This window comes from Phodopus roborovskii, unplaced genomic scaffold (genome assembly GCF_943737965.1).
Source record: "Phodopus roborovskii unplaced genomic scaffold, PHOROB, whole genome shotgun sequence".
Lineage (NCBI taxonomy): Eukaryota > Metazoa > Chordata > Mammalia > Rodentia > Cricetidae > Phodopus > Phodopus roborovskii.
In genome coordinates this window covers 13,662,855-13,720,540 of record NW_026125295.1, presented here as the reverse complement: position 1 = coordinate 13,720,540, position 57,686 = coordinate 13,662,855, and the positions used below count along the sequence as shown (strand labels likewise).

Genomic DNA, 57,686 nt, shown 5'->3' with positions numbered 1-57,686 from the left:
TTTGATGAGAGGTATTCTTTGGGATTTCTGGGCACCCAGGCTCTAGGGTGCAAGGACTCAGACAGACATTATGCTGGCCTGCCCTTGTCACCTGGCAGAATGCACTTAAGAATTGCCCTGGTCAGCCCAGGATTCCTTGGCTACCGTAGTTTGCATGCAAGTGCAAAGGACCCCTTTAAAAGAAAGACCCCTGCCTGCCTATGCTCTATTTCCCATTGTTCCCCTGAAACAGATAGGACTTTTCCTGTCTCCATCTTATCTTCTGTCCTCTCTCTGTCTCTGTGTCCCTTTACTTATTTTCTTACCTCCCCCTCAATAAAACGTTCAATATGAGTCACATCTACAGGTCCCCATCCACCTGCAGTCCATCACCTACAGTGGGATCTGGGACCTGCCACTCGCGGTCCCAACCCATTATTCACTCAGATCCCATTTGCTTCTTTGCCCAGGAGTACAAACTAAGAGAACCCCAACAGCACAACTAGATGAGCCTGGCCGCTGGCCAAGACTCACCCAGATCCCCTAGTACCCTACCAGACTATCCCCTGCCTCGGATGCTCTTAGGCTTGAGAAAGTGACAAAGGATCCAACAAACCCACGTCCTGGAAGTTAGACTCCACAGGAACACGAGATCTAAAAGTAAGAGAGAGCTAGGAGAGAAGAGCACAGGATGGAGACCCCCCCCCCCCCCCCCGTCCCCATTTATTTATTTGTTTGAATCAGAGAACGACTGGCAGGAGTCAGTTCTCTTTCCTGCAAATGGATCATGGGATCGAATTCAGTCAAGCGCCTTTAATCACTAAGCCATCTTGTAAAGACAAGTAGTTACAGATTTCCAAGTCGATAATTCAAACTTTGCAGGCTGGAACCCCAGAGCGGAAAGCCAGGGCCTAAACTTGCCACGCCCATTTCCCTTCAGGTTTCACTTTAGGAGGGAGACCGGTGCACAGGAATTGCAGAAACACTTGCCTGCACACCGCAGGGTAATGAAGCCTGAACACCACGCACAGACTCGGCTCCACCCGCCTCTCTGCTCCAGTTCTGCCCACAACCGGCGGGGTGAGGATAGGGAGCTCCCCTCCCAACTAGGCCGAGAAGTTCAGCTCCTCCCTCCCTAAAAAGGGATTCTGTTCCACAGCCCGACTCCCCTACGTTTGCTGCCAGGGGAGTAACCCCGCCCACTCTTGGCCTCTCAGTCTTACAGCGCCACCTCCTGGAAGTCGGTTTACATTGTTCCTCTTTGGGAGCTGAGGCTGACCCTGCTGGGCCTTAGCCTGCTTGTGGAACCACTACCAAATTGAGATACTGAACCTGCCTAGCAGCCTGGGCTTCACTAAACTTTAAAGATGTGGTCTCAGCTGAGATTCACCTTCAGCAAATTAGTAGGCAGTGGAGGATAGCGGGGCAAGACTCCATGCGTAAGTGTTGCTCTGACCCCAGGATGTCCCAGCACTTGGGAATCCCTCCTTTAAACTACTGTCTCCTCTGCATCTTTAAGTGGCAGGATCATCCCTCATTAGGGGACTTTTTAAACTCTTGCTTCTCCCTCCCAAATACTGGAATTAAAGACAAGAGCCACCACAGCCCAGCCTCTATTGTTTCTCTTCAGATAGGATTTCACTATGTAACTGTTGCCTCTGCCTCCCAGATGCTGAGATTAAGGGTGTGTGACATGGCTTTTTTAATGTTTAAAGATTTGTTTTTATTTATGGTTTGTATAGGTCTGTTAAGTGTATGCCATGTGTGTGGGTGCCCATAAAGACCGGAAGAGGGAATGCTGGACACGGACCAGACGTGGTTGTTAAAGACACTGAGTTTGGGTCCTCTGGGTGACCAGCCAATGCTCTTAACTGCTGAGCCATCCATTTCTCCTGCTCCCCACCTGCCCTGGTCTTTTGAGATAAAATCTTGCTATAGTTTTGGCTGAACTGTAACTCCCTATATAGATCATACTATCCTCAAACTCAAGAGATTCACTGCCACGGACTTCTGAGTGCTGGACTAGAGGTGTGTATCACATCAGGGCTTTTTTGTTTATTTTTGGTTGTGAGTATAGCCTTTAATGGCTGAGCCATCTCTCCAGACCAGTTTTGTTTTCTTAAGACCAGTCTCATGTAGCCCAGACTGACCTCAAATTTGCTATGGAGTCAAGGCTATCCTCCAACTCCTGCTAATGCCTCCACTTCACACATGCCAGGATTACCAGGCATGCACCACTGCGCTAGGCAGATTTGAATTTTTCAGATACCAATACTGAGAGTGAAACTGAGCCTTGAAAGACTGGTGCTTGAGATGGGCTATGTTTGACAGGAAGCAGGGAAGAACTTCTCCTAGCAGCTCATTTGGTTGGAACACGGAGAAGAAACACGAAAGAAGCTACAATTTGGCAAGCAGTGTGGAACTTCTAGAAGTTCAGGCTAGCCACAAGGTTCTCCAGCCAACAGCCTTGTGTCACATGACTGGCCCAAGGATCTTGGCTCTCAAGGCAGTGTCTTTACAAAAGATTGGTAAGAGTTTGTAAAAGTTCAGGTCTCTGCTTTGCTCTGATCTCTAACTCTTTTGCAGGCTGACTCAGTGACCACAATCCATTCATTACCTCAATTCCATCCCCGCACTGCTGACAGCACCTTCCTTACCTCAACACCACGCTGGAAAGTCATGCTGGAGGGATCCCAGCAAGTGGCCCTGAGCCAAATCAAGTAGAAAAGCAGGTTCCTATTAGTCCCCTTTTGCCTCACTTTCTGTCTAGCTCAGAAGACAAAGGCAGACTCAGCTACATCAAGAAAAGATCACAGGAACTTGGCTGGTGTGCTGGGGAGCAGACATCTACCAGGCTCAACAGATACTCACCTGCAAAGACAGCAGGGAGCAGCAGGCAGATCTGCAGCCTGCAGTGTCTCCTCTTCCTGCTGAACTACTGGTCCTGAGTTAGACGTTTAAGCTGAGCTTTCTGAGTGTCAGCTTAATTGAGATCAATTGTAGGGTAATTTCCTGGGCTCCTGCTACTAGGCCTAGATGCTGAGGTACGCGTCTTTGAAAACATGTAGGGACAGTCTTAACTGAGACCGTGTCTTTCGACAAAAAGTCTTGAATCCCAAGCTGGCCTCAAAGTTATTAATTTGACTCTGTTCTTGACTTCCTCATCCTCTAAAAGCTCCACCTCCCAATACTGGGGTCACAGGTGTGCAGCACCATGCCTGGCTTGAGACAGGAACTTTCAACATTTAGGTCCTAACTCTGCCCATTGTTGGACTATCAGGCAAAGTGGGTGCAAATCTGAGGGTGAGCTGGTAGAGGCAGAGATAAACCAGGAGCACCAGATTTTCTGTAACCAGGAGCCCTCTGGCAACAACTGCTGCATCTCTACTTCTCACGGGTAGGTACCGTTCCAGGAAAACACACTTGCCCTTTCCTCTGTCCTGAGTATGCTCAGTCTACCCAGACAGCCTGTCATTGTCTGGACAGGTACTTAAAAGTTAGCCACCAGAATCTAGAGGCTCAAAAACAGGGCACCATGGCTACTTTCTGGCCAATTCCAAGCCTGTAGGTAGTTTCAGGTAGAAGCTGGAGTGGAGCTTGTCAGCATACCTCCACCGCAGTCTTCAGGGGCTCTGCCAGGAGGCCTGCCCAGAGCTGCACTGAGGAAGAAAGCCTTTCCCATCCTTCTCTCCACCCAGTCTCACTAGATTCCTAGCCACACCCTACCCTTGGCAATAAAGAAACTGAAGATCAAGATTAGTCTTAGTTGGCTCAGGGGCAGGAGGGGTGCTAAAAGGAGCTTACATGGTGGTAAAGTCCCTGGAGCACAAGCCCAGCCTTTGCGGGGTACAGAATGCTCGAGCTTCTGTGAAGGTGCTTGTGCTGACTGAGTAACTCTTCTTTGACAAACAATTCCCTATCATTCATTCCAAGGAACCGAAGAGACTAGGTAAACAGTCAAAGGCAATAGCATTGTAATAAAGACACTGCTTTTATTTAGTTTGATATGTTCCTATACAGAATGCAGAAAACACATCTTAAAATCATATAGAAGGAAATAAAAACACATCAGTGGTCGGTGAACACTTGAATGTGAGATTGGCTCTCCATCTCAGAGTCCGATGGCCATCGCCAGCTCAGGGCTCAGGGAGGAGGCTGCCTACAAAGGCATTGTTGCTGTTGTTATTCTGTTCACTGCCCCATTGCCTCCAGTTGCTATGACAGCAGGCCACTCTGGGCCAGCCTCCTCTCTACATGGCAATGCCCAATGGTGGGGTTGCTAAGAGCAACAGAGCTATCTGGAAGGCTTTCCAAAGCCTTCACCTGGAATACTGGGATTTACTTATTTATTATTTATTTTTGATGAGGTCACCAGAAGTAATTTCATCAGGCTAGATCCCTGCTCCTGATTCTGGGACATCAGGGAAACTCCAGCTTGGACCACAGCTTAGAGGCACAAGGTCCAGTCACCAGCCATCCATGAAGTATTCATCTGCAGACTCCCCCATGGGGCACTGCTCTGTTCTTTACTGAACCCTGCTGGGGGCTGAGCAGGAAGGGAGAATGCAGGAGGAATCACCCTTTGGAAACAGCACATGCCTCCTACTGGCCTTCCCTTCCTGAGACAGACAGTATGCCCTCTGCTAAACAGTCGATATGGCTTAGAAGTCACTGCTCCATGTGCAAAGGGAGCCTGGGTCCACCCACCCACCCTCCATCAGGGAAGGGATACATTATTGCAAAAGGCATTCCTCCCCAAAAGGTACCCGAAATAACTCAAAAAGGCATGCTCAAAATGGTTTCTTCCAGGAGGGGAATCAAAGCAGAGCGGGTGCCCCTGAGCCATGGGACAGAGATGCAGATGGATGGACGGTGTTCTGCTAGAAAAAGGCAAAGGAAGCCTCTATGTAATCCAGAATCTAACCCATTAGGAAAATAAGGGGGGAGGGTCAAAATGAGCAAAGCCATCAGTTCCATGGAATCAACACTAGGAGCTTGTACAAACTGCTGTTAAGCATCACCGTTTTTTTTTTAATCTTTTTTTAATAAAACAATTTGAGGCTGTATAAAAACTTTAGTAAAAAATTAGCTTTGAGAGCCCACAGATTTTTTTTTTTTTTTTAACTATGAACTATTGCTGGCACTCCTCCCCAGCCGCCAGACCTTTTCCAGCTGTTCAGGCCCAAGGCCCAGGACTGGAGCGCCAGAGAAGAGGGGATGGGGTGCATGGGGTGGGGCTGTGGACTGTTGGGACAAAGTGGCCAAGGTCAAGTGAGGAAAGAGCATCACATGACATAAAAATATTGCATCTTCACCAAAATGTCCCCCACTGAGTGTTTCAAAGACCATGATATTCCTTTTAAGAGGGAAGAAAAAAAAAGTAAAACAAAACAAAAACCCACGGAGGAGAAAAAAAAAAGGCTGGTGTGGTCCTTCAACCTTCGCAGGTGCCCTACGAGTAGCTGGCCCACCTTGGAGCACCTAGGTTGGGGGCCACAGCCACCAATGCCTCTTGGAGTCCCTTTTCCACAGAAATGAAGACCCCCCTCAGTGGTAGGCCACTAGCGTGCATGGGGTAGAGGTCAGGATGTCCATGGCCCATGAGGCCCCTCCAGCTTCCAGCCCCTGGCGATAGCAGGAGAGCAAACCCAGCACCAGGGCCCTGGCATCAGAGCCAGGACCAGGAGGCCCTCAGTCAGGCTCTGGGGTATCAGAGCAACCAAGTTGACATAGTGTGAAAAAATAGGATTCCTTTGATAAAAAATACTGTCCCTTGGTCTTCTCTAAGTTTGAAACACCCTGGGAGCTTATTTTTAGCAAAGCAATTCCCCATACCCACCCAAAAATTATACGTACAAGTTTAGGTAAACAGCAGATTAAATGTAAAAACTTAACCTTAACTTCTGAAAGTCCTTTGAATTTAATCTTTAGCTACTGTTTTCCATGTTACATCCTGCAGCTAGACACACGTGAATAGAAAAAACAGTACAGTTAGTGTTAAAGGCAAAATGCAGAGAACTGGGGGTCACCCAGCACTGCCTGCGAGTTCATTCACGGTTCCTCGCTCCCTCTACCTCTACTCAAACAGTGCTTTCAGAGCCAGCCATCAAAAACGCAGCGAAGAATTTTCTATGAACAAACAAAAAGCTGTTAGGCAAAAAATAAAAATAAAAAAGTCCCCAAAGTCTCTCCAGCAGCTTTGGGGTTTGGGAGGACCAGAGAGGGCAGGCTTGTCCAGGCCCTGTGTGTCAGTGTGTGCTAGTCAGGTGTTGGCTACCGGTGGGCAACGGTCTGTGGGCCACCGGTCTCTACAGACAACACCGAGTTGTCTCCAGGCCCCTGCCCTACCCCTGCCTCCACCCAGGCGCTTGTGGGTTAAGGGGGGACATACGGAGGGGGTGATCGGTATGGGGTCATGTTCTTGGGACGGGAGCCCTTGCCCTCCATGGGAGCCGTGAAGGGTGGGGGTGGCTGGTAGGGAGGTGCATTAGGATCCTCATCCCGCAGAGGTGTGTACTCTCCCACAGTGTCCTGGTTCAGAGGAGTGGTCTCGGGCACGCTCTGGTTGGGATACTCAGGAGGTGGGAGGGGAGCCTTCTCTTCCTGCAAGATGAGGGGCATGCTAGAAGAGGGTGGGGGCTTGGAGTCATCCAGCTCATCTGCAAAGATGATAGGTACCCCCTTCTTGATGAAGGTGGCCTGGTCCTCAAGGGTCAGCTTGCCCTTCCGCTTCTTGCGATAGCAGATCATAGCAATGATTCCGGCGATGAGCAGGATGGCTGCAACCACAACAGCTGGAATGACTGTGTGCAGGTAAACATCATCCTCACTGCTCTTCTCAGGGTCTCTGTCGGGAACCTCTGTGGCTGGTGCAGCTGAGGTTCCAGGAGAGGGTGGTGCCACAGGGATAAACTGTAGGTGCCGACAACTGCCGGAGCCTGTCACAGCAATACTCATAGCCTTAAAGTCAGGCTCCAGAGCATTGGAGAAGGCAGGCCGAGGTTTCCCGTTTTCATCAGCAATCCTGCGGCTCAGCCCTATGATCTGCTCCTTGGGGCAGGGCTCCAGGGGCAGCGTGTTGTTGGTCCACTCCACCACGATAGAGCCACGGGTGATGTTCTGGAGGGTGATAGTACTGCAGTTTCGGTCCCCAAAGGCAAAAGCTAGCTTCTTTACCAAAGCAATTTTCTTGTGGATGTCATTCACTACTGGTGCTGGGTCACCTGCAAACTTGGCCTTGAACCGTGCAGGAGCCTTGTCCCCTTGTGGGCGCTTGTGAACATGGATCTCAAAGGCATCCACAGCAGAAAGGCCCCCTTTGTCTGTGGCATGCATGAAATACTCATGCTTTCCCACATGGCTGTTATCAGGCAGGCCATACATGAGCTGGCTGTTGCTGTTGAACTGAACCCAAGACTTCTCACCTACCAGCTGCTGCTCTCGAAGCTTCAGGGTCAGCTTAAGCTTGTCAGTAGTGGTATCCTCGTTGTCATAGAAGGTATCTGATGGGATTTTCACCTCAAAGTAGGTACCCACCCAGGCATCTACCCTGTCGATGTGGTTCTTGAGCTCTGGCCGCTGGTTGGGCTCTCCACTGCGGGGCACTCCACTGGTGGTAGTGCGGATACGAGTAGGTGGTGAAGCCGTCTCCAATCTGGTGATGGGGGCTTTGGTGGTGACCCGGGGTACTGGTCGGGGTGTCCGTGGCTTTTTGGTTGGCCTTCGAGTTGTGGTGGTTGAGGAGTCAGTTGAAGGCGTTGCTGGTTTTGGTGTGGATACTCGTGGCTTCTTGGTGGTAGTTGTTGGAGGAGTAACAACTGCTGTGGGCTCTATATAGCCAGGAATGGTCAATGTTGGCCGAATGTGGCCAGGAACTGTGGTGCCAGCTTCTGACACCCGAGTAGGTTGGATAGGGCCCAGGGTTGGGGTCTGAATAATGGCACCTCGAGTCCGAATGGTGACTGTGGGCTTTCCAGGAACAGGATCCCTGACAGGAGGAGCCATGGTCTCTGTCGGAGGTGCAATGGCTGGAGATGTGGGGGTAGGCACTATCCTGGATGGTGGCTCCTGGATGGCCGTGGTTGGGGGTCCAATGGCAGTAACAGGTGTAGGTGTAGCATGAATCTGCCTCCGGATTCGTTTGGGGAGAGTTGGCTTCTTGTTGGCAATGTGCCACCCCACCACAGGATAACCAAGTTGGGCAGACATAGCACCCTCCCTAGCAGGGCCTTCTACACCACGTATGTCAGGCACACTATTCTGGTTCAAGGAGCACCCTAGCTTCCAGGAGAGCAGGGCCCCATTCTCTACCACTTTCTTTGCATTTCCTGGGCCAGCCATGAAAGCTGACATGTCAAATAGTCTATTATTCACTACAGGTACCAACTTCATGTTGTGAAGTTCTACTTCTGAGAAGCTCTGCATTCTGTTCAGGAGATCAATCCTTTGCTTTGGGGTCATCTTGGTGAGGTCAGCATCCAGTATCACTGTGAGGACAGTCACTGGCTCATCAGCGGCACAGGCAGATGACACTGCTTCACCAGGGTCTGATGAGGCTGCCCGTACAGACTGTGGTTCATTGTGGTCTTCAGGGTAGACCTCGATAGAGAACACACTGGAAGTTTGTGGGACATGGCTCCCATTGGCTCCCAGTCGTGCAGCACTCACTGAGATATAATGCACACCTTTATCAGTGTCAAGAGGGAGGCCTTCCAAGCTGTGACTGTGTGGGTCCCAATGTAGCCAAGAGGGCAAAATCTCCTTCCCTGCTGCAGATACCTAAAAGAAACACAAATATAAGTTATAAATGCTATCACTGTTGTATAACCTAAAATGATCACTATAGTAAGCCACTGGCCTAATCTGAGTTATATGACAGGCTGAAGGAATCATTTAGAATTCCTGCTGGGAAATCCAATTCATCACCTCCAGAGGAGAGCAATAATGCCCTGTTACATGACACAGAAGAGTGGGACTATCAAATGGGCTATGCACTGGGAACACATTAACACATAAACACATTAGGATCCCGTGGACCTTAAAAATGTATGAACTTGGGGCTAGAGAAATGGCTCAGAGGTTAAGAGTACTGGCTACTCTTCCAGAGGTTCTAAATTCAATTCCCAGCAACCACATGGTAGTTCACAACCATCTATAATGAGATTTGGTGCCCTCTTCTGCTGTTCACGTGCACATGCAGGCAGAACACTATACATAATAAATAAAATTTTAAAAAAAGAATTATGGGCTTTGACTGGAAATGATAACGCACAGCTGCAATCCCAGAACTCAGGAGGCTGAGGTAGGAGGAACAAGCTGAAGGCCAGTCTGGGGTACAGACTGAGACTCTATCTCTCTGGGGTTTTGTTCCTAGCACCCACATTGGGTAGCTGTACCTGCAGCTTCTGGCAATTCCCCCTTCTCTGGCCTCCTCTAGCATCTGTACAATGTGGGGCACATAAACTTGTGCAGGCACACACAGACACATTAATTTTAAAAATCAGAGATTCTTGTAGACGTTTATGCGAGTAATATATCCTTACCACCAACCTGCCAGCTCTTACCTGTACAGTCAGACTGGAACATCTTACTCCAGCCACAAACACCCTTCCCAATCCCCTCCACTACTCTTTGCAGACACACGCTTCTGCTCAAGTCATATGCCTAGCTCAGAGTGCCTTGCCTGCACACAAATGGGAAGTGTACCTAAGTCTAAGGTAAGTTAGGCTGACACCCTGGCATGCCTTGTTTTACAAACACCACTGAGGGTTTAGTTCATGAATGATATTTGTCTTCTTTTTCATGATACTGTAAACTCTACAGTGTACCAGCTAATGAATGCACCTACCCTGTCATTACCCAACAGACACACTAAGCTATCTATAAACATGACTGTTTTCCAACCCATGAAAAATAGTACATGTATTTCCTTAAAATCATTTAATTATAACAACACCTTTTTTTTTTTTTTAATTTCTTACATCCTGACCACTGGCTCCCCTCCCTCCTGGTCCCCCTCTACTTCCTCTCTCCCCCAGATCCAAGGCTCCTCCATATACCTTCATAAAGAGCAGGCCCACCAGTGATATCAACTGAGGTGTTTTGTCTGTATAAAAGTCATGCACCGTCTGCAGGCAGTGCCTGCTGAGGCCAGAAATGGGTGTTGGATCCCCTGGAACTGGATAGCTGTTAGCCAGCACGTGGGTGCCAGGAATGAAACCCGAGCTCTGATAATAAATATGTCAAGTGTTTTAGATGAAAAGTCTAAGCTTGACATTTTTTTCAGTTCATTATGTTAGACATGAAGGCAGTTATGTAAGCACACAAAAAAGCAAAAGTTGGGTAGTCTTACTTGATATAAGATAAATTAATTTGTTAAAAAATAAGCTAGAGCAATGGCTCAGTGGTTAAGAGCACTGACTCAGATTCAATCAATTCTTAGCATCCACATGGTGGCTCACAACCATTTGTAACTCCACTTCTGAAAACTCAGTACCCTCTTCTGGCTTAGATGGGGACCAAGTATACTCATGGTACATAGACATACATGTAGGCAAAACACCCACACATAAAAATAAATATCTTTTTAATTAAAATAAGTGATGCAAAGATTTAAGGCTGAAATGGTGTGTTCACAGAACTATGTGTTTATAGGGATTGTTGGGAGTAGGAGAGCTTAACACAGTTGGTGAACTAAACACAGACCAGAGTCTCCAGACACCTGAGGGTGTTTCCTAATCCCACTCTATCCCAATGGCCACTCCTGGAATCGCTGCTCCCTTGGGGCACAAGGAAGACAGGAAAGACAAAGAGCAGGGTGTCAAAAGGCCTGGAACAACTCTGGCTGATGACAGCTAAGGAGAAGCCACAGGCCGGGCTGGCAGGTATCAGCACAGGCTCTAGAAGATGCACAGGACATGTCCGATGTTTCAGTGGCATGGATGAGTGCACAGCATGGTGCTTCTGCACGTCTGTCTCCAGCTACCAAAGTCTGAGTAACCCAGAAAACAAGAAGGTCCCACTTCCTCAAAGCTTCCCAGTCTAGCTATTCTACTGACCCCCAAGACTCAGGTCACTCTATGGCCAAGATTCACATACTACTAGCCTTGGAAGCTGTGCTACCTACCTTCAATTCTTTGTCAACTTGACATCTGGGAAGAAGGAATCTTAATTGAGAAAATGCCTCTGGTAGTCTATAGGGCATTTTCTTGATTGGTGATTAATGTGAGAGGGCACAGCTCCCTGTGGGTAATGCTTCCCCCTGGGCTGGTACTTTTGGGTGCTATAAGAAAGCAGGCTGAGTGCCAGGCAGTAGTGGTGCACCCCTGCCTGGTCTACAGAGAGAGTTCCAGAACAGCCAGAACTAAACAGAGAAACCCTGTCTCAAAAAAAATAAACAAAAAAGTATAAACAAAATAAACCCTTTCTACCCCAAATATCTTATAGTTATGTTATTACAGCAATAGAAACCCTAACTAAAAGCTGGCTAATGGTGGCACACACCTTTAATCCCAGTACTCAGGAGGCAAAAGCAGGCTGATCTCTTCAGGTTCCAGCCCAACTTAGTCTACAGATTGAGTTCTAGGCCAGCCAGGGCTAATACACAGAAACCCTGTCTTAGAAAAAAACAAACAAAAAGCCCCTAAGACTGAAGCCATATACTTCATGCCAAGTAACATTAAAATATGTTAATATCATGTAACAACAACAAAAACCTCTGGTTTTTTGTTTTTAAACTCCACCCAACACTATAGGTTTTACCCAATCAACCATACCACTCAATTTCAAACTGGCAGATATTAATGAGAATTGCTGCCTTTAAATCACGTGGGCTAGATTTGGCCTACAGTCACAGCTACAAGCAGGAGGATAAATTGAGCCCAGTAAGAAGTTCAGGACAACAGATGGGGACTGGCACCCCATCTGCCAAAGCAACAAATGCTTTTAACAGCTGAGCCATCTCTTTAACCCCAGAAACACCAAATTTAAAATTCTGATCCCTAGCCAAGCATGGTGGTACATGTCTTTAATCCCAGTGGATCTCTGTGAGTTTGAAGCCAGCCTGGTCTACAGACAGAATTCTAGGACAGCCAGGGCTATTACACTGAGAAACCTTATCTTGGGAGATGGGGTGGGGGGTGATCCCCTTCGGTCTAATAAGCTCAGTTTTAAGACATTGATTCTTATCTATGCCTTCTTACACACAGAACAGAACTCAGAAGAATGAGATTTTGAGGACAGACAGACAAGGGGATGTAGTAGACAAGTATCCATATGTACTAAATGCCAGGAAACACAACCAAAGGTTCTTACTCTCTCTCAACCCTAACCCTTTCTCAAGACATGGAGAAAGAGCAATTGAGTAGGAGTTTCCATTACTTATTCTTCATCAGAAAGGTTTCATTCACAGTCTGAGCAAGCTAGTCAAATATAGCAAAAAGGACAAAAACTGAAGAATTAGGCTCTTGATAGGGCTTAATTAATTTTAATGAGTTTCTGAACCCCAAAACACATGAGTGCTATTATTCAGGGCCCACAAGATACATCCATGCAGGAGTTGCAGGGGCGTAGACTCCAGACATGAACTAGCACTTTCACTAGCAAAAAGGAATCTTGGTGTCAATTCCTTCCTATTAACAAACCTGGTGGGTCCTTTGGGTCTCTATGGTAGCATCTTCCAACAAATATCTCTGTACACATCACCTTTCCCAGTGTTCTCTTACAAACATGTGAGGTCTTTTTTATCCTGGTCCCTATCCAAAGCCTATACCACCTGCTCAAATAAGATCCCTACAATCTTCCCTTAGACCTGGTCATTGGTCCTTACCTTTGGCTCTCTGCCCTTAATCAAGCCACTGAGTTAGGCCAACCTGCGAGGGGGTCACAGAAAAAACTCTGCACCACCCCCAAGTGAAGTGGTTATAACTCTTTTGTTTTCGCTGCTCAGGGATGAAGAAAATATCGCCTCTGATGGAGTCTGAGCTCGGGCCATCTCACACTCTGATTTGACCTGTCTGTACCATTAACTACAACAAGAACCCAAACTTATCCTGTAAAATATCCTGTAATCCATGTAAATGTTAAGCATGGCAATCCCAAGGCAGAGTTACATACAGGGAGATACAAATCAAAAAGTCAGACATCAGAAGCAGTAAACAGTGAGGGGAGAAGATGCAAGGGGACGTTCTTCTGCCAAGTAAAACAGAAGCACAACTGCCAGGGTAATCACTGGCCCCACCTCTAGACATTTGAATGTTAAAACAATAAAGCTGTACCCTCCCACAAAGACCAGGACCACAACACCACATTCTAGCCCAGCCAGCACCCCTCTGATCTGAGCTATGAATATCTGGTGTTATTCTCCCCTAAAACTTAATCTTTGGGGCTGGAGAGATGGTTCAGCGGTTAAGAGTACTTACTGTTTTTAACAAGTGGTTTGTAACTACCTGTAACTCTAGTTTCAGGGGATCTGATGTTGTCTTCTAGCCTCTGCAGGTGTGCACACACATGTGAGACAAATACGTACACTCAGGCATGAACATATACACATAAATAGAAATTTTAAAAAATTAATCATCTCCCCAAAGAGCCGCTAAAAGTTATACCCGCTCAAAAACTCCATAATCAGTCCTTCTGTATTTTTACTTCATCATTTTATCTTTTAGCTCTAGCTGTTGTGATTTTAAAAAAATAAATTAACTAATTAAAAAAAACAAAAACAAAAACCCAGAAGCCTGTATTTTCAATGAGTATTTGAGTTGGTAAGTCTGAACAAATACCACTCTGACAGCCTACTCCCAAGGATGCTTTCCTCTGCCAACCCACATTTCCCGGTGTGCCATGCTCACAAGGGGTCCATTCAGAACCAGGGAACACCCACTCGAGGCAGGAAGAAACTACAGTTCATTTCACGTGCCACAAAGCCCTCAAGCATCCAAAAAAAAATGCTCCTTTCATGAACCCCTCTTCCTGGCAAAAAAGAGTGCCCATTGTTCTCAAGGAACAATTAGGTAGCCCATGCCAGCAGCTGAGAGCACAGGCTCAGCAAGGCTGCTCCCAGCCTGCTGACATCTTGGGCTGAGGAAAAGTCCACATTGTCTGCAAGCAAGGAGACTGAAGAAAAGCAGGGATGAAGAGCCACCCTCACAGGATGTCTGAGAGGGTCCGTCTATGGGGGTAGAACTTGTCTTTCAGGTGATTATAAAACACCCACCCTTCTTGTTCTGTTTTTCCAGATAGGCCCATACTCTGCAGCAAAAGCTGTCCTCAAACTAAAAGAAATCTCCCTTTACATTAGGATTATAAGCATGCTCCCTACCACACCACACTGGCTCCTCCCCATTACCCTAAAGAGGAGGTACTAAGCCTGAGTTGCTGTTGAATATGCAGGACTATCCACATAGCAGTCTAGGCCCACAGAAAGGCCTGGCATCTGGAGACTCTCCATGATGGGCTCTGACTATGCCCACAGCATAGCCCAGAATGGCCCAGACCCAACACTTGTACCAATGAACAGAGGCTTGAGAATTCAAACGAAGGTGGAAAGGAATCTTTATTCCCACTGCTAGCTCACAAATATTTGAAAGTCTACTAGGTAAGAAGATGCAACATACAAAATAACAAAATGAGAATTTCAAGCATGTACTTATTACTGAGAATCTTTTTTATAGACAAACATCTCACTCTGTATCCCAGGCTGGCCTTAAGCCAGTGTCAGCCTCCCATAGTGTTGGGATTATAGGCAAGTACTACGTATGCCTGGTGCCCAAAACAGACATTTAAGTGGGAAAACTTCTTACACCAGTTAAGAGGCTCTAATAGTTCAGGGAACGTTCAAATTGAATCTGCAAGAGGTGACAGCACCAAGAAAGGAGAGAAGGAAAGAAGAAGGAGCCAAAGGCCTGGAGTAGGCCCTCAGCTGAAAGGGACAGCAGATGAGGCCAGGTCAAGACACGAGGAATCAAAGCTCGAGTCTCATGTGTGCAAGACAAGTGTTCTATCACTGAACTACACCCCACAGCCCTTCATCTGTTTTCCTACAGGCTCTTCCGCTACTAAACTGTTCTCCAGAGATAAACAAGCTTAAATAAAGTCCTGTTTTCCCAGTAAGAGCTCTTTAGGCCCCTGGTGAAAAAGCTTGTACATGTCTCTGCTAGAAACTACAAATGTCTAGCTCACTGCATCAGTTCAAGATACTTCGGTTCACAACTAGTTCATGTAAGATATTCCAATAACAAAGGCAACCAATGCAGGGTTTGGACATTCAGAGGTTACTATCAAAACCTAGGCAAACAATGTATCCTTCAGAACTGCCACTCCTTGCCTAACAAATTAACATCTAGCTAGCTGGGGTAGAAAGAGTTCTACAGAATTGTCTGCTGCTTGAGCTAGAGCAGACAATGGAGTCCAAACAGGAGAGAAAGCACAAAGGGTAAAAGAGACCAGGACCACCCAGATTAAAGGGAAAGAACAACAGATTCACCTCTCCATGGTAAGAGTGGCATGGCGCATTCAACCCAGAAGACAGGGTTTGTGTGTCAGACAGGACACAACTGAATTTGTAAAGGCTTCAACCAAGAGCCTACAATGACAGTGCTGGTGAGCTGGGGTGGGGAGACGGCTCAGTAGTTAGGTGCTTCCTGCAGAAGACCTGATTCAAGTTCAGTCACCAGCATGCACATTGCAGCCCATAATCACCTGTAACTCCAGTTCCAGAGAACCCAAAATTCTCTTCTGACTTGGTGGGCACATGGCAGATACATGGTGCACATGCATACATGTAGGCAAAACATACACATCTAACTTTTAAAAACAAAGAAAAAAGTGCTGCTAGGCAAGTTTCGCAGCTTCGGCCTTAAGAGAATAATAGTTCCAGTTGGGAGTGATGGCTTAGTGAACCTGACAGCTGCTTCTAACCTCTGCAGGCACTAGGCACACATGTGACATTCACTGAAGCCAGCCCCATTCTCGATAAATAAATAAGATACAACAAAGAAGGAAAAGACTTCAGAACTAAAATGGAGACGTAAACTCTTCCTCATTCCCGTTTTTATATGCAGTCTCACCTTGATGATTTCTCCACTGGAGGCAATTAGGTCAGTTGGAATGCTCACTCGAAATGAGCGCCCAACAACTGCCGTGCCATCAGGAATGCCAACCACAGTGGGAACAGTCTCGTGGAAGTCTGACAGCACTGAGTGCATGGATGCCTCAAGCTGGTTCTTCCAGTCCCTCACAGCCTCTGAGGGTTCGCTGGGCCAGTGGGACTGAGCTGTAGCCACAGAGAGGAGGAGAAGAAAGGTCCTTCCCCAAAGGGGGTGCAGCAGCCAGATGCCCACAGACATCCTCATCCCAGGCTAGGATTTGCTTAAGCCAACAGTCGCTAAGGAAAGAAGCCAATGAAGTGGTCCCAGGTTGGGTCCTCACCCTCTGCACACCTGCTCCATTTTAGAGCACCCAGAGCCTGAAAAAGAAGAAGAGCAGATTCAGACATCAGCAATGCTGCTGGTTTCAAGACCACATACTAAACTTCCCAAGTGTTCCGCCAAGAAATTCTCCCTGAAGGAGACGCCTCTTTCTCCTGTGCTCTTCAGCAACATGCAGCTACTTCAAACTGGAAACGACTGGCTTATTAGTGTAAAATAACTGAATTTTGAAATTTTATATAAAAACAAAACATAGAACACCTCATTAATAATTTAAAGGTACTGATGCGTATTGAAACCATAGCATGTTGAATCACATATTAAATTGAATGAATCAATAAACAAGTCTATAAAGAACAAATAACTGAAATTAATTTCACTTATTTTTGTTGTGTAAGGGGGAAAATATAACTAAAAAAATTCTAAATGACATTTGGCTCACATTATCTGTCTGCTAAGCAGCATGGCTCATTCCTCTAGACTTTCTTCAAGTTTACAGTAAATAAGTGAGCTGAGAAAAAAACCAAGGACCAATGTGGGGCCCTCTAAAGACAACTGACCCAGGCTCTCCATACTGATATCCCTGAGGGCAACTGCCTGGCTTATTGACTGTCAATGGATATGGTATGTACATCTTGACTGAATTCTAGAATAATTTTAAAAAATAGAAAAACAAGACATACACTCCCAAAAGAAACCACTAGAAGCTGAACTGGAGACTTTGCATATTGGCTAGAGATCACCACTGTTAATTTCCATAGTGACAAGATGATAGTGTGGCTCCATAAAGCACTGTCCTAAGTCCCAAACCCTTCAGTAGTGTTCTGAAGTATTTACGGATGAAATATCACAAAGATTCTTTACTCACTTTGAAAGGCTTCAAGGGGGAAAAATGTACACCTGTGTTTATAGAGAGAGACCATAACAAATACAACTTTCTTTTTTTCTTCTTCTTCTTCTTCTTGAGACAGGGGTCTCACTCTGTAGACCAGGCTGGCCTCAAAGTCCAGAGATCCACCTGCTTCTGCCTCCTGAGTTCTAGAAGACTAAAAAATACATATATAGTTTTGAGCTGGGGAATCACGCCTTTAATTCCAGCACTCAGATGGATCTCTGAATTGGAGGCCAGCCTGGTCTGCAGAGAGAGTTCCAGGACCACCAGGGCTACACAAAGAAACCCTGTCTCAAAAAAAAAAAAAAAAAAAAAAAAAAAAAAAGTTTTGAAAAGACACAAATAAATACTTAGGTATCCATAAAAAAGTAATGTAGCAACTGTTCACTTCTCAAACAGCAGGAATTCATCACAGGACTTTTTACTAAATACCTGTCTGCAAACTCTGTGAACCAAACTTACTGGTCTTTCTTGCCTTCCATTTCTAGTAAAATCACACTAAAACCTGAGTGTCCTCCATATAATATAGGCTTCAGTGAGTTTAGGACCTACTTTCTATGAGCTAGCAGTCACACAGATAATGTCACTTGGGACCTGGTGGGTCTTTATTGCTTTAGAGCCTGTCTTGTAACTCGCTCTGTAGACCAGGCTGGCCTCGAACTCAGAGATCCACCTGCCTCTGCCTCCCGAGTGCTGGGATTAAAGGTGTGCACCACCAACACCCGGCTGAAATTATTTATTATTACATTTTACATGTATTGATGTTTTGCTTGCGTGTATATTTGTGTGAGGGTGTCGAAACCCCTGGAGCTGGAGTTACAGGCAGTTGTGAGCTGCCATGTGGATGCTGGGAATTGAACCCAAGTCCTCTGGAAGAACAGCCAGTGCTTTTAACCTCTGAACCATCTCTCCAGTCCACTCTTTATATCTTTTTTTTTTTTTTAATTATTTATTTTGGTTTTTCAAGACAAGGTTTTTCTGTGTAGTTTTGGAGGCTGTCTTGTAACTCACTCTGTAGACCAGGCTGGCCTCGAACTCACAGAGATCCTCCAGCCTCGGCCTCCTGAGTGCTGAGATTAAAGGCATGCACCACCACTGCCCAGCTCCTCTTTACATCCTTTAACTAAAATTAAAGAGACAAGAGTCCAACCCCCTGCCCTCAAATGAAACAAAGTTGGAGTTATGTTCAGTCAAAAATAAAGCTAGTATGTTTAAGCCATATGGACTAGAACCAGAGAATCCCAAACTTGCAAAGCACCAGGACAAGCAATCATCTAAGCAAACAACCAAAGTTAAACTCCTCCCTCAGTTCTCTATACACACAAGATAAACTATTGGGTTATAGAGCAACATAAAAGACAAGCCTTGAGAACATTTAGAATACAGTAAAACATCAAGGAAGGGCTTAATTTAAGAAGAAATTAGACTATATAAAACATTCTAAAGGACAATTAGATTGGGGCTAGAGATATGGTAACTCAGAACCATCCATAACTTCCATTCCAAGGACTGTGACCCCCTCTTCAGGGCTTCATAATGTACGCAATGAATATGTATGTATGTATGTATGTATGTATGTATGTATGTATGTATGTGCAGGCAACATCCATAAACACAGATCTTTTTGTTTTAAGACAGGTTTTCCCTGTGTAGCTCTGGCTGTCCTAAAGCTGCTCTATAGTCCAGGCTGGCCTCAAACTCAAAAGATCCAACTGCCTCTGCCTCTGGGATTAAATGTGTGTGCTACCCCTGTAAAACACATAAATCTTTTTTTTTTTTTTTTTTTTTTAAAAAAAAAAACAATTAATTGGACTTCTGGGGAAATTGAGTAGACACAGTTTTCTCCAATATTTCCCTCAAAATACAATTAAGAACCCTATATGTCACATATAAAATAAATGAGTCTAAAAAGTGAACAAAGGGCAAAATTCAGTTAAGGAACTCAGAACTCCAGGATCACCAGGGTGGCAGTTAATTCAGTTGTCTTTTTCCTGGTTTGGAAACAGGCAGAGGAACTCAGTCAGGTGCTTTGGATTTTTTTTTTTTTTTTTTTTTTTTTTTTCCCTCCTTTGGCTCCCAGGAGTTGAGCACAGGCTTTGCACATGCCTGGCAGATACTTTACTGCTGAGCCACACCCCAACCCAGCAATGCTAGAACGAAACATACACACTCAACTCTCCTCCTCTCTTCCTTTTTTTTTTCCAAGACAGAATTTCTCTGTAATAACTGGAACTCGCTCTACAGACCAGGCTGGCCTTGAACTCACAGAGACCCAACTGCCTCTGCCTCCCAACTATTGGGATTGAAGAAATGTACCACCACTACTCAGCTCTTTTTCTTAATTTTTACCTTTATTTTTTTTTTCCCTTTCGTTTTCTGAGATAGGGATTCTCTTTGTAGCCCTGGTTTTCTCAGAACCCACTATGTAGAGAAGGTTAGTGCAGAACTCACCCAGATTTATTTTGTGTATATGAATGGTCGCTTACATGTCTGTGCATCACACGCACACCTGTGTCCTCAAAGGTCAGAAGAGGACTTCAGATTCCCTGGAGTTAGACTTATGGGCTGCCATGTGGGCCAAAAGAATTGAACTCAAGTCCTCTATAAGAGCTACAAGTGCTTTAAATTACTAAGCCATCTCTCTAGCTCCTCCAAATTTTCCTAAATCATAAAAATATGGAAGAATGTATAATGTTGACAAATCTGGACAGCAGATACTCAGGTATTCATGACATTGGTCTGTTTTCTACTGATCCGTGTGTTGATACAAGCTAAATCTTCAGTTGGGTATGGCAGTGCACTTCTTAAGTCCCAGCACTTGGGAGGCAGGAGAACAGTCACATATTTGAGCCCAGCAGATCAGCCAGGGCTATGCAGTAAGACTCTCCAAGAACAAAGCAAGAGCCAGCAAGGTGCCTCACTGAGTCAAGATTCATGCCACCAAGCCTAATAACCTGAGTTCAACCCCCAGATCTATCTCTCTCCCTCCCCCCCCACACACGCTCAGTAAGGTGGGATTAATTACTTAATTCAAAAACACAGGCTAGGCATAATGGTACAGGCCTATTCCAGCACTGAGAAGTGGAGCCAGGAGGACTATGGGGTTACCCTTGACTATACATAAACAAGGCTGGCTGACTTGAATCTCCCATTTCCGTGTGTGTGTTGGGAAAACTTTGAAACACCCAAACTGAGCATCTGGATCTTCTGGCCTGGTTACTCCACCTCACTCATCAACCTCTCTCTGTCCACTTCCTCTCCGTCTCCCACTCTCCCACTGTAGCCCTGTCCAGTTGTTGAGCTGGGGTGTGGCTCAGCAGTAAAGTTCCTATCTAGTACATGCAAAGCCTGGGCTCAGCTCCCGGAAGCATCAAAGGGAAAACTTAGGACCTAATGGTAAGCACCTAATGGATAGATGGGGAAAAGAGAGGCCTTCTTGTTTTTTATTTTGCCTTCTTGTTTTTATTTTTCCTATTTTTTTTTTATTTAGTTCATTTATTTTTCCATCTTTTAAGTCCAGTTGATTTTAACTTCCCTAATCTGACTGTCAATTTTAAATTCTTAGTTTATTTGAAAAGAGCACTGATTATAAGTCACACCCTTCCCCATTAAAAGCATAAGCTCAGTCTACTATCTGTGGTCTTATGACGACATGGGGTGTGTGTTCCACAGGGATGACTAAGCGCTCTGCATTTAGCAGTCAGGCAATGACCAGGGCACAACTCCAACTACTATGTACTGGTTTTCCATGCTCTAGGAAGAAAAGACAGTTTCCATAACTTGGAAAATAGCAGCCTGTGTGTGTCTTTCTGATGTTGGCTTTCTATAAGCAAGGGTCATGCCTGTAAAAAACCTCGTAGATTATAGCTATACACACACACACACACACACACACACACACACACACACACACACACTGAATTGTTTCTCTGGGAGAGAGAGAGAGAGAGAGAGAGAGTCCCCAAGACAGGATTTCTCTGTATAAAACAGTCCTGGCTGTAGAGCTGGCTGGCCTCGAATCTCGAATTCACAGAGATCCACCTGAGATTAATAAGGGTGTGCGCCTCCACTGCCTGGCAATTTTTTTTCTCTTTTTTTAATATTCTTTATTGGGAAGAGTGTTATGCTACAGCATGTATATGGAAGTCAGAAGACAACTTTTTGTAGTCTCCTATTATGTGGGTCCCAGGATTCAAGACTAGTCAGACTGACACCATGTGCCTCTTTACCCATTAAACCATCTTATTAGCTGAAGGAAAAAAAAGCTATACACGCCTCAAATGCCACCTCTTGGTCACTATAAAGATCCTTTTTCTTCTTGCAGGAATCAAAACCCAAAGATCAATACATATCAACCACTGTCATAAAGCGTCTGGTGGCTACAATTTATTAGGAGAAAAGGTAATCAGCGTTCCTGGCAAGGCACCCACCGCTAACACTTCATATACATTTATACCTTCTGTGGCTGCCTGAAAAGGTGCCTCAACTGAACTCACCATTGTCAGAGCTCTCCTACTAAGAGATTGAGTAGTGGAAACAGGAAGGCAGTGCTCTGATCTCTTAGGGCTGCCCCTATGATAATGAAATCCAACTCCATAAAATGGGTCCTCTCAGAGCCTTGACAAAAAGCCCTGGCTCTGAACACATGTCAATCAGCCATCGTGCACAGGGTGAAAAACAAGTTTTCAAGGCAGCAATCTTAGATAACCCGCAACCCCAGAGACCAGAGATACTTTAAAGGTACTGGAAGAATTGAAAAAGCCAGATATAGCAGTGGAGAAGCTGAGATGTGAGGATCTCAAATTGAGGCCAATTTGGGCAACCTTGTGAGTTCAAGGCCAGCAAGGCTACAATAGGGAAACTTTGCACTCAAAATGCTAAATGATAAAGGGTGGGTGGTACACACCTGAACTCCACTACTCACAAGGCCAGATTGAGCTACAAACAAGTATTGGTCCCTACAGGATCAGAAGAAGACAAAGCCTTCTGTGACAACAGAGTGGAAGCAGCCACTCAAACTTCTCACAACTGCCCTAAGAACTGTGAGTGCTGGGAGGAGCCCATAAAAATCATGATACTCATCACACCCCATTGTTGGGCCTCGCATACACCCAGCATCTAACAGCACAATGAGGCCACATTTCCATGAAGGAAAAAGAATCTGGGAAGAGGAGACCTCCACCAAGGTCCTGGGGAATGCTTCTCAAATGACGAAAACAGTCTAGAGAGACAAGAGTAATTTATCAAACACCCTTAATCTACAGATAGGAGGTTATAAAATAGGCAGAAGTGACATTTTCAGAAGTACCTACAAGGTAACCCAAAATATCAAAAATTGCCCTGAAAGTATATATTATACATCAGCTGTTGGGGACAGATGTGGAATCAAAATCACTATATAGTGGCTGTCAAGGACTCCAGTCAGCTGAAATGGAAAAAAGGGGCCTTCTGGCTCTTCCTATCACTGATACAGAGCCCTACGTAGATGTGACTAAAGCATTCCACCTGATGGGAGGGAGAGGTAGAGGGCAGTGAAGCGCAAAACCCTCACGAACCTACTCTACTCTGTCCTCTCCTCTCCTCTCCCCTCCCCTCCCCTCTGTCCAGATAGCTTTAAGTGCCTGAGATGCAAAAAGCCTTACTCCAACAGAATTCAGTCCCCAGGAGAAAGGCAGCTCTGGCCCACTCTGCTGCCTCTCTCCCCATGTGTAATGACTGCCCTATGCTGAGGAACACCTTAGTAAGTGCTTTCCACTCCAGTGAGTTCATTACATAAATGCACATATGGTATACTCAGTTCACAATAATTAAAACTTTGTGAATAAAACTTTTATCCACCTAAGCCAGGCGTTGGTGGTATATACCTTTAATTCCAGCACTGGGGAGGCAGAGGCAGGTGGATCTCTGTGAGTTCCAGGCCAGCCTGTTCTACAGAGCCTCCAAAGTAATAGAGAAACCCTGTCTCAAAAAACCAAAACAACAACAAAAAACACTTTTATCTACCTTAATCTAAAAATTCTTTAAAGAAGAACTATTAGTATAAAGGGAAAGTTGTGAGATTCAATTCATTATTAACCAAACAAAATATGGCAGAGGCAGCCAATTCTGTCAACTTCTCAACAGGTAGTATGTTACCTTAAAACAGTACTTAAGTTGTAATTGAAACGTTTAAGGAAAATGAGGTTTTCTTTAAAAAAAGGAAAGAAAAGAAAGTCCTAAGTCTCTGTTTTTTGTGTATTTTTGTTTTTGTTTGTTTGTTTGTTCAAGACAGGGTTTCTCTGTGTAGTCCTGGTTGTCCTGGAACTTGCTTGCCTTGAACTCACAGAGATCTGTCTGCCTCTGCCACCTGAATGCTGGGATTAAAGGCCTGGGTCACCACCACCTGGCCCTAAGTCCCTGTTTCAAATGTTCTTGGGAAGAGTAAAATGCAGAAATCTTAATTAAACATCACTTTAGGCTACACCTAACAAAAAGGACTTTTTGGTCCACATACTCAGAAGTTAAAATTCAATACCATGAGTTCAACATTAACAGAAAACCTCTGGAAAGTTAACTAGTTTAAAGCAGTTCAACCTAAAATGCCAACAGGCTATCTAAACACAATAAAAAGCAATAGTGTGAAATTGGTTTTTTTGGACTCTTGATATGAAAGACAGGTGGATTTTCAGGTCCCAGTTTTAAAAAGGCCTTTTGTGCTCTGTGATATCAGATAAATAAGGTCACTGTGAGAATTTAGACTCATCTTAAAACTATTCTTGGATCAAGAAGCAGGTGGGTTTCTCTGCCGTGGGGACCTGGCATGATTGTGATAAGAGATGATCACAGCAATAGGGAGGAACATCCAGGTCCGATCAATCGGAAGCAACAGGGTCACATAAGCAGAGACTAAAAGGTAAAAAGATGTAGGAGAGAAATTGCTACCTCTGAGCAGTAAGCACTGCATCTACCTTGTCTGTCAACCAGGAAAGCCACTTTAAAAGCTTCTGTCATTTAGAGAATTTCTTATAAATCCTCACTGATCGCAGGCACCAAAGAAAGCTACAGCGGGCAATAGTTTCTGCTCATGGTGGCTTGATTTCTTTCCAAAAATCATAGAAAGGAAGTAAAGATTTCAACCTGTATATAAATACACACAGATGAAAACATGACCTAAAGAAAGGGGAAAGATATAGTTCACTGTCCAGAACTAAATAGCTATTCTCTACTAGACCATGGTCTGTAATCCAAGCTGATTTTTAACACCACTGAACTCCATATGCTGTGGTTAAACATTACTCACTCACTGTTCACATGGTGAGTTTTATGGCATGTATTTTTGTTCTTTCTTTCCTATTTTGTTGTTTGAAGCCAGGGTATCCTGTCCAGGTTGGCCTCAAACTCACCATCTACTGGGTGCTGGCCTTGAATTCCTGATTCTCCTGCCCCCACAGCACATACGACTATGACTGACTTCTTTCTTCTTCCTTCCTCTCCTCCTTTTTAACAAGAGGCTGAAGCAGGTAGAATTCAAGATCAAGGCCTGCTTGGACAATTTAGTAAGATCCAACTTTAGGACTATTATTAATAAATAAAAAGTAAAAGACTGGGAATATAACTCAGTGCTAGAACATTTGTCTAGCATATGTGAGGCCTAGGCTCAGGACTAGAAAACGGTCTTACCATAGAACATGGGCCTAGGGTTTAACGACAAGCAGCACACACACAATGTTTGTAAAAAGTAAGATGGTGGGGCTGGAGAGATGCCTCAGCAGTTAAGAGCACTGGCTGTTCTTCCAGGGGTCCTGAGTTCAAATCTCAGCAACCACATGGTAGCACACAATCACCTATAATGGATGGGATCCAATTCCCTCTTCTGTTATGCAGGCATACATACATGCAAACAGAGCACTCATATATATATAATTGTTTTAAAAAAGTAAGATGGTGACTTTGCTGTAAGAAACAGAAAAGCTGAGGATGAAGAGATGGCTCAGTGGTTCAGAGAATATACGCTCTTGCAAAGGACCTGGGTTTGGGTCCCAAACAGTTTAAAGCCCCCTGTAACTTCAATTCACCTCTAGCCTCTGCTTGCATGTACATTCATATGTGCGTGTGTACACATAATTTAAAAAATAATATTTTTTTAATTGATCCAACAGCTGGAGCTAGAGCCATAGCTCATTGAAAAAATGCTTGCTTATTCAGCAGTAAAAGATGTAAAAGGCCCTATGTCGAATCCACAGCACAGCAAAACTAACCAGAAAACATTATTCAAATCAAGCATGTAGTGTCTGATCCCAGCACTAGGAAAGCAGAAGCAAAGGAGGCAGGTCAGCTAAGAATACAAAGCAAGGTCCTGTCTCAGAAAAATCAAACAAAACATTCTTCAAAGTTACACTGTTTAGACTTTAGGAAAACACCACAAGGAAGCTTTAGGAGCTCATTCATGATGACTAGGTCCAGGGTTTTAACTAAGTCTAATCATCCATTTGGCTGAAGTAGATAGAGCAGGAGGTGTAGTGGAGGTGGAGGAGATGAGAGGTGGGTGGCCAGACTCAGTAGTATGTACGTGGGAATGAACCCTCAAAGTCATGTGACTTCCAAGAATCCAATAAAAGCAAACTACAAGTACCTTAAGCCAACACAACAATTAAGTCTTCAGAACACACTTGCTGGACAGGTATGAGGCTTCCAATTACTGAGCAGTTTTTCTAAATTTCATACACTATTCAATTAAGATTTTATATGCATTACCAAATCACAAAACACCAAGTAGTAATCCATTTAACTAGGTAATTCTAGAGAATGTCTATGATGGTGGCCATATAAAATTACAACAAAGCTGAAAAATTCCTACAGCCTAACCACAATACAATGCACTTTTCAAGTGTTTGTGGTGACACAAACTGTTAGTCCACAGAAGAGCACATACAATTATGTATATAGTACAGTGTGTTTAATAGTAATAACTTACTGGCTATGGTAGAGCATTTGCTTAGCATGCACAAGCCAAAAGTCCAATGCCCTACTTGGAGTGGTGGTGGTGGGGGGTTAACTGTAAAACAAAACAGCCTTCCTTGCTAGAAGACCTTTCAGAAAGCATTCCACAAGGAAACACAATTGTGCCAACAGTGGTGTGAGTGGTGACAGCCTCTGAAGACCTCAGAGGTGCCTGAGTGATACTTATAGATGGGCCTAGACTACTGAGTATGCTTGTGTCTTTGTTGTTTGTTTGCTGGAGAAGAGGGGTTAGTTGTTTTGACTGCATTTTGTTTGTTTGTTTATTGACAATCTTGTATGCTATATTTTGACTGTGACTTTTCTATGTTTAGATATATTTGAATACAAAAAAAAGTCACTGTGTACAATAGTCTCCTTATGGTCAGTCTCTGTAGGTTTGTGGTCAGAAAGCAGTAAGTCATACTATAAAACTAGATGTAAATTTATCACCTAGGTTTTCATTATGACATTCATATAACATAACTATCATATTCTCAGAATATCCTCTCATCATGAAACAATGTATGATCATATTTTTCTAAGTAGGTGCTTACTGGAAACTAAAAGTTGCCTTCTAGCTTTCCAAACTCCATCCAATTATAGTAACCCCCACCTCAACTCCATACAAAGATACAGAGTATCACTACCCTGAGGGCAAGATCATCAATGTCTGTTGGGTCAAGTTTGGATGAAGAGGGTTGCTCTGAGACAAAAAGAGGAAGAAGAGGCCCAATGCAATATTGCAGCCACATTTACTCCAATGCTCCTCTATCCCCCAGAGTACATACACTAGGTGGGGAACTAATCAGATGTCTGCAAAGGGAAAGACTTCCATTACATTCCTCAAGTTATTTACCATACAGAACAACAATGACCACTTGATTTCATTTTCAAGTTAAAAGCTAAGGTTCCTGGCCTCCCCCCCCCCACCAGTTGTAATAATACAAGACTAAAAAGCCCACCACTCTAAATTCAATGAACTGGATTTTAAAACTGTTCTGGCTGCTGGCTTTTCTGATCTAACTGGCTGATCACACAGACCTGAGAAAATAAAATGTCAGCATGGCCCATCATTCCCAAATCACTGCCCCGCTCTCCCACATACCAACACAAACTCCCATAGATCATTAACTACAATACTGAACTGGGACCTCAGATCAATGCCTCAGCATCAAAAAAAGACCCTGTGACTAAGAGTTCATGTACATCTGCTCTAAGATACACGGGACCTAGTGTTTAAAGAAACACTTCGGGTTGAGTGTTGGTGGCACACGCCTTTGATCCCAGTTATCAGGAGGCAGAGGCAGGTGGATCTCTGTTGAGTTCGAGGCTAGCCGGGTCTACAGAGCTAGTTGGTGGCACACGCCTTTGATCCCAGTTATCAGGAGGCAGAGGCAGGTGGATCTCTGTTGAGTTCGAGGCTAGCCGGGTCTACAGAGCTAGTTCCAGGACAGGCTCCAAAGCAATACAGAGAAACCCTGTCTAGAAAAATGAGAGAGACAGAGAGACTGAGAGAGTGAGAGAGAGAGAGAGAGGCAGAAAGAGAGGCAGAGAGGCAGAGAGAGGCAGAGAGGCAGAAAGAGAGAGGGGGGTGGGGGGAGGGAGAGCACAACATTTCAATCATTTAAAGCTGTGGCAACCATTTCAGCCACCTTCTTTTTTGAACACATTCTTAAAGCTTGACAACCATGAACATTTTTTTCATGCCAGAAACAGCGAAATCAACACACCTTGTTTATAAACCAGCCAGACAAAACTAGCACCCACTGTCTTTGCCCAGGGAATTTCCTGCTAGAATTTCTTCCCACCCACAGTTTTGTCTAACTGGCTCTTTTATTTGTCTTACCACGGCTGCAATTTCTGAATTTTCTGAATAATCACTAACTTTTCTATATTAAGTTCATACTTTCAAAAGGCAGAACAAAACAGCCAAAGACAGTCGTATAGATTCTTGGGAACACGTTCTGCAAGACTCCGTCCTGCAGCTATGTACTGAAATGGTGCTCAAGACAATGCCAAATAGGAAGACAGAGACATTGCCCTATTGCCCTATCTGGCCTCAAAACCAGGCTAGCCTAGAGAAGTACCAAAAAAGCACCGCTTCCAGTAACTGCAGAAGCCAAAGGTTCCCAGGTCAGGTCCTGCCAGCTCTCAAACTGCTAGTTTTCCACAGCAGAAGATGCTGTGTAGATTAGAAATGGACAATAGCACAAGTGCCTAGTATAGGCACCTCTATACCAAGCTTGACTATAAACATTCCCCAAAGGCTCATTGTGTCAGCTGTCTGGTTGCCAGCTGATGGGTATAGGGAAGTGATTGGATCAGGAAGGCTCACACCTGATCAAAAATTTAACCCACTGGTGAATTCATAATTTGACAGTATGACTGGGAGGCAGGACAAGCAAGGAGGTGGGCCAGTTGAAAGGATGTGCTTTAAATGGACATGTCATGTTCCTGGTCTTCTGTATGTCTCTGCTGCTCTTTTCCTGCAGTGATTTTCTAGCTTCCTATGAGTCCCAAAACATTAGGACCAAGGAAATACAGACTGAGACTTCTAAGTAAAATTAATAGTTTTCTCAGCTTTCTGTCACAGCAACATAAAGGCTGATGAATATGAACATCCAACTGTGTCCCGCCTAAAGTTCTTTTTGTTTTGTTATTTGGCTTTATGGATTTTTGTTTGTTTGTTTTTTTTTTTTTTCCCCCTGGTTTTCTGAGACAGGGTTTCTGTGTGTAGTCCTGGCTATCCTGAAATTCACTAGATAGACCAGGCTGGTCTTGAACTCAGATCTGCTTCCAGAGTGCCAGGATTAAAGTACCACCACCTGGTAGCCTCCTTAAAGTTCTAAAAGACCCCTAGCAGCTGCTGCTGCTGCTGTAATCACACTAAATTTATAGCCAGGTTAACATAAAAAAAATTAAAAGTTAAATTAAAACTTCAAAATCATTCAAGGCAATCTTAGCACAAAGTTGGAAAAGACCTACACTTTAGTAATTAAAAGCCTAATCATGTATTTTAGAATCCAAAAATTAAAAACTCAAGGCAACAATGTATACTTTTAATCTCAGCACTCAGGTAATAAATCTCTGAATCTGAGATTCACACTAAGAGGGTCAGGTCCCCCCCAAAAAATCTCTGATCCACAGTCCCTAATAGACCCTGAAGAGCTCAGCTCCAAGCCCCAACCCAGTGAAAGAAACACACCCTGGATCTGGGACCAGAACCAGCCACTGTATAATACTGGCCTAATAAGCCAGGGGAAAACCCAGGCTGGCCTAGAATCTGTGATCTTCCTATCTTGGCCTCCTATTTTAGCCTAAGTATTTAGTCTAAGTGTGCACCACCAAGCCTGCTTCAACTGGCTTTTAAATGTAGCACACAGGTATCTTGCAGATTTTTTATATATATTTGTTTTTATGTTTGTGAAAAAGAACTAGCTGGGTGTTGGTGGCACACGGGCATGTCTTTGATCCCAGCACTCGGGAGGCAGAGGCAGATGGATCTCTGTGAGTTCGAGATCAGCCCAGTCTACAAAAGCTAGTTCCAGAACATCTCCAAAGCCAGAGAAACTCTGTCTCAAAAAACCAAAAAAAAAAAAACAGAGAGAGAGAGAACTAACAGTGGGAGCTAGGTCTGGTGGCACATGGCTGCAATTCTGCACTTGGAAGATGAAGGTAGAAGGATAAGAATTCTATTCAGGGCCACCCTCTGCTACATATCAAGTACTAAAGCCAACCTGGACTACATGTGACCAGTCTTTTTTATAAAAATACACACATACATACACACATACATACGGTCTCAAGTTAGAATAAACTTGCTTCTTCGGAGTAGTACCCAGACCTGTCAGCCTTAGAGCACTACCTGCTACAATCCAGATCAGTTACCCCCCCCCAAAAAAAAAAAATCAGACAAAAGGGAAGCCTTTTTAAAACTAAATTCCTTCCATAAATTGATAATCCACAAAGATATCTCAAAAAGGCAGTTGAGACTTTTGCCAAGAGGACATACACAGAAGAGCTAAGCAGCACAAGTTCTCCAGTACACATCTGAGCCATTCTACCAGTCTTGGGACAACAGTCCAGGTTATGTAATAAAACCAAAGCTAATTCAAAGGCTGCAAGTATTGAGTTTGCAAACCTACTTCTCACATTCCCTCTAACTCATCCAGGGATCTAAAGCATAATTTGCTCTCATAAGCTGATTGATTATCACATGCTAGTTGCTTGGTTTCTTTGTTCTGTTTCAGGTGTTGGAACCCAAGGTCTCACATATACCACATAAAGACTTTAGAGCTATACTTTCTGCCCTATACATTAAACTTGACACTGATCGTGGGGGGGTGCACAAACAACAAGCCTGTAAACTCCACAAGCATCAAAAAGAACTCATCTCTTCCTGTTTTCATCCTTCCCCACAGCTCATATCCCACCTAGATGATGCCACAGTACATGCACAGAAGCTAGGCACAAACCCTCTGAATCCATAATACAAACTCACTTTATTTAATATAGGCAACACAACGGATATTAAATCATTTCTAAAAAATACAAGATATGGGGAGGCACACTCCTTTAAACCCAGCACTCAGGAAATAGAGGCAGGTGGATCTCTGTGAGTTGGAGGCCAGCCTGATCTACATCATGAGTTCCAGGGCAGCCAGGGCTACACAGAGAAACTCTGTCTCAAAAACACAAAAACAAAAACAAAGAAAGAAAAGAAAAGCCGTAGTCCCTATCCAACAAACTTCAGGAATGGCTGTCTTCTGGTATAGGGCAGGCAAGGCCAAGTGACCACCAGGGATTCCAACACTCCAGACAGCAAAGTGACAGTGAGCACAAGAATTATAGGGAAACAGCAATTTTTCTAGGCAAGATTTGTTTTTGTATGTTCAAGTCTGGTCTTAGAACCTTATTTTCTAAGTAAATACTGATAGAGGATGTCCTTCTGTATGATGTGAATATGTTTCTCTTACTGATTGGTGAATAACCCTGTTTCGGCCAATGGACAGGCAGGATTTAGCCAGGTGGGAAACCCAAACAGGGATAGAGAAAGGTAGTAGGCGGAATCAAGGAAACACCATGTAGCTGATGAGGAAGCAAGAGGCCCTGGGCTTCACCAATAAGCCACATGGAGGTACACAGATTAATAGAAATGGGTTATAATAATTAAAAGAGAATTAGCCAAAATAAGAAACGTGAGTCATCGGCCAAACAGTTTATAATTAATGTAACCCTCTGTGTTTATTTGGGATTAAATGGTGCAGGATGGGGCAGGTACCATCTACGAGGTACAAAATAAGAGCAGCTACAATAATCCAAAGCATTAATACAGATAACTTGGGCAAATGACAAATTAAATAACAATATTTAATATCTAATTCACTCTTTTGGATAAAGTATCACAGAACTTTTACTGATCACTTCAGTAATAATCAGTCATTTTCTATTGCACCTTGGGAGGAAAGGGAGGAGGGAGGAAGGGAGGGAAGGACATATTGCCAGCTTGGAAAAAAAAGCAAAAAGATCAAGAGTTCAAAGGTCATGCTGGGCTACCCAGCAAGTTTAAAACCAGTCCAGAATAAACAAGACTCTGACAAAATAATTAATTATTAATTAATAATGAATAAATGAATAAATGGCACACACCTTTAATGCCAACACTCAGGAGGAAGAGGCAAGCTAATCTCTGAATTCAAGGCCAGCTTGGTCTACAATGTGAGATCCAGGATGGCCAGGGCTACACAGAGAAACCATGTCTCAAAAAACCAAAACTACACAGACAGGTAGGTAGGTAGAAAAATGGAGGAGGAAGAAGAGGAAAAGGAGGGACAAACAAAATAAATAAAAATATATTGATACACTGCCAGGTATCTTATTTTTCTACTTCTGTGATAAAACACCACTACAAGGCATTTATAAACAAAAGTATTTAATTGGCTTAGTTTCAGAGGGTTACATTAGAGTCCATAATGGCAGAGAAAAGAAACAGCTGAGAGCTTACAGCTTGACCCAAAGGAAGCAGAGGGCAGAGACTATGGCAGTCCTTTGAAGCATCAAAAGATGTTTCCAATGACACAACTCTTCCAACAAGGCCACACCTCCTAATCCTTCATCAACTAGGGACCAAACACTCAAATACATGAACCATTCTCAGTCAAACCACCATAACTATTAGCCTCAGCACTTGAAAAGCTGAAGCAAGATTATGACTTTAAAGTCAGCCTCAACTACATAGTGAGACTCTGTCTCAAGAAACTAAAAAGAAACTAGGCATGGTGGCATGTACCTATAATTCCAGCACATGGACAACTGATACAAGAGCATTTAAAAACATTTTAAAGAAAATGAATGTTTCAGACTTTCTCTACCTGCCATCAGGAAAGCAATGGTAGACAAAGGCAAGATGGTCAGGGATTGAAGGACATACCAAGTATGAGGCAAACTGGGCTATCTCAAAGCAAACAATGAAAGGCCAGGGTGGCAGCACACACTTTTAATCTCAGCACTTGGGAGGCAAGAGAAGGATCTCTGCAGAGTCTGAAGGCAGCCAAGGCTACATAGTGAAATCCTATCTCAAAAAAGTAAAAATAAATAGTAACTGGATTGTTTTTTATAATTGTAACCACCTCCTCAGTATCAGATTGTCGTGCACCTCAATTAATCCTATCTACTCTGCATTTCAACTCCATTCTATTGTTCCAACCTCTTCACAAACGAATACTATAAAAACATTTGCTCTTGTTTAAAGGATTAACACATAGATCCAGAGGTTCAGTCAAATTCAAAATTGGGCCAACGGCCTGATAATGAGGGTTGTCTCTTCTATCTCCACTTGCCATCATCCCCTAATCACCTGTCATCTTTCGTCCCTCCATCACTAGCCTCATCAGCACTGTCCAAGCTTTTTTTCTACCCATTTTGCTTTTGTTGCTTTTTTTTTTTTTTTTTTTTTTTTTTTTTTGAGACATATCCCTGGCTATCCTGGAACTAGCTTTGTAGACAAGGCTGCCTGCCTCTGCCTCTGCCTCCTGAGTACCAGGATTAAGGTCATGTGCCACCACCCCTAGCTCTGTTTATGGGTGTGGGGTGTGTGTGTGTTTAAATGCCTGGCTGACTTTTGTTTGCCATAGCCCAGGCTGGCCCTGAACTCATTACCAGCCTGCCTCAGCTCCAGTGCAGGGATTACAGTGATATATTACCATTCCCATTCCCAGACAATATCCATATGTATGGCTGGCTTCCCACCACTCTGTCCTGCATTTTACTTGTGCACAAGCAGGGCCATCACATTTCTGCCCAACTCAGAGAATAATGCACCCATGGGTCCTCTACTTATCTTCAGGACTAATCCTCATCCCCTCTTGAAAGATCACTCTTCCTTCACCACTCTTTTGGTATTTCCCCTACCAAAATCCCTACCATTCACTCAATAATGAGCACTCCATAGCATGTTTTAGTGAACACAGTCAGAGCTGTTCCTACAGCACAATAATGACCCACGTCAACCTCAAATGCTCACTCCTAGAACATTCGCCCTTCAACAAACAGTTCTGCAATCACAGTGCTCAATAACTATCTGGTTGATGGATGAACATTCACAAACATTTTTTCCTCAAGTGTGACTCCATACCAAAATTTACTCTTCTGTTTCTCCAGTTTGAAAAAGGTAGCCATTTCCAGTGTTGGGAGATCAGTGTCAGCAAGGAAACAAGTGTTTTTGGTGGCCTTTGGAGGTCCATGAACCAGAAAAGAGGTTGCATTCATCTTTCTAGAAACTCTCAACTAATGCACAGTATGTCCTGTTCTGTTTTTGTAGAACTGGCTGATTCTTTGTGGGGGTGAGGTACAGAGGTGTCCTGTGCTGGGCAAACACTCCACCACTGAGCAAGCATGGCTGAGCTCTTACTTCAACCAAGGACAAAGTTCTGCTAAGCTCAGAACAAGGACTAAGGACTCTAAACCCTGCCACACAGTGGAAGCCCCAGGCAGAGGCTTTAAAAGCAGCTCCCAGGATCACACCCCAAAGACTGTGATGTCTCTGACTAGGTGTCACTGCTCTCGACCAGTCGTAAACCCTACTTTAAAGACACAGGAACTGTGAGACAGAAACATGTGGAGTGTATGCTGAAAGCCCACACAGCAAGTGAGCACTAAGCAATCCAAACTGGACAAACGAAAGAAACGCAAAGGAGCCAAACATGGCAAACGCTGTTAGGTTTCCAGGAGAACGACACAAGGGCCCCAAGTTTGAGGCCAACCTGAATCTTACAGAGACCAGCTTTTTTAAAGGTCTTTTTTATTCATGTCTCTGTGTGTACATCATGTGCTTGTGTGTCTGCAGAAGTCAAACAGGCCTCTGGGTCCTCCTGGGCCTGAAGTCAGAAGTGGTTTTAAGTCACCTGACATGGGTATGGTAGCTTAGCTCAGATCCTCTAGAAGGGCAGCAAGTGCTCTTGACCTGAGCCACCTACCTCCCTAGCCCAGAGGGTCTCTACCTGTAGGTCACAACCCCTGGGGGATTGAACGACTCTTTCACATATCCTACACATTAGATATTTACATTATGGTTCATAACAGTAGCAAAATTAAAGTTATAAAGTAGCAACAAAAATAGTTTTATGGTTGGGGTTACCACAACACAAGGAACTGTATTAAAGGGTTGCAGCATTAGGAAGGCTGGAAACCACTGCTCTGGCCCCAAAAAACAGCTTTATAAAACAAAAACAAGCTAGGGGTAGTGGTACACACCTTTAATCCCAGTACTCCAGAAGCCAAGGAAGGTGGATCTCTGTGAATTAAAGGCCAGCCTGGTCCAAAACAGCAAAAACTACCTAGTGAGACCCTGCCTCAAAACAAAACAAAACTAACAAACAAACAAACAAAAAACCAAAATAAATTGGACTGACTGCACAGTGAGACAAAGATTAGTTTTCCTCACATGGCCAGAAGTGGTGACATACAACTTAATCTCATCATTTTAAAAGCAAAGACACTATGCAAGAATGAGGTCCACCTGGGCTAGAGGCGTGGCGGCTGAAGTGAGAACGGCCCGTATGTTCACATATTTGAATGGTGGGTCCTCAGCTGGTAAAACTGTTTGAGAAATGAGTAGGTGTGGCCTTGTTGGAGGATGTTTATAACTGGGAGAGTAGGCTGTGAGGTTTCAAAAGCTCACACCAGGCCCAACCTTGCTCTCCAGCTCCTGCCTGTGAAGCAGATCAAAGTTGTTACTGCTCCACTGCCTGACACCTTACTCCTTGACATGACGGCACTGGCTTCAACCTCTGAAACAGCAAATACGCCCCTAATTAAATGTTTTCTTTCATAAACTGCTTTGGTCACAGTGTCTCTTCGAAGTAACAAAATAGTAACTAAAAAGTGAGACCCTGTCAAAAACAATCCCACCCACACCTCACACCCCCCACCCACTCCCCCCACCCACTCCCCCCACCCACCCCCATCTTGGATGATGAGTCGGACCCCAGCCCTTCCTCAGGGTAGCAGCCATAGTTCCTTGTTCCACTAAGATTTTGGAGCCCAAACTCAAGTACCTGAAACTGCTGCCTAAGCCAGCTTTCTCATTAGGTAAAGATCACAGGGCCACTGTCAGAACAGACTGAAAGTGACAGATCAGCCACTCATCTGTCTGTGCAGACTAAGTGCTCCGCTGCTTGTTCCAAAGACTGGTTCACCCTGTACTCAACAGCTACCATGAGGAATATTATGTTCTGGGTGTGACATACGGCTGGCATGAGACCCAAGATCTTCCTAGCAACCCTGTTGAACAGCTAATGTCTCCTATGTAACATGAAGAACTAAGATCCACAGAAAGATGTAGCACAGATTCTAACTGTTCTTAATAATAAAAACTCAGAGTTAGCTATGGGGGGGGGGGGGTGTGTGTGTGTGTGAAAACTGAAAGATCCGAGAAGCAAAGCAGCCAGCCACTATAGAGTTCTCACCTTTACCGATGCTCAGAACAAGGGGTGATCTCCAGACTGACCGATTCTCAAACTGCTGCCTCAGATTGCTTCCTCAGAATGCCTAGATGCATCCATCCCTACAAATCCTCTTGTCTCCTCCCACCTTAAATTCCTCTGTCCGCTCAGCCCTATCACTCCTGTCTCTACCTCCCTAGCTGGGATTAAAGGCGTGTGATGCCAAGTTCTAGGATCACCTATGTGTGCCCTGTTTCTCTTTTAGACAGATTCAATCTTGTGTAGCCCAGAGTGCCCTTGGACTGTGATCTGTCTGCCTCTGTGCTGAGATTAAATGTGTGTGCCACCACTGCCTGGCCTGTATGACTAACTAGTGAGGCTAGCTCTACCCTCTGATCCTCAGGCAAGCTTTATTTGTTAGATGATAAATGATAAAGTATCACAACAGCAAGAGGCCATGTTCCCTAAGTGAACTGATATCATATGGGTCTAGCGAGCTCACAATAGCTGTCATATCTGTCAAGTAGGTTGTTTGTTGTTGTTGTTTTGTCACCAAACTGGTTGCTTTCCTATGCAGATATCAACCTCCTAGCTGCTACCTCAGGAAACCTACCCAATGGGTTCCCCTCCATTATCCAACTCCTTTCTTTTTCCATAAAATTATCACAATAGTCACAGCAGTGGCCACGTCTGACTTGCTCAGATAATCTGATAATGACCCAGTAAGGTACAGGTGAGACACATAATACTGGCACCTACCTTAGGAAGAACTGTATCTCCACATGCATTTCATATGTATAAACACCATTGCTATAATCCCAGAACTCAGATAGCTAAGACACTCATTAAACTTCTGTATTCTACTACAACACAATTAACTATTTGTTAAAAAAAAAAAAAAATCAAGCCAGAAGAGCCACATGTGCTAAGCAAGCACTCTACCACTAAGATAAACTCTCAGTCTCTCTTTGTTAAATGAATAATGTAAAAAATAAAAATTTTTAGAGGTCTCAGCAAATGAAAACATATAGCATATGCCCATATCTAGATTTCTACATGCTATTCCAACTAAAAGAAACTTATTTGGTAGGCTAAAGTAAAAGGATCACTTGAGCTACGAGCTAAAAAGGAGGCTAAGTAGCTGGGGGTTGGTAGCCCACACCTAAAATCCCAGCACTTGGGGGGGCAGAGGCAGGTGGATCTCTGTGAGTTGGCCTACAGAGCGAGTTCCAGGACAGCCTCCAAAGCCACAGAGAAGCCCTGTCTCGAAAAACCAAAAAAAAAAAAAAAAAAGAAAGAAAGAAAAGATATTAGATAGGCAGGCAGATAGATGACACTTATTAGAGCCAGAAGAAATGACAGTTGGAAGCATCTAGAAGCATCACCAGATACTAAAGCTGAGTATCAAAGTCTTATGAAGAGGATGTTACATAGTTTCCAGTGTTCCTCACCCATACATTTCTTTTTCCAGAATCAATTTTATTTTCCATAACTCACAAAAAATAATACAGTTGGTTCAAGGAGGCCATCGCTTGCCCAGTCCCCAATACTACAAATTGAGTGATGTCTATACAGTTAGGACTCGTTCATGGCTATTCTGAAGCAATGGAGCTAGTAGAAATAGGGTTTGTTTACTCAGGGTCCACACTTGCACTATAAACTAGGCAGAACCCATTTCAATTTCTTCAGTTTTAGCTTCTTGATTAGATTATACCATTTGCAATTCTGCACTGCCACAACACCTCATTGAAGCCCTCAAAGAGCTTGACGTCACTCTGGTTCTGGGCACACTCCATAAACTGTTCAATCTCAAGAGAGCATGGCCACGAGACTGCTGGCCCAGCAGCTGGGCCCCGAGGCTCCTGGTAAGTGATGTCAGACTTTGCAGGCTCAGCATCACCACCTCCACTAAAGCCCCCAGTGATGGCATGACCCGGGCTGTGACCCAACACAGAGCCCACAGACACGCCAGCTACAGTGGGTGTCATCTGGGCCATCAGGACTTGCTGCCTGGGTACAGCAGCTGCTAGAGGCTGAGCTGCAGGCCCTTGTCTCAGAGAAGCCCTCATCTGAGGGGCCCGGCTAGCTGGAGAGGCAGCCCGGCAAGAACGGCTTCGGCTTCCACGAGGCATCCTGAGTCTTCACACCCTCAGAATCCAAGGCAACAAGCTCACCACACTATTTATGGGGGAAAAAACGCACCCTTACAAAGGAGAAAACTTCAAGATATCTCCTCAGCCAGAGCTGATCAAGATAAACCAGTACCTTGTGTGTTACTGAAGATGTTACTGAATAAGCTAAGACTAATTATAAACTGTAGTTAGGTACACTGTTAAACTAATGTTTAATTTCCTGTTGTTAGCTGGACATGGTGGCTCACATCTAGAATTCCAAAACTCTGGAAGGATTAGGTAGGGTCATCTCTCATACTCATTCTTGCATTCGTCTATAAATAAATCTGAAGATTAAAATCCTAGATGTGGGACTGATGATTGTGACAAAATGTCCTTCAATTCATAGTCCAACCTAACGATTTACTTTTCTCTCAGTTTTACTGGTACTGAGTTAGTGTCAAACACTTCATTAATAATTTGAACAGAAAAAGGAAAGAAAACGGAGCACGTTGAATAGCTTGAGAAATAAGTTGTCACTTCTCATACTGCTTGATTAAAGGGCATGGTGGGAATCAAATACCATAAATTTAGGCTGGGAGTAATGGGTCTGAAATAGTTTCGGGATTATGGGAGGGTGAATTTCCAGACAACTAATGAATCAAAACATGCAACTGTTTTTCTAGCCAAACTTAACTACCTTGGAGGAAAATTGCTATGGAGAATTATGGGCTGATTAATTACTCCAAACAATAACATTTCTATGGTGCGCTTTGCCTATGTGTTTGCTTCCCTGTGTTGTCTCCTCAAATCCAGCCTGAGAAAACTGAGATGCCTCGGTAGCCCAACCCCCAGAACAATTCCAAGGTCAGAGCATGAGGAACAGGCTCAGAGAAAATGAGAGCAAAGCCAGAGACTGCCTCTGAGCTCCACCATCTACTCTTCATGCTGTGGGCTCACTGCTCAGCAAAACAGTCCCCTTTACTAAAATCTATTTCCAAATCTAAGTCTGTTGTGTGCTGTCCTCCAAATGACAGGCAAATTCTACAAGAATTCGAGAAAATAGCCGGGCAGGCAGTGGTGACGCACGCCTTTGATCCCAGCACTTGGGAGGCAGAGGCAGATGGATCTCTGTGAGTTTGAGGCCAGCCTGGTCTACAGAGTGAGTTCCAGGACAGCAAAGCTACAAAAAAAAAAAAAAAACTGTTTCAAAAAAGGGAGGGAGGGAGGGAGGAAGGGAGGGAGGGAGGGAAAAAAAATGAATGTTAGAAGCCAGCTTTCCCAGAGAATTGCACACTCCAATGCCTGGCTACTGGCCACTCCACCTAAACTCCAGCACTTGGGACACTCGGAAAGAACCTTCTGCCTCAGGCCAGTGCACTCAGAGAAGTATCTACTAGTCTATTTCCATTCCTGGGCTTCCTTTCTGATCAGCATAACTTTTGTACATGAACAATTGACCCCAAGAAACTGCTGCACAGAACAGTTTTTGACGTTCCCATCAAAGCATAAAAATATGTCATATACACATATATGGTTTATCCATGTTACCTGTTAATGCTTTATTTAAAAAATAATAGCATCAATAAAATCAACTACTACTAGTTTACACAGATCTGGGGAAACTTCATGTATGAATAGATTTTCAAAGCCTATAGAACAAAATAATAGCCTCTGGGCTGTTTTTCTTTTTATAAATTGAGGCTGAGGGACCAGCTATCTAGAGCTCCCCACCTGCGATAAGGGTAAGGTTTCCCCTCTTAGGATTTTTGCACCAACCAATAAGTCAGAGAACAGCAACACCTAACAGCAGCCTTTGGTGTGGTTCTGACCTAGTAAAATTACAGCAATTCAGTTTCAATACACAAGATCCACCACTCACCTCACGGCCCTGTCTGCTGCTGGCAGCCTGACACTCACTCCTACAGTCAGCAGTTCCAGCAGCCTCTCCAGCCCTTTTTTCAGCACAGCCCACACCTCCCTGTCTAAAATCCTTTACATTCTTCTCCCTAAAGGACAGCCCTCAGAAAACTTGAGTTAAAACAAGAGAACAAAAAGTAAGGGCTGGGAATTGACATCAAGACCTGTAGAGGGTGGGTAGGCTAGCTTCACTCAATCAGGGAGCAACTAATAACTCAGAGGTAGAACATGTACTTAGACATACATAAATCCGTGGGAGCAATCCACCACATCACCAATAAAAAGAAAGAAGACAGTCAGGGTAACTAACACTTTTAATCCTAGTACTTGGGAAGCACAGGCCAGGAGATCTCTGTGAGTTCAAGTCCAGCCTGGTCTACAGAGCAAGTTCATATCCAGCCAAGGCTATATAGTGAGAAAATGTCTCACAAGACAAAAACTAAAAATCCACCTTAGGTCTGAACTACTCTGATATATATTAAATCTGAATTTGACTTCAAAAATTATATAGGCATCTGGCAAGATGGCTCAGACAAACATACCACAAATAAATTTTTTAATCACATAAGTGTAAAATAAATGAAAATTTAAATGTGTAAATTAACTATAAAATAAAGATAGCATGGATACATGCTAGGTGTCCAGCCTGTGAGTCAAGTTTCTATACCTAGATGTTCAGATCAGCAAGGAAAGCCACAATCATCTTCCCAGAGACTGCCCACCAAGCAGATATTGAATTCTAGCTGTCCTCAATTCTCCACTTCCTTACAGCTAAAACTTATCTCTTATATGAAGAAGTAGGTGGTCTACAAAGTGAGTTCCAGGACAGTCAGTGCTGTTATACAGAGAAACCATGTCTCAAAAAAACAAAACAAACAAACAGGAAAACCCTCTAAACTAGCCTTGAAACTAAGAAAAGTATTATAAAATGAAAATCTTTAACATAACTATTTAAAACATTAAGACTAGTTCCTCATTTTACAAATTGGGATATGTAGGCTTCCATAGTCCTGCCCCATGTTGTGAGTGCCTGAGTAGTTAAAAACCCATATCCTGCCAGGTAGTAGTGGCTCATGCCTTTAATCCCAACACTTGGGACGCAGAGGCAGGAGGATCTCTGTGAGTTCTAGCCCAGCCTGGTCTACAGAGTGAGTTTCAGGACAGCCAAAGCCACTAAGAAACCGTTTTTGAAAAACCAAACACACATACACAAATGAACCAAACCCTAATCCGGAGATGAGACTGGGGGCAGAAAATGACAATCAGAGAAACTGAAAGTTAAGGGGAAAAGAAAACATGAAGAAAAGGGGTAAGAGCTAAAAAGGTGACAGTGTTCTACATATGCACCCGACCCTGCAAACCAACCACAAAAACATCCAGAACTTTCCTCTTGCAACATCTGTCACACCCATGCTAGGTAGACTGGTTTGACAAAGCCATCTATCTCCACTCTGGCCTGATATCCCTCCACAGAAATAGTGTTCTGGACACCTGTCAGGAACAAAGTATAGACAGCAAAAAGCCAGCACTGCAGGAGAAAATACAACCACACACACACACCCCACTTTATTTATCAAAGGAACCAAACCGAAAACTAAAGTTCAACGTCCAGCTGCCGGCTCACAGAAATAACAGAGAAATTACTCTGTGATGCAATCTCTTCAATCTGGGCTGTTAACACTTTAGGCTCAAGTTCTGCAGCAGACCAAAGAAAACGGGAGAAAGACTCAGGAAAAGAAGAGAGGAGAAAACTATAAGAGAAGAGACTTAAAACCACAACCAATTAAAAAGCAGATAAAATTAAACTGCAATTCCTAATAATGCACCCTGTCTCAACAATAACTTTTAATTAAGTGTGGTGGCACACGTCTTTAATCTGAGCACTCTGGAAGCAGAGATAGGAGGATTTCTGTGGGTTCCAGGCCAGCCTGGTCTACACAGCACAGGTGGTGCTGCTTGCCTATAATCCCAGCTCAAAGGTACAGAAAGGAAGACTACAACTTTAAAATTAGCCTCTGTTATGCAAAGAGATCCTGCTTCAAAATAACAAAACATGAGGCTGGGGCTGGAAGAGATGACTCAAAGTTTAAGAGCTCTTCCAGAGGTCCTGAGTTCAACTCCCAACAACAACATGGTGGCTCACAACCATCACAACCATCTCTAATGGGATCTGATTCCCTCTTCTGGCCTGCAGGCAGAACACTGTACAACTGTATACATGGCAAATAAATTAATAAATAAATAAATAAATAAATAAATGAGGCTGAAGTGATGGTTTAGTAGTCAACAGCACTTGTTACTCTTGCAGATCACCTGGGTTCAGTTCATAACTGTCCATAATGCCAATTTCAAGGGATTAGACACCCTCTTCTGACCTCTGTGAGTACCAATCACTAGCTACATGTAAGCAAAACACTCATGCACACAAAATAATCTAAAGAAAATTTAAAAAACAACAGGGCCTGTAAGATGGCTCAATCAGTAAAGGTGCTTGCCTGCCAAGACTGGTAACCTAGATTTGATCTCTGAGACCCATCTCCTGGAAAGACTGAGTAGATCCCACAAGCTGTCCTCTAATTTCCACATGTATTGTGCTCATACACCCACATAAAATTAGCTGATGAAAACACAAAGATGAAGTCAACATAAAACCAACCCAGAAAGAATTCTTAGATTCCCAAGCAACATAGGAAAAATAGCCAAGCCAGGTGGCCTCCAGACAATCAGGTCTGTTGAGTTCACTATTAGGGAAACCCCAGTAGTCACTAGCTCAGGTGACTAACTACTCTCCAATAGCTGTTGGCTATCAAGATGACACTGTGACTACAACCAACTGCCTGGCCCCTTTACCCATATTAACTGGCTTCCAGGGATGGTAAAGGTTTTTTGTTTCACTAACCAGATGTCAAAACTTCATGTGTCAAGCCAGCAAAATGGCTCAGTGGGTAAAGGTGCTTGTTGCCAAGCCTAACAACTACAATTCAATCCTGAGAATTCACACAGTGGAAAAGAGAGTCAACTCTCTGGGGTTGTCCTCTGAACACCACACATGCACTATGGCATATGCATGAATGCATCCACACAAATAAGTAAGTGTAGTATTAAAATTGTCAGGTGCTGAAGAGACGGCTCAGTGGCTAAGAGCATGTAAGATCTTCTAGAGGACCTAAGTTCTTCCACTCATTGTGAGTTATCTTCTCTTCTTAGCAATGTTTGTTTTCTAACCTGGTTTCCATCTCTTTCCACAGCTTTTCAAATTATCCCCCACATCCCTGCCTTCCCTTATCCCAATCACGGCCAAACCAAGAGGCTACTACATACAACCTATCCCAGCCAGTCCCTGCAGCATTGCCTGAGGCCCCACATCAGGGACAGGACATAGCTATACAGGCCACAGGCACATGGGTACGTCCCACGTAATCTAGACTATGGCCTGTCAGCTTTTCAAGGCCCTCTCCCTAATCTCTCCTAGAACCCTCCAGGATGGGCCTAGCCTTCCAACTTACTTTATAATACCAGAATCAGAAACACACACAAACTGTCTGAAGTCACTTGCCAGAGACAGGACACATTCCATCAATCTAGTCTTCTGAAAAATAACAACTAAGGAAAATTGTCTTTATTTCTTTCTTCTGCCTGAGGACACAAAGAGAACCCATATTTGTACCATGTACCATCAGAGCCATCCTTGCTGCCTAAACACATTATTGAGAACAATACAGTAAATCAAACACTATACTCAGGGACTGAGAACTGGCACAGAAGTTAATAACACTTACTGTTCTTGCAGAAGATCCAGGTTCAATTCCTAGCACCCACATGGCTACTGACAACCTTATGTTACTCGAGTCCCAGGAGATCTGAAGCCCTCTTCTGACCTTCCCTGCACCAGTCACTAACATAGCACACATATATGCTTGTAGCAAAATACTCTTACACATAAAATAATAAATCTAAAAAACTTTAAGTAAACTAATGAATTAATTAAATTAAAAAAATATTTTCAGGACCAGCTAGGTAGGGTAAAGGTGCTTGACAACAAGCTTGGCAACTTCACTTTGATCCCCAGCACCCACATGGTAAAAATAAAACTTCTACAAACTATCCTCTGACCTCTACACACCTACCAAGTACACACACACACACACACACACACCAGAAAAAAAATTAATTTTAAAAATACTGCAACTGGGCACAGTAGCCCACACCAATAACCCCCACCATGTGAGAATGTGAGAGAACAAAGCAGAAAGATTCTGTGTTCTGACCAACTTGGTCTACAATACAAACACTGTCTCCATTAACAACTCACAGTATTTAAGGTGGGTGAAGCAAGATTACTATGGGTTCAAGGCCACTCTGGGCTACATAGTAAGATTCTGTTTCAAGACAAGAAAGTAGAGACCAGCCTGGTCTACAAGAGCTAATTACAGGACAGCCTCCAAAGCCAGAGAAACCCTGTCTCAAAAAAAAAAAAAAAGCCTATAAATGATATTAATAGTCACCCACTGCTGCTGCATCTCTTTGCCTAAAAACACATTAGAATATAGCAGATACCTGCAGGCTAGCTAAGAAATATGGACATCACCAGGTATACCACTAGGTGTCCTGCTTTCTGCACCCTAGATCCAAATCTGAAGTAAAACTGCCAGGATTAATTATCACTCCACAAAAACAAACAGTCTGTGACCCAGTGTCCATGGTAGAAATGTACTTCCTTCCGCTCAGGATTTCATTTGGTTTGGGGATAGGGATTGAACTAGGGACCTCATTTATGTTAATTAAGCACATACTCTTACCACTTAGGTGACCCCTTGCCACAGGCTGTTCTAGACATGGATCTCCCCCACCCCCCAGATCAAGCATCAAGCTGACTTGTCCCTTAATCATTTCTATTCCTGATGGGAGACAGACATATGGTACATACTAGTAACTCTTTCCCCCCCCCCCAGAAGTATTGGTTTCCTGCTATTATGCTTTACCAGATTCTGTGAAGAGGAGATGAGTATGCTAAAAGGTGCTGGGAACCAAACTCGAGTCTTCTGGAAAAGCATCTCCCTCTCCCTCTCTCCCTCCCTTCCTCCCTCCTCTTTCTCTCCACCTCTCCCTCTTTCTCCCCCTCTCCCTCCCTCCTCTCTCTTTTCTCTCTCTCTCTCTCACACCCTCTTCCTCCCTCCCTCTCCTCTCCCTCTCTTTGTTGTTTTGTTGTTGTTTTTACAAGACAGGGCTTCTCTGTGTAAGACTCCTGACCATCCTGGAACTGACTTGTAGACCAAGCTGGCTCTAAACTCACAGAGATACACCTGCCTCCGCCTTCCAAGAAGTGTGCTGCTACCACCACAGGGCTGCACAAGCTCTCTTAACCACTCCAGGACCTGTCTGTTTCCTTTTTCTTCAAACCTTATTTATTGGCCTGGCAATGGTGGAGCACAACTTTAATCCCAGCACTTAGGAGGCAGAGGCAGGTGGATCTCAGTGAATTACAGGCAAGTTCCAAAACAGCCAGGATTGTTAAACAGAGAAACCCTGGGGGGGGGGGGGGGAGAGATACATACATACATACATACATACATACATACATACATACACATACACACACACACACACACACACACACACACCTACCTTATTTTAGGGCTGGTGTGCTAGCATATGCCTTTATTACCAGTACTCAAGAAACAGGTAGATGGAGCTCTATAAGTTCTAGGCAATACTGGTCTATATATTAAGTTCCAGGGTACCCAGGCCTACACAGAGAAACCCTACCTTGAATGAATGAATGAATGAATGAATGAATAAATAAATAAATAAATAAATAAATAAAGCGAGACAACAACAAACCCAACAGATTTTATGTCTGTGAGTGATTGCCTGCATGTATGGTATATGCACCACATGCATGCCTGATGCCAAAGAACTGAGCTATAGATTATTATAAACCATCATGTGCTGGGACCCCAACCCAGGTCCTCTGTAAAAGTAGTAACTGTTCTTAGCCACTGAGTCATCTCTCCACCTCCAGTCTACAGTTATTATTAGATATCAAGCTCATAGCATATACCAAAATAAAAAACGAGCAGATAACAAGTACCAATTATCAGACAAATGCCAGGCACCATTCAGGTCACACTACTGAGTGAATTCCAGGACAGCCAGAGCTACACAGGAAAACCCTCTTGGAAAACAAACAAGCAAACAACAATAACAAAATTCAAAGACCTTGCCTAAAGTCACCTTAAGGAAGACCTTAGGGTCTATTTGGAAGATTCCTTCCTCAAGCCCAGGTTTCTACTATTGAGGTTACTGCTCTCCTGTCCATGGTCATACCAAAAATTTTGCCTGCTGTGCCCAACAGCAACAGCCCTCACTGGGTAGGCAGACCTAATCTCTGAGAAGTCGTGACTCAACATCACAGTATCACCAAGCTCTATATAGATTTCTCCCCTAAAGCCCTTCTTATAACAAGTGCCAGCATTTGCAAACTTAGCTCAGCATGGTGCATATGTTTTATTCCTTCATTTGGCAAAAATGATATGGTACTTTGAATCCTAAAACAGAGAAACAACATTCTGCTCAGGCAAAAGATAAAACAGGTTGAGTTGGAGTAGAACAGCCTGAGGGTGTTATCTCATTGGTTAAATACTTGCCTAGTATTTTACAAAAGAAAGGAAAGGGAGGAAAGGAATAGAGCACCAAGCAGAGCAGAGATGCTAGGAAAGAGAAAGAATGTGATCTTTTACTCAAAAGATCAAAGAGGAATTCCAGGACCACTCCAAAGCCTACAGGTATTCCAACGCCTCACCAGGTATCTGAAATCACTGAGCAAAGTCTTCAGCCTCTACCTCTGCCCTCTATCCTATATGCTCATCTACCCTTCACAGAACCCAACAAAGCACAACAGGTCACACATATAGCTCTCTCTCTGTTGGAACCCAATAATCCTGGAGAGGAACAGAGACAAAAAAAAAAACCTCATACATTATCCCCAGGAACACATTGGCCTAGGGTCAGGAACAGAAGTTACTGAGGTAAGTTGATGTCAGAGAAAAACCATCCATAAATCCATAACCAGAACAAATCTGTTGGGAGGAGGTGTTTGTTTGTTTATTTGTTTGTTTTTCAAGACGGTTTCTGTGTGTAGCCCTGGGTGTCCTGGAACTCTCTGTAGACCAGGTTGGCCTCAAACTCAGAGAGACCTGCCTGCCTCTGCCTTCTAAGTGCCATCATGTCCAGCATAAATCTGTCTTTTAAATAAACCTGGGGCTAAGAGTATACCTCAATGGCAGGGTACATGTTTAATTAACATATACACAGGTCTGGGTTCAATCTCCCTCCAGCATCAAAACAGAAAGAAAAGTTTTCTGATGGGAGGAAGGGAGAGGGAACTGGGATAGATATTAAAATAAGAAAAAATAATAAATATATTAATATTTTAAAATATTTTTAAGTTTTGTTAAAGGCCTCTTGCCTACCTCCCCGTCTAGAGAACCTTAGTCTAGCATTTAACATCTTCAGTGAGTTTTACCTTCAATAAAACTCAATATAAGTAGATTTAAAATGTGTAATTTCACCCACAAATAAGTCAATCCTATGGGAACACATCTGTGAACAGCCCAGGGAGAGGGCCCTACCTCCTATGATCAGGCCCTCAGCCACCCTTGGAAGCAGCAGGCCTGTTTCTCCATATATGGTCTCAGATCTGCTACAAGCCTGAGGCCCAAAGGGCTTCACAAGAATGTTTATCAAGAAGCAGGGTATGGTGGTACAGGCCTTTAATCCCAGAACTCAGGAGGCAGAGACAAGTGGATCTCTGAGTTCTAAACCAGCCTGGTCTACATAGTGTATTCCAGGATAGCTAGGGATATACATAGAGACCCTGTCTCAAAATAAAGACCAAAAAAATGGGGGTAGGGGAGTATTTATCAAAATATATAGGGTTGGAGATGTAATTCAGTGGTAACATGCTTGCTTAGTATGAGCAAGATCCTGGATCTGAATCCCTGGCACCTAAAAAAAAAAAAAAAAAAAAAATTAAAACATAAAAAAAAGAGCTGGTACAAGCCTTTCATTCCAGCACTTGAAAGATAGAGGCAAGTGGATCTCTGAGTTTGAGGACAGCCAGGGCTATGCAGAGAAACCAAAACAAAACATGGGGTAAACTATGATATTATACTTGAAGGTAAGAGGAGGATTTCAAGTTCAAAGCCAGCATGTACTACAAAGACAGACCCTATCCCCCCACCCAAAAAAAAAAAAAAAAAAAGCAAAATATCCCAGTGCAGGGCCAAGGTATAAGCATCGTCTTCCAGAACCCTCCTCAACAGCAATACAACATGGAGAAACAAGCCTAGCCCAACAACACCCAGTTACTACAGCAGCCCCGACACAGAAAGGCTGACACTGAAGGAGGGCACAGCCCACAATAGACCCTATTATCCCTGGAACCCATGACAGGATGGAAGAGGGTAGGCCAGGACATTCCTCCACCCCCTCACACCACAGAGGGAAAGGGCACTGGCAGCCTGGGGCACCAGGGTCCTAAACAGGAAGAAAGACATGTCCTTTCTTCAGCTGTTAAGATCAGAGGGGACCCCCTCCCCTTGAAAGAGAGAAAGAGAGAGAGAGACAGACAGACAGACGTGACCTGAGATACAAATGGTTAATCAGGAAAACTAGATGGCCTACAGGGAGGCCTCTTTATAGTAAATAATGCTCAAACAGAAGGGATATAACAGTAAAGGCTTTGAAATACGAATTACCCCCACAAGCCCTGTCAGTTCAAGAATTACTATGAGAGCAGACAATTAACTTCTGCTAAAGATTTCCACCTGTCCCAAGGAATTCAGACATTTTCTCCTTTTTCTCTTCTTTTTTGAGTCAGAGTTTCATGTTGTAACCCTATCCCAACCAAACTACTGCAGAAATCATAGCTTCAGATTGGCTGTAGGTCCACACAGACTGGCATACTCAGGGTTACAGGTCTACACTCTTTACCCTGCTGACAAAATAATGCTATCTTCTGAAGATAAGCAGAAGCAACAACAGGGAGCACAAACCTAGAACAGTTAAGAGTGAGAAGGGAATCTTACTGTTATCTACTTGTGACTTTAATGAATTCTATTTTTAGCTCTTTAATAAAGAGCTTCTCTTCTACTCTCTTACCAAATTTTCCCATTCAGGCAATTCAATCTTTCCAACACTGCTCAAAGATCTAAAAATATAAGACACTTACAATTTACTTTGTTTTTCCCTAACCCCAGAATCTAGCCTTGCACAAGAGGTACTTAGCAGGCTGGACTCTACTATAAAACACTGTATTTAGCAAAGCTACCTGAGCAAATGGAATATTCGATACAAAGATGATATTCCAGCTCAAGCAAGAGAATATACACACAACATTTATAGTGATGAAAAGGATGTCTTGTGTAAATATTCCATAGTAAATTAGTGTCCAAAACAAGGATAATGTCCAAGGTTTAATTAATATCCATTTATTTATTTATTTATTTATTTGTTTGTCTGTTTATTGGGGGGGGGTTGGTTTGTCAAGGCAGGGTTACACTGTATTGCTTTGGAGCCTGTCCTAGAACTAGCTCTGTAGACCAGGCTGGCCTTGAACTCAGAGATCCACCTGCCTCTGCCTCCCGGGTGCTGGGATTAAAGGTGAGCACCACCACTGCCTAAGAATTATTTTCTACATCATTCTTGGAAAAATTCTGTGGGAGTCCAGGGATGAAGAGGTCCACCTGAAATCCTAGGATTAAAAGATTTACTACATTTTAATAACTTGTATGGGGGGGTGGTGTGTGCACATAGTGCAGATGCCTTTGAAAGCTAAAGGATCCACTGGAACTGGAATTATAAGTGGTTCTGAGCTGCCTGATGGGGGTACTGGGAATCAAACTCCTATCTTCTGGAAAATCAGTATAAACTCTTAACTACTGAGTCATCTCTCCAGCCCCTGCAATTCCAGAATTTAGAAGACAGAGGTAAACTAAGTTACAAACCTGCCTGAGTTGTAAAGAGACTTAGAAGTCAGACTAGGAAACTTGTCAAGATCTTGTCTCAAAAGAGCCGGGGATCTAGCCCAGTGGTAAATCGCTTGCCTAGCATGCTCAAGCCCTAGGTTCAATCCCCAATAATACACATGCAAATTAGCTGGAGAATGAATACAGTCTTAAGAGAATAACTTGAGCTAATTAAGAGAGGTGTTACGACAACTCATGTACCATAGAAAATCTTGAAATCATTCTTTCTTAATTTTAATTTTTATTTTATGTACAGGGGTGTTTTGCCTACATGTATGTCTATGTACCACAGGAATGCCTGGTGCCTGCAGAGGCCAGGAGTCAGATCCTCTAGAACTGAAGTTGTGAATACTTGTGAGCAACTGTGTGAATGATAGAACCAAACTTGGATGCTCTGAAAGAGAAGCATGTACTCTTAAATGCTAAGCCATTGCTTCAGCATCTCCACTTTGGAATCTTCTTATGCAATCCCCTATATAACCTTGGGATACCTGAGGGGAAGATGTTATCTGCACAGCTTTCAAGGATAATACAGAAGATAACCAGAACACTTGCAAAATCATAGTAAGAATATCTTCAAATCTCATTATTTTGAAACCCATTCTATGTATGCTAATCTAACTTTTTTTGTTTTGTTTTTCAAGACAGGGTTTCTCTATATAGCCCAGGCTGTCCTAGAACTCACTCTATAGGCCAGGCTGGCCTGAAACTCGAGGTCCACCTATGTCTGCCTCCTGAGTACTAGGATTAAAGAAAGGCATTTATAAACACTACCCAGCAAAAATTCTTTAAAATTTTCAGGACCAATGTGATGGTACATTCCTTTAATCCTAACGTTTGAGAGTTTCAGGCCAACATGGTCTATACAGAAAGAAAAGAAATTTAAAAATTAAAAACCCACTGTTTTGTTCCAATATATACCAATCAGTAAAAAAAATTCTGTAAGGGCAGTTTGTTGTAGACACAAACATTTAGGTACAAAAACAACATCCATAGCAATGAAGAGCAAATGCCAAAAAAGGCAACCAAAATGGGCACCGTTTCCCTGAATAGGACACACCCTTTCCAAGTGTTTCACTTGCCCTTAAGCTCCCCTCTAACTGGCACATGCCCCAAGGGCTGTAACTGTTTCAAAAAAAGAAAGAAAGAAAGAACCAACCAACCAAGGAACCTGTGGCAGCACACACCCTTAAAGAAGGAGAACATTTAGACTTGGTCTCTGTGTGGATACAAAAGTTACAAACCCTTGGGCCACTGGACCAGCCCTGGATAAAGGCCCCTACCAACTCCTGATGACCTGAGTTTGATCCACAGGACCCACATGGTGAAAGGAGAATGTAGCTCTGTGATAAGAGTGTTTGCCTAACATACTTGAGACCCTCAGCTCCATCCCCAGAAGCCACCAAGTAAACAAAGATACTCTGACAGAGCTTTCTCCTCAATCATCGTTGCTGCTTTCAAACTGAAGGGTCGGTCCATCGTGTCACCAAAAGGCTTGCTATCCTCTCTCCTTTACAGGATTTTTCATTCCCGGTGTCTTACCTCACCTTCCCGAGCCAGGCCGCTTACAAAGCTTTCTCTTCCTGGAGAGCAGAGGCCCTGCAGGAACAGAAGAGAACAGTGGTGAGCACCCAAACTGAAACAGCTACCCCATACTAACCCGCTGGAGCAAGTGGGCACCATCGCTTTGGTCAGTCACCTGCTTTGTCAAAAGACCATTGTAAGAAAATGCAATTTTATGTGCAGTCCATTCAAAACCAAAACTTATGACATTTCAGATAGCAAAGATGTAAAATTAATTACAACAGCATCAACTTTTTCTTTGTAGGTGTAAAGTGCAGATGTTGGGGAGTGAGGCAAGAGCTGTGCTGTGGAGCTCGTTAGCAGTCTCCTGACATTTCTCAGGAGATGCCTGCCTTGGTTTTGGAGATAGGATCTTTTACTCAGACTTGAGGCTAAATTTTAGGCCAGCAAGCTTCAGGGTTCCTGCTGTCTCTCCCTTCTGGAAATTAGGATTACAAGCCCTTACCCATAAGCAGTCTTTTCTATTTTTATTTTTTTGGCTTTTTGAGACAACCACCACTGCTGGCTCCCAGTGTTCTTAACAACTGAGCCACTCTCCAATTTCTTCAGTTGAGTTTAGGTTTTTGTTGTTTTTTTTATTTGGATAGGCTATCACTACACAGTCCTGACTGGCCTGAAACTTGCTATGTAAACTAGGCTGACTTAGAATTCTCAAAGATGCTGGGTGGTGGTGGTGGTGGTGCAGCATACCTTTTAACCCAGCACTTGGGAGGCAAAGGCAGGTGGATTGCTGTGAGTTCAAGGCCAGCTTTGTCTACACAGCAAGTTCCAGGACAGCCAGAGCTGTTACACAAAGAAACCCTCTCTCAAAAAAAATTAAAAAAAAAAAAAAAAAAAAAAGCTGGGCAGTGGTATCACACGCCTTTGATCCCAGAACTCAGGAGGCAGAGGCAGGCGGATCTCTGTGAGTTCGAGACCAGACTGGTCTACAAGAGCTAGTTTCAGGACAGCCTCCAAAGCCACAGACAGAGAAACCCTGTCTCAAATAAAAACCAAACTAAAAATTGCTTAGTTATCAAACCCAAGCAATAGAAAAATAGAAAACACTATTCATTAAAGCTAAATTAGGCCCTCTAGCTAGCACCAGTGCAATTTTGTAAACTACTCTAAAACTCTATTTATAGAAACTGCTATTTGAGCAGTATTAGTAGTGATCAGAGTAAAGAGAGATGGATGGTCAAGAGGCGAAGTAAGTATGTGACTCTGCGGAGCACTGCTTGTTTTGTTCTATTGGCTGCTTGAGGATGTTTGCTGGTTGGCTTTATTTTGGTAAGAGGTTGTCTACATTTTGAGACAGTGCCTCACTATGCAGCACAGGTTACCTCAATTCCAGTGTCAGCCTGAGAGCTAGAATTACAGTACCACATTACACCCAACCCAGGAAGACTGAATACCCTAAAGCATGGGCTTACAAGGAACCTGTATGAAATGACCAGATAACTAGCAAGACTCCCAGCCTGCAGTGATGACAATATAACAGAAGGAAACAGAGTAAAATGATCTAATAAGAAACGCTGGAGCCAGGCATAGTGGCACATAGGAAACAGAGACAGGTGGATCTCCGTGAGTTCAAGGCCAGCCTGGTCTACAGAGTGAGTTTCAGGACAGCCTCCAAAGCTACAGAGAAACCCTGTCTCAAAAAAAAAAAAAAAAAAAACCTTTTTTTCCTAAAAAGGTTCAAAAATGGTGACAAAGTTACAGAAATGTTATTAAATGGAAAGAGGTGAAAAGGTGGGGAAAACCTGGACCAATACACAGCATACACTCAAGAACACCCTACCTGCATTAGTTCCCACTTCAAGGTTCTTTGCGGTTCAATAATCCGAAAAAGTCCTCTCGCTCTTTGATGCTCATACAAGTTGTCTTATTTTCTCTGATACTCCGGAGGTTTATAACCCAGGTGCAATCACAATCTGCAACTACTCAAATCTAAATGGCAGATAAGGAAACAAAGTTCCCATAACTGACTTGCTCTCTAGGCTAGGCCTTCCTTACTCTTTACTGTCCACACTTCTCCCCTCTTTTTCTCCGGTAGGGCAGCCTCCCTCACCATGTAAGTGGCTCAAACTGGTCTGGAAGTTCCCAGGACCCCAATACAGAAAGTGCAAAGATTACAGGCATGTACCACTATGTCCAGCTAAGTCCTCATTTTTTTTTTTTTTTTAACCTTCCATAAAATGGGACTGTTGCCACCTGTCATTCCACTATGTTAACTACACCCTTCATCAAGAAAGCTATAGAAGCCCGGGGTGGTAGTGGCTTACACCATTAATCCCAGATTGGGGAGGCAGAAGCAGGTGGATCCCTGAGTTCAAGGCCATCCTATCTATACAGTGAGTTCCAGGACAGCCAGGGTTATGGAGAACCCTGTCTAGAAAAACCATTTTTTAAAAAAAAGAAGAGGCTATAGAACTACATACTGTGACACATGCCTAAATCCTAGCACTCAGAAGGCAAAGGAAGGAGGATCAAAGTCCCAGTCATGCCTGCACTATTGTTAGGCTAACCTGAGCTACACAGTGAGACTTGTCCAGACAGAGAGAGAAAAGCTATGGAAATCAGTTATGACAGTACATACACATAATTCTAGTGCTCTGGAAGCTGACATAGGAGGATTACAGTTTAAAGCCAGCTTGGACTAACAAAATTTCTCTCACTGGGTAGTAGTGGGGCACACCTTTAATCCCAGGACTCAGGTGGATGTCTGTGAGTCCACAGCATGAGTTCCAGGACAGTCTCCAAAGCTACACAGAGAAACCCTGCCTTGAAAAAAAAAAAAAAACACCAAACTGAGGGATGAGAGGCAACTATGTGGTTGAGGATGTAGTTCAGCGGTAAAGTCCTTGCCTAGTATGCCCAAGTAAGTATACAGCTCCTCATCAATCCCTACAAGTAACAAAGACACAAGTGTTCCTTGAGACCAAAGTGATGGCTCTGCTTGGTCACTTGACCTTTCCACTCAACAGGTCCCATAAACGTAAGTCCTGTCTTGAACCTTGTTTCTCTCCACCTCACACCTTACTACTGACATGGTTCAAGTTCACTATCTCCCCATAGAATCAAAGCAATGACTAATGTTTCTTTTTTTAAGGATTTATTTATGTATATGGATGTTTTGTCTGCATGTACGTCTGAACATCGAAATGAGAATCAGATCCCACAGGCTTACAATTATAGACAACTGTGAGCTGCCTCATGAATGCTGGGAATTGAACTTAGGTCCTCTGGAAAAGCAGCCAATACTCTTAACTGCTGAGCCATTCCGATAGCCCTGACTAGGATCTCTGAGTTCAAGGTCTACAGATCGAGTTCCAGGACAACCAGAGCTACAAAGAGAAAAATCATGGCTGTACTTCAAGACCTTCAGAGCTCCCAATTCCTCTAAGTTCCTCTATGCAGCATTCTGCTCCAACCCAACCTTCCAGAACCCCCAATAAGTGTCAAGTCTTTTGTCTCGACTTAATTTTCTCCAACCACAGAAACTGACCTTCCTGCTACTGCTTTCACCAAACTGACACTTCTTGAAGGTCCAGGTGAAGTTTGTTCTCCAACCTAGGGCTAAGCCCTTGGCTTACTTCAACATGGTGCCGGAACAACTTAGCATAAGGCTTGAAAGGCGGGAAGATTATTTTTTTAAAGGCAGGGTGTCAATGTGTAGCTGTGGCTGGCCTGGAACTCTCTATGTAGACCAGGCTCTGAAATTAAAGGCATGAACCACCATACCCAATCAAGGTTTTTTCCTTAAATTATGTATCTGTGTCTGCACATGCATGTGGGTATGTACCTGTAGAAGCTAGACAGCTCTGACTCCTTAGAGCTGGAGTTCCAGACAACTGGAAGATGTTCCACATGGATGCTGGAAACTGAACTTCAGTCCTTTACAAGAATGGCAAGTTCTCTTTTGAATTATTTTTATTTTATGTATATGGGTATTCTGCCTGAATATACCATGTGTATACCTTGTGTCCACAAAGGCCAGACTAGGGTGTTGAATCCTGTCCGTAACCTCATTTCCAGGGTTGTAAGCTACCATATGGCACTGGAAATGGAATCAGGGTCCTCTGAAGAACAATAGGTCACCCTTAATCACTAAGCTATCTTCATCCAACAAGAGTTTCCTTCAGAGGGCTAAACATGGAGGCAAACACCTTTAAATCCCAGCATGGAGGGGAGGGGCTGATCTCTGAGTTTGAGCTCCAGGTCAACAAAGGATGCATAGTGGAACCTGTCTCAACCCTTCCTACTGTATCTTTATCTCTACTGTATATGCCTATAATCTCATATAATCTCAGCATCTGAGAGATGGAGACAGGAGGAACATGATTTCAAAGCCTTAGGCTATACAGCAAGTTAAGGTTAACTTGGGCTACACTGAGACTTATCTCACCCAAGACCTGGATTCTGAGAATGGCCCCTCGCATGTTCTTCAAGTTCCACGTGAGGCTCCTATCACTTCTCACATACCACTCTGTCTTATATACACCAACAGACACTCCAGCTTAGTACTCACTAGAGAAGTCTCACTGAGGACCCCCACACACCTCTTATCAGTATAATTAAAACAAATGCAGGTGAATAGTCAAACATTCAGCCTGGATTTAAATCCTGATTCTGACCAAGTATGGCAGTGCATGCCTGTTAACACCAGCATCTGGGAGGCTGAGGTAGGAGGATCAGAGATTTGAGGCAAGCCTAAGCTATAACATAAGACTCTCAGAAGAAAAGATGATACACAGGGCCATCAAGATAGCTCCTTAGGTAAAGATGTTTACCCCCAAGGCTGACCAGGACTTACATGGTGGAAAGAAAGAACAACTCCTTTAAGTTTTCTTTTAACCTCCACAAACATGTTATGGCACTCAAAGGGACACAGATGCATGAAAACACACACGCACGCACACATAAAATAAACACAATTAAAAAATTTTTCATGCTGAGTGTGATGATGCAAGCACTCAAACGGCTGAGGCAGGAGGCACATTACGAGTCCAATATTATCCTGAACTACACAGAGAATTCCAGCATGGGCTACATAGGAACATCAAAGCACCAAAAACCAAAATGAAAAACAAAAAACTCAGGATTTAACCAGGTACAACCCAGCAGTTATAGTATGAGCACTTAGATCAGAAAAATAAACACTTATTTTCTCACAAAAACCTCTGTATGCAAATCTTTATTTATAAAACCACAAACCAGAAAAAATACAGGTGTTCTCAAATTGGCTATATACCTAAAAATGGCCTTTAGCGTCTAAAAATACCACCTCTACTTCCAGAGTGCTGGGATTGGAGGTATGAGTCCAGATTCAGACATGTTTAAGATTAAAAAATTATAGAATGAGCCAGGCATGGTGGTGTACACCTGTGGTATTATCTTTCACAAGAACAAGAGAATCAAAAATTCAAGGCCATCTTCAGCTATACGGGGAGTTTGAGACCAGCCTGTACTGCATCAAACTTTCTCTCAAGAGAATAAAAGCTCAGCAGTTAAGAGATTTGCTGCTCTTCAGATCACAGCACCCACATAGGGGCTATGAACTGTCTGTAACTCTAGCTCCAGAAGACACCCATCTCCACACACCATATACTCAGACACACACACACACACACACACACACACACACACACACACACACACACACACAAAATTGAAGAGAAAACAAAACAAAAATTCCTGACTCTGTACATGATAAAGTGTGGAGCGTGACGTGTTCTTTCTTCTGTGATTCAATTTCCTCAACTAGTATAAAGATTTCAGGGAGCCGGGCATTGGTGGCTCACACCTTTGATCCTCGGGAGGCAGAGGCAGGCGATCTCTGTGAGTTC

The 57,686-nt window shown here is 43.6% G+C and overlaps 2 protein-coding genes across 2 annotated transcripts; both read right to left on the bottom strand.

Moving 5' to 3' along the window:
* Positions 1-3,951: 3,951 nt before the first annotated feature.
* Positions 3,952-16,437, bottom strand: Dag1 (dystroglycan 1). Its single transcript, XM_051204389.1, has 2 exons — positions 16,044-16,437; positions 3,952-8,757 (listed from the first exon to the last, which is right to left on the bottom strand). The coding sequence occupies exons 1-2, from the start codon at positions 16,326-16,328 to the stop codon at positions 6,355-6,357; spliced, it is 2,688 nt and encodes an 895-aa protein (XP_051060346.1). The 5' UTR covers positions 16,329-16,437; the 3' UTR covers positions 3,952-6,354.
* Positions 16,438-37,918: 21,481 nt separating this feature from the next.
* LOC127213380 (coiled-coil-helix-coiled-coil-helix domain-containing protein 2-like) lies at positions 37,919-38,347 on the bottom strand. The gene has a single exon (XM_051173757.1). It carries the CDS (start codon positions 38,345-38,347, stop codon positions 37,919-37,921), a length of 429 nt encoding a protein of 142 aa, XP_051029714.1.
* Between the last annotated feature and the right edge of the window lie 19,339 nt (positions 38,348-57,686).

Coding starts and splice junctions, on each gene's coding strand:
- Dag1 (XM_051204389.1), bottom strand. CDS start 16,328: ATGAGGATGTCTGTGGGCATCTGGCTGCTGCACCCCCTTTGGGGAAGG. Junction 8,758..16,043: donor CCAGTGGAGAAATCATCAAG/GTGAGACTGCAT, acceptor TGTTTCTTTTAG/GTATCTGCAGCAGGGAAGGA.
- LOC127213380 (XM_051173757.1), bottom strand. CDS start 38,347: ATGCCTCGTGGAAGCCGAAGCCGTTCTTGCCGGGCTGCCTCTCCAGCT.